Source organism: Nesoenas mayeri, assembly GCF_963082525.1.
Source record: "Nesoenas mayeri genome assembly, chromosome: 23".
In the NCBI taxonomy this organism is placed as follows: Eukaryota; Metazoa; Chordata; class Aves; order Columbiformes; family Columbidae; genus Nesoenas; species Nesoenas mayeri.
Window position 1 is genome coordinate 1,831,085 of NC_137574.1, and position 67,386 is coordinate 1,898,470.

The 67,386-nt window shown below is 57.7% G+C and overlaps 4 protein-coding genes across 5 annotated transcripts in view; 3 read left to right on the top strand and 1 right to left on the bottom strand.

The window, feature by feature from the left end:
• The first annotated feature begins 436 nt into the window (after nucleotides 1-436).
• On the top strand, nucleotides 437-23,838 carry AHCYL1 (adenosylhomocysteinase like 1). The gene is made up of 17 exons (XM_080358303.1): nucleotides 437-1,107; nucleotides 14,025-14,136; nucleotides 14,440-14,583; nucleotides 15,311-15,411; nucleotides 16,143-16,245; nucleotides 16,713-16,807; nucleotides 17,054-17,160; nucleotides 17,239-17,355; nucleotides 17,501-17,564; nucleotides 18,852-18,940; nucleotides 19,375-19,445; nucleotides 19,580-19,674; nucleotides 19,756-19,854; nucleotides 20,352-20,420; nucleotides 21,347-21,425; nucleotides 21,898-22,018; nucleotides 22,126-23,838. The coding sequence occupies exons 1-17, from the start codon at nucleotides 1,000-1,002 to the stop codon at nucleotides 22,130-22,132; spliced, it is 1,581 nt and encodes a 526-aa protein (XP_080214429.1). The 5' UTR covers nucleotides 437-999; the 3' UTR covers nucleotides 22,133-23,838.
• Nucleotides 23,839-24,537: 699 nt separating this feature from the next.
• STRIP1 (striatin interacting protein 1) lies at nucleotides 24,538-35,278 on the top strand. Of its 2 annotated transcripts, none has more exons than XM_080358350.1 (21): nucleotides 24,538-24,697; nucleotides 26,365-26,434; nucleotides 26,715-26,789; nucleotides 27,182-27,316; nucleotides 27,574-27,694; nucleotides 28,323-28,391; nucleotides 29,126-29,232; nucleotides 29,559-29,686; nucleotides 30,321-30,503; nucleotides 30,611-30,828; nucleotides 31,067-31,132; nucleotides 31,318-31,381; nucleotides 31,662-31,733; nucleotides 31,944-32,018; nucleotides 32,247-32,344; nucleotides 32,604-32,730; nucleotides 32,822-32,922; nucleotides 33,051-33,117; nucleotides 33,248-33,352; nucleotides 33,566-33,770; nucleotides 34,526-35,278. In XM_080358350.1, the coding sequence occupies exons 1-21, from the start codon at nucleotides 24,647-24,649 to the stop codon at nucleotides 34,771-34,773; spliced, it is 2,385 nt and encodes a 794-aa protein (XP_080214476.1). In that variant the 5' UTR covers nucleotides 24,538-24,646; the 3' UTR covers nucleotides 34,774-35,278. The 2 variants fall into 2 exon arrangements, with proteins under 2 accessions (XP_080214476.1, XP_080214475.1); XM_080358349.1 differs by lacking the exon at nucleotides 24,538-24,697 and adding an exon at nucleotides 24,721-24,867.
• Nucleotides 35,279-36,449: 1,171 nt separating this feature from the next.
• On the bottom strand, nucleotides 36,450-41,534 carry ALX3 (ALX homeobox 3; the record flags this gene model as incomplete). Its single annotated transcript, XM_080358426.1, has 4 exons — nucleotides 36,450-36,770; nucleotides 37,264-37,326; nucleotides 38,063-38,361; nucleotides 41,294-41,534. The coding sequence occupies 4 exons, from the start codon at nucleotides 41,532-41,534 to the stop codon at nucleotides 36,450-36,452; spliced, it is 924 nt and encodes a 307-aa protein (XP_080214552.1).
• Nucleotides 41,535-65,910: 24,376 nt separating this feature from the next.
• Nucleotides 65,911-67,386, top strand: part of SLC6A17 (solute carrier family 6 member 17) — a gene marked incomplete at both ends in the record, with an annotated part of 8,687 nt that continues 7,211 nt past the window's right edge. Inside the window, one exon of the mRNA XM_080358546.1 lies at nucleotides 65,911-66,196. Coding sequence (XP_080214672.1) covers nucleotides 65,911-66,196 — 286 coding nt within the window. The remainder of the gene's footprint in view (nucleotides 66,197-67,386) is intronic.

Genomic DNA, 67,386 nt, shown 5'->3' on the forward strand with positions numbered 1-67,386 from the left:
AACTGTTATCTGTCCTCTCCCCCGGGGGTTTTAACCCAAATGCTGATGTTTTTCCTGCTTTTATTTTTAAGGGAATGCCTCTGGGAAAGCAAAAAGGCCGAGAGAGGTTGGACCCCCTGACCCCGGTTGTGTGGGGGCTGGGGACAGGGACAGGGTCAGGGTGTCCCCAGGGGCAGTGCTGCTGCTGTCCTGCCTGTCCCCAGAGCCCCTTTGGGGACCGTACGAACCTGGGGGGGATGCTCGGGCAGGGTGGGGGAGCACCCACGGGAGGGGCCGGGAGGGAGGTGACACCTGGCAGGACAGACAGACACCACATGCATGGGGAGGACAGATGGACACCCCGCATCCCTCTCCCACGGGCTGCCTGGCTGTGTCCCGCTCCTCCCCCTTCCCTGTCATCTCACTTTCTCCTATGATTTCTTCATTTTCTTGAATTTTTACATTTTCCCCCCAATTTATTCCCCCCCAGTTTATTTATTTCCCTCCTGATTTAATACTTTTCCCTGATTTATTTTATATGTCCCCATTTTAACTTTTCCCCTGAACAAACATTTTTTTTTTTTTTCCCAAAAAAACCTTGGGGGTTTTCTTTGGTTTATCTTTCGCAATTTACCTTAATTCGTTCCGTCATTGCTTGCCCCGCCCCCAGACCACGCCCACCGACCACGCCCACCCGCGCCATCCCCGCCTCTTGCCGCCAGGGGGCGCCGCGGCGCCGCGTCCTTTCCGCCCGCCGCCGCCATCCTGCCTCACTTGCCCGGCGGGTGCGCGCTGACGTCAGTACGCGCCGACGTCACGGCAGGGCCGCCCCTGGCGCCGTGCGCGGCGGCCGCAGTCCCGCCGCAGAGCCGGCGGCACCGGAGCGTCCGCCGCGGCACCGGCCGGGCCCAGCCGAGCCGAGCCGGCTTAAACCGAGCCCGACCGGTAGCGCTCCCGCCGTGCGCCGCCCCGCCCAGTACCGCGGGCGGCCACGGCCCGCCCCGTCGCCTCCTCGTCAGGATGTCGGTGCCGGAGCCCGCCGGCGGCGAGGGGGTGAAGCAGGCCAAGGAGGTGGAGGACGCCGAGAAATATTCCTTCATGGCCACCGTCACCAAGGCCCCCAAGAAGGTACCGGTACCGGCGGGGGCCGGCCCGGTTCGGAGGGAGCAGCCCCCGGTTCGGGGGGAGGTGCCTGGAAAGCAGGGACTGGTCCAGTTTGGGGGTGACTGGGAAAGGGGGGGCTGTCCCCATTGTGGGGAGAAGAGGGAAATCGGCACCGGGCTTGGAGGGGGCTGGTTCCAAGCTTTGGGGGCACAGGTGGTTGAAAGGGGATGTCGGCCCATTTTGGGGTGGAATGGGGAGGGATTGGGTACTGGGGAGAGAGGGGTCTGTACTGGGACACGGCCCTGGGCCGGTGCTGATGGGCTGGTACCGGGTGTATGAGAGAGATGTGGCCCAATGTGGGGGACTGGGGTCAGGCCTGGTCCATTTTTTTGGGGGGGGGAAGGCAGGGAGCAGCGCAGGGACTTGGCTGTGGTATGGGGGTGTCTGGGGACAGGGTGACCCCAGGCAAGGGGACAGGCAGGTAAGGTGGGGGGAGCGGGTCAGGGGACCCCATGTTTGGAGGTGTGTGTGGAGGTGACAGTGCTCTGCGGTGGGGACAGAGGAGGGGGACCTGTTAAATGGGACGAGCCGGCAGCAGTGACCTGGAGATGCTACTGTAGGTCACTCTGAAGGGCAGCAGGAGGAAATTTGGTGCGCCGAACTCTTTTTGGGGTTGGGGTTCTGCTGGAGATGTGGGTGGGAGTGCGTTTGGGCTTGGGGAAGAGGCTGCTGGAGCAGCCCCAGCGCTGAGCTCCCGTCACCTCTTTCATCCTTGAAGACCTTCTCTCAGGACCTCCTGAGATGTCCCTGTTCCACTCCTTGCTGTTCTCATGTCACCCACTAACTCGGGTAACCAGCCTTTTGATGGGGGAGCACGTGGAGACCTGTGCTTCTGGCTTGCTGCGGACCTGCCGGGTTAGGTAACGTGCCGCTGAAGTCCCGGTCATGACAGTGAGGCCGATTTAGTGCTCCTGGCGCCGCACGGATCCGCGCAGCCGCGGCCGGAGGTCCCCGCTGTGCTGAACATTGTGTTCCCCCGGGGGCTGCAGCCGCAAAGGCAGAGCAGTCGCAGCGAATGCGAATGTTCTGCTGCGCGGGGGGAGCGTCTCTCTTGCCTCCCGTGGCTGGTGGTGGGATTAGGGATGTGTCCGACCCCCGTGGAGGGGCTGCCAGCGGGTCACTGTGTTCCAGACGTCTCTCCTTGGCCAGGCTTGTGGCTGCTGCTGGGGAGCAGGGTCTGGAGGTTCTCCCTGCACCCCGACCCTGTTTATCCGGGTTGTGGACGTAGCCTGGAGGAAGGAGCAGAGGAATGCGGAGCTGGGATCTGCGTCCTCTGGCTCAGTGCAGCTCAAACTCAGGGATTGTTTTTTACCTTTTCGTTACCGTTGTGTTTCTCAGGGGAGCTGACAGCGCGAGGCTGCGGCTGGCTGGTCTGAGAGCGGGGAGCAAACCACTAATCCTGAACTATCCTATGGGGCCAAAATATGTGTCATGAAAAGAAATGCAGCGTACGTGGAGAGAGGAATTGATCCAGCATCCTCAGAGACAAAGTTTGCTCGTGTCTCAGGGGTTGTGGGGTGTGTTATTACCTTGATTTTGCTGCTGTATGCACATGGCATGAGGAGCCACAGGCAGACTTGTGGCTACTGCAGCCTGTCCTGGCTGGGAGACGGTATTAAAGATGCCCAGAACAACATGCACATGACATTTGAGGCTGATAACGCCAGCGAGATCATGGGGAGTGTACGATGTGGCTGAGGTCAAGGAACAAAATGCTTCGGGCCACAGTTTTCCTTGCCTGGCTAGTTACTGCGAATAGCGCTCAGTAATAGCGGAGGCATTGGCAGAAGGATAAAAGGACGGGGAAGGGAGAATTGCTCTCCTGAGATAAGACGTTGAGTGCCTCCAGCTCAGCCTTCGAAGCAGGATCGCAATTAAACCATTAAAACGCTTTTCTGTTCCGACACAAGTCGAAGCGACTTTTGCGCTCGCTGCCCCGGGAGCTCTCAGCGTGGTCAGAGGCCAGCGATGATGATTGCGAGAGATGATTTCCCAGCACCGAGGTAGGGAAAAAATCGCAGCGTGCTGCCGGAGCGGCTCTCTCCTTGTGTTTTTAGGCTCCTTGAACTTTGCCGATGCAGTTTGCGGGAGGCGTTTGGCGATGGGGAGGGTGGGAACGCGGCCAAGCTTAGCGCAGGCTCCGTCTCCTCCGTGTGACCTGCTGCTGAACGGCTTTTCAGAGAGGAGCCTTAACTTGTGCTGCTGCTCGCGGAAGGTGCCAGAGTGCAGGGGAAGGGCCCTGAGCCCAGCTGGGACCCAAGGGAGCATCTCCGGTGTAGCTGGGGGCACGTCGGCCCCGTGGGTGCTGTGAAGACATCGGTGTCCTCGCCGCGGCATCGGGGGCAGCCGAGCGAGCCCCGGCTGCGCAGCCACCCCGGGGGATCGCTGACGTTTGTGTCTCCTTCTCTTGTCAGTCACTTGTTTAAGGTGAAAAAGTGAAACAGCAGGAGGTAAGAGATTAAGAGATTAAATATGATCAACTCCGGATTTAAGTAGGAGCCGGTGCAGTCAAGGTGAATGGAGTTGTAGCCTTTCTGCAGAAACGTGGTGGTTTGCCCCCAAGAGCTGGGGTTACCTGGCTCTGCTGAAGCTCCTTTTTCACTGCAGTTTCTAGGAAATCGGGCTGACAGCAAAATAACAGCAGCTTTGGTCAGAGCGAGGCGGTTCGTTGGCTATGGGAGCTTTCCATGCAGAGGTGAGCGGCGCTGAGCCTCGGGCTGTCTCCAGCGCGTGCCTTCGTGTTGCTGGGGGGGGCTGGAAGCACTGAGGTTTGTGTTTTGCCCAAATTAAGTGAATTACAGGTGTGGGGATGAAGGGGGAGCTCAAGGGCAGGTTGTGCCCTTCCAGATCTCCGTTGTGTCTGGGCATCTGCTGTGCTGCCTCCCTGGATCCCGTCGGTGCCCTTGGCCGCGGCTGCTTTTCCGAATCCATGTCGGCTGGTCGGTGAAGCTTTAAACTCCCGGCTGAGCCGCGGGTGGTACCAAGCAGGCAGGACGCGCCACTGTCCTTGGAGATGGGTGACAATGCAGGGGGGGCTTGGCAAGCGCTGTACCCGTCTGTCACTTCACCCGGTCTCCGTTGCGTCCTTGTCGCGCGGGGATCGCCCTCCGCAAGCTCCTTCACACCTGGGTGCCGGCAGACAGACAGACAGATGCTGCAGACTGATCTGCTTACTCATGCAGCAGCATGGGAGCATGAAATGGGCTTAAAACATTCAGTTTTCTCCTGGTGGGGTGAGCTACGTGGCACCTCCGTGCCCCAGGGAGCCGGTGCAGCCGTGGCCGGTGTGTTTGGTGGGCGCTGTGCCCCCGCAGGTGCCGGTGGAATCCCAGCGGGGGATGCTGATGCAGAGCAGTGCGGCTCTGCGGTGGCAGCGAGCGGAGCTCTGTGCTGCCTGGCATGGGGGTGGCTGGGGAGGTGGGGGGACAGAGCCCATAGGGAGCTGCTGTCCCCGGGGACCGGGGGGACAGAGCCCATAGGGAGCTGCTGTCCATGGGGAGGGGGCATGAAGCCCATAGGGAGCTGCTGTCCCCGGGGAGGGGGTCAGAGCCCACAGGGAGCTGCTGTCCCCGGGGAGGGGGGACAGAGCCCACAGGGAGCTGCTGTCCCCGGGGAGGGGGGACGGAGCCCACAGGGAGCTGCTGTCCCCGGGGAGGGGGGACGGAGCCCACAGGGAGCTACTGTCCCCGGGGAGGGGGGACGGAGCCCACAGGGAGCTGCTGTCCCTGGGGAGCGGGGACGGAGCCCATAGGGAGCTGCTGTCCCTGGGGAGGGGGGACGGAGCCCATAGGGAGCTGCTGTCCCTGGGGAGGGGGGACGGAGCCCATAGGGAGCTGCTGTCCCCGGGGAGGGGGGGACGGAGCCCATAGGGAGCCGCTGTCCCCGGGGAGGGCTGTGCGCCTCCGGAGCACCGTCTCCACGGCTGGTTCTCGCAGGTGCCTGCGCAGCCGCCGTCCTGCCGCGGTGCCTGACCTTGCTGCAGGCTGCTGCTCCCCGGCCTCGCATGCGGCCCCTTCCCCGATCCGTGTTTTCTGCCCCGTTTTCCTCAGTCCCGAGCCTGCCCAGCCGGGTGCTGATAAACCCCCTTCCCCTTCAGACTGCCCTTGTTTGTACTGCCTGAGCTCCGGGAGTCGCTCGTTTTTCCTATTTAATTCCATTCCTTAGACTGGCTGCTCATAAATCCTCTCTGCCTTTGTGGGCTTGTCCGGGGCACCGGCCACCATCTCCTCTGCCGGTTGTTCAGCCACACACCGGGCACTCCCCCCTCTTCGCTTGCTGGCCCAACTCCTCTCTTCTTTTGCTCTCTCTATCTTCTTCCTGCAGTTTTTCCTTCTCATAATGAGATGTCCAGGCTGGGGTGAGTTGAACAACTCGTCCTTTGCTGTTTGGAGCACCTGGGATGGGTTTGGCCTTGTTGAGGTGCGGGGAAACCTGAATAAGTGAACGTGTTGCTATGGTGAGATGGTGAAAAGCTGAGCTGATTGTACCCTGACCCATGGAGAGAGCAAATCATGAGGGTGTTTGCAACAGAGATGATTTACTGGGGGCAGGAGCAGACAGGTGCTGCTGTATTAGATGACAGAAAGGTAATTATTTCTGTAATAAATAGTTCTTGGGTCCTTCTCATCACTTGGGCTTTTGGGAGGGTCTCGTTGCTGTCCAGAAGGGAGGCCCGTCCTTGTCACTCAGCACCTCTACAAGGCCAGAAGATGCTTAATTAAGTTATTGAAGTGGAGAGCAGGAAGAACGGAGATTTTTGAGGTGAGGCTGACACAACCATCTGCAAATTGGCTTCCCAGGGTGAGTGGGTTTTGCTTCTCTCTTCTCCCCACGAGGTAGGCTGGATTTCCACCCCAACGGAGATGGAAAAGGAGTTGGATATTCATTCTCCGCAGCCTTCACAAGCACCTCTTGTGTTTTGATGGTGTGGGTGTCAGACCACCTATCCGAGCAGCGCCGGTTCTCCTCGGTGGAGCATCCTTCCCATGACAGCAGCTCTGCAGTGCGGGCAGACGGCTGGCGGCACAGCCACCATGCTTATTTAGGCCTTTCCCAAAAACATGGGCTTGTTTTCTGCTGAGGACCAGCCTACCACAATACTTTCTTTGGGACATGGACAGTTTTCACCGCACTTTCCAGCCCGTGCAAATGTTGGAGCCTGTTCTTGTGCTCCCTGCTTGAGGTTAAGGCTGTTTTGTTGTGTTTTTCTTTATTTTTCAGGAAAGCAGCTTTTCAAGGCCAGGCTGGAGTTGATCCTTTTGGATCAAGCCGCTGGTTGCACGCAGAGTGTTGCCGGTGAGGATCCCGTCCTCGCGGTTCCTCCGCGGAGCACCCGGTCCCGTGTTTGTGCAGGGGAGGTGTGGGGCTCGGCGCTGCCTCAAGATACGCTCGTGTCTTTTATCATCAGGAGTTTCCTGCGGGCGACGTTCTCCGTTTGCTGAGGGCTCGTTGCGTTTCCCGCTGAGCCCTTTGATCAGAGCTGTTATCTGGGGGACTCTGACTCACCTTCACTCGGAGGATGGTGGTGGTGGCACTTGAGGTGATCATCCCAGCGCCAAGGACCTTGTGCCAGCACTTGTGCAGTGCCTGACTCCTCTCCTTCTCCATGGGGCCTTGGGTTGGATGTGTGTGGGGCTGGGGGCTGCTGTGGAGGGTCGGGGAGCCCCTCCGAGGAGGAGCATCTTGTCACCATCTCAGTGGCGTATGCTGGAGCCTCTTGGCAAAGCCCTGGGGACTCGGCCACTCTCAGCAGCGCCTGAACCTGGTCTGCACCACAGCCTTGGGCTGAGCAGCAGCTCAGCCTGGCTGGTGAACCCTCGGCAGAGCGCGGGGCCAGGTCTGATGTCTTTATCAATGATCTCGAGGAGGGCGACAGGATGAGAGGAAATGGCCTCAAGTTGCACCAGGGGTGGTTGAGGTTGGATTTAGGAACAATTCCTTCCCCAAAGGGCTGTGGGGCATTGGAACAGGCTGCCCAGGGCAGTGCTGGAGTCACCATCCCTGGAGGACTGGACAGACGGACATGAGGTTCTCAGGACATGGGGCAGTGCTGCGGGAACAGTTGGACTTGATGATCTTGAGGGTGTTTTCCAACCAAAGCAATTCTGCGATTTTACAGGGAGTGTGTGCTCTGGGGCATCTTGGTTGCTGCTCCAAAGAGAAACTGCTGCTTGGGGTGTTATTTGAGCCTCACCCTGTGGGCTCCCTGCCCTGAGAACACGGGATCTGGGGCTATTCACGCCTTTCGGAAGCCGCCCCTGTCACATTGGGCTGCTTGAACTGTGAATTTTAATTACACTTGGAGATCAATACGGTGGCCTTGGTAACGAGCTTATTGCTGCTGCAGAATCTGTTTACTTCAGGTTGGTGACAGCCAAAGAACTTAGGTGGCCGAGGACATGATGTTCCAGCTCGTCAAACAGGCTGCATTGTAATTCGGGTGAGGCGGCCGCCGGCCTCGGAGGTGGGTTCAGCCTCCCCTTGGCTGCCGAGCTGGCGGTTGCTGGCAGGACCTGGCGAAGGAGCCGCGATTTTGGGTGGGATCGGGTTTATCTGCGAGGTGCGGGCGCAGGAACGGCTCCTGCCGGGTCAGAGGAGGTGGGCAGCCTGCAGAGGAGCGGCCTCGGGGCTTTGCCTCGCTGGAATTCATGTTTTGCTTTCCTTTCCTCCTTCCAGATAACCCGGGGTGAGGTTCAACCTGCGTCCGCTGTTTTCGGTCTCTCCTCCTTTCGCCTCCCCGCAGGGAGCCCCAAATTTCACACGTTCTTGCACCGCGGGGAGAAGTTTTACATCCAACCTGGGCATGTTTTGGAGTGTGAACATCTGGCTGATCCCTATTGACCTTGGAGCAGCCTGCTACTCCCTCCTTTAACCAGCCCCTTCTCCCAATGTTCTCTGAGCTCGCCATCACCGTGAGGACGTCACTTCTTGTCTCTCCTGCCCCAATTAAAAGAACGGGGGTTAATTGAGTTAACCCTGTTTCAGGAAGGGTTGGTTTTACTCCGGCACGAGGAGTCGGTGTCCGAGAGGGTGATGTTTGTCCATCTGGATAAGCCTGGGCTTCCTCTCCTGCCTTGTCTTTGAATGCATCAAAACCAAAGCATTTTCCAGGGCTGAAAATAGAGGATATTGGTAAATGAGAAATAGGCAGCTCTTGGTGATGCGTTTGTGGAAATACCACTGCGAGGGGCTTGGGGGGTCAGCCAGGGCTGGAAACATGCAGAGGATGTAATTCCAGGTTTCCAGTTGCACAGCTGTATTCCCTGACATAATGATGTATTATTACACAAAGTGGCAGCTCCTGCTCGACGCCGATCCCGCTGGGTATTTCCCTTAGAGCTGCGGCGCAGGGATGGAGTCGTTAAGTGTAGGTGGGTGTAACTGGATGGCGTTTGCTGTATCGGTCTCTTGAAAGACCAAAAGAGGTCTTGAAATGCTGCGATTCTTCTGCAGGTTGGTTCTGGGGGAGAAAAGGGGGCAGTTGGGGCACCCGGGGTGCTGGGCAGATCCATTCCTCCCCAAAACACCCAGGGGCTGCTTTACTGTCCCTCCGACAGCGCTTCCGAGCGCTCCCTTGGTCTCGCACAGCTGCAGTTGTAGAGGAGTTTTCTAATTAATGTAAAAATCGATGCTAATTAAAGCTGATTCCCTATCAGCTATGACACACACGCACACATTTCCATGTGTCTTTTTGAGGCCGTTAGTCCTCGGTTCATCCCACAAGCTGATGCAAGTAACTTAACCCGCAGTCCTGTCCGTGCTATGGCAGCAGGTGACACCAATTCATCCCAGTTTTCCACTTGGTGCGGGCACCGTGAATGATAAAATAGATGATAAAATAGCCTTTGCCTGTGTCCCTGGGGTCCAAGGACTTGCCGCTGCGTCCGCTCCCGCGGAGCTTTCCTGATGCTGTTGCTGGAGGCACCTTTGGCCTCAAGGTGTTTATAAGGCAGGAGTTATTCCCGGTTACTATTTAACAGCTGGGCACTCAAAATCACATTTATTTCATTTAATCCCGCCTTCTGTTTATTTTCCCTTTAACAGTGATTCCCACGATGGCTGAAATCTTGCGATGGTTTCTTAACCCTTGCAATGGGCCTGTTTCTTTTCTGCTGTTTCTTCTCTGCTGAGCTTTGGGATTTTTGTGGAAAATCCTCAGTTCTTCTCTTGTACTCACAGGAATTTTCTCATTTTCCTTGTTTTGCCCAGCCCAGCGGTGCAGGAGGGTGGTTGGTATCAGGGCTTGGCCACTTTACTTTGCCAGGACCTCCGTGCCCTTTTATTTCCTTGTCAGGAACGGTGTAAAGGTTTCCAGGCAGAGATTTGGCTGCGGCTCCTGCTCGGGGCGAGCGCCAGGCGGGTCTCTGCCTCTCCGTGGGGAAAAACCTGCCCTGTGGACCCTCTGCGAGCTGGGGGTACTGAATTCAGCGCTGATTTTTCCATCAATCCTTATGGAGACACAGACGGTTTGGGGTGGAGGGGCCTCCCCAGCTCCCCCAGTGCCCCCCCTGCCATGACAGGGACATCTGCACCAGCTCAGGGTGCTCAGAGCCCCGTCCAGCCTGGCCTGGGATGTCTCCAGGGATGGTTCATCCACCACCTCTCTGCCCAACCTGGGCCAGGCTCTCACCACCCTCAGGGCAACAATTTAATCCTCACGTCCAGCCTGAATCTCCCCCGTTTAGTTTAAAACCATCACCCCTTGTCCTGTCGCAACGAGCCTGGTTATTTTATGTTATTATTTTTAAACGCTGGTGCGTGGCTGAAGGGCCCTGAGCCCCTGCGGTGCCCCCTCCCTCCCTCACTGCCTGAGCACCATGACTCGCTTCTGCAAATAAGTGAATTAAAGCAACTTGTCCTTTTGAAATGTGTCAACTCATCTGGACCCGGATCCTCCTGAGAAACCAGTCGCAGCTCCCTGGAGGAAATGGTGTTTCTGCAGATGCCAAATCCTTGGGGTTTGGAGCCAGGGAACGTGAAGATTTCCATCGCCGGGTCTGCAAAACTCGGTGCTGGTGGTGCCTCGTGCGAGCGGGGCTGGCGGAGAGGACGAGCGCTGCTTTGGGCTGTAAAGCGTTTCTAGTCTGGCTGAATATCCAGGAATGACAAAGAAATCATGAACTTAGAAGACAGGTCACGTCAGGGCTGCATTAGCAGCGTGGGCAACCGGCAGCGCCCTCCCAGCCTCTGCCAGGGAGTTTTTGTTGGGGAGAGGAGGTGAAATAAGGGGAACTGGCTGCCCTGAATAAGCTTGGTCTCTGCCGCTGGCTTTCTGCAGTGAGAGGAAAGGGCCCTGGCTCCTTCCAGGCTTTCTCCTGGGAGGGCAGAAGTGGGTTACAGAGATATTTCTTGCTTTCAGGCGGCTGCATTGCTGGGAGAACGTGCTCGCTCCCATTCTGCTGGTCCTCCCTGGGCCATCGTGTCGTCACGGCCGCGGACGTGGGGGGAATCTCTGGAGGGTTGGGGGCTTTGCTGCTCCTGTCCCATTGTGTCACCCCGAGTGGCTGTGAGGACGCTTCCTTTGCACTGCCCTGGATGTGCCACCGCTCGCATTGTCCCTGGTGAAAAATAATAATTAAAAAGGGTTGCTAAAGCAAACCTGGGGGTTTAAGGTGCCTGGAGCTGCTCCCAGCACGTGTCCTTTCCCCTTGGTGAAGGGGGCCGGTGTGTGTCCCCTGGGGTGGCTGTGAGCTGGTGTATGCTTTCCAAACCCCCCTCCTCCTCCTGCACCCCGCTCCGTTGCTGTCCCCTGAGGCGGCATGGGATGCGATCGGGGCTGTGTAGCACAGCGAAGGAGCTCGAGCATCCTCTCTGGAGCCGTTCTGCGGATAGAAGGAGTTTTAAAATGGAAAGTGAGGTTGTGTAGCGTGAGAGGGATGTGCCTGGCTCGTCTGTGCCCGAGGTAAATCCAGCTGGATTTACAAAGTCCTCTGCAGGCCAGAGACGGGAGGGAGGAACTTCATAAGCTGGAAAAGCTGCTCTCAGCCTGACTGCTGGGGAAGAACACAGGATAAATCACCGGCTCACCCGCCCGCCGTCACGAGCCGCCGGTTCCTTCAGCTGGTGGCAGCCCAGCTCCGGGCTCTGCTTGCCCTTCCCGTGTTGTAGTAATGAAACAATGAGGCTGGATGCGCTGGAGGCACGTGGGGGTTCGGGGCTGCCCAGCCAGTGTGCCCATGTATGGGCAGGTGCCTTATAACGTAGGGAAACGCTTGGTGAAGCTGAGTTCTTAGCTTCATGGTGGTTCTGGGATGCACCGGGCAAGTGGCTGGTGTTCGCTTTGGAGGGGGCCAGGCACCATATTTGACCCTTTGTGGGGTGGTTGTGGCTGCAAAGGAGCGGCCGTTGTTGGGAAGAGTTGGATCCACGTGGGATCGGGCACGGCCGTGCTGGGTTTCGCAAGGGGAGAGAATGTACTTCTGGCTTGGCAGGTGCGACCGTGCAAGAACTTGGCAGGAGATGTCGCATCCTGGTGTTTTCCTGTAGGACATCTCCCAAAAACCCCTCTGTACCCTGCAGGTAGCTGCTCATTGCACAGCAATGAGACCCCGGCCCCATCTCCTGTAAGGAGGCAGCGATGCTGGAAAACGCCCTGGCTCTGTTTCTGCGCAGTTCTGGATTGTTTTGCCTCTTTGGTCGCGAATTGCTGGGTTGAAAAAATATTGTTCCTCGCTCTTAAACCCTTGCGCTCCACCCGCTCAGAACAGCCGCTTCAGCAGGGTTGGAATTGGGCTGGGATTGATTGCGCTCTCCACAGCCGGACGGTCCCGTCGCGGTCCCTCCTCGCCGGGGATGCTGTTCATTCAGATTCTCGTGACAAGCTGAGGGATTACGAGATCTTCCCCATTACTTTAGCGCAGCTGGAGCGCCCGGCACGTGGCAGGTAACGCGTCCCTGTCGCCGTGCCGGCCTCCTTCATCTTCCTCCCGGCTGGTTGCCGGACGCCGCGTTAATTTGCCGCGCTCGGAGCGGGGGTTCCGTGTGCGAACGTTTCATTCGATTCGGAAGCTGCCTGTAATGTTCGATGATAATTTTAGCCGGGCGCAGATTTTGCTAAGCTGCGGAGTTCAGCTGAGCTCTGGTAAAGCCACAGCAGGGATTACTGTGGGTAATTCAGCACTTGGGTTTCTTTAGTGGTGATTTTTAAATTTATTTATTTATTTTTACCCCTCGAATTCAAACCCAGCGTTTCTAGAGCTGCCGTTGCTCCTAAAATGTGGGACTGTGCTTGGAGCTGGCGCAGCCCCCACGGACGGTCACCCCAAGGGATGGTGATGGTCTCGGTCGTGGGGACAGCGTGGGGCTGGCGGGGGGCACAGCAGCCCCACCACCTCCTTCCCATCGCATCCCAAACCAGCGTTGCTCCCCAAGACCGTCCAGGCAGGGAAGTGCCCTGGCGCAGGGTCCCCGTGTCCCACCCGCGCCCTGGGCTGGAGCAGCAAAGCCTGGCTTATATGTTTGTTTTCTTTTCCTCCTGGATTTGCCTCTTCCCTGGAAACCTTTCCCTGAGATGGAGAAAATTCCTCCGCTAACACGTCGAGCTGTTTTAATGCCAGGAGCGTGTTCACACCCTCTGCTTTGATGAGTTGGGTGGCCCAAAAGTGACCCCAGGATTTGAGCAGCTGCCCTGGTCCTGCTGGCCACACCGGTGCTGGTACCAGCCAGGATGCTGGTGGCCCCAGACTATGCACATTCCTCTTTCCTGGGATGGCTCATCTCAACTAAATAGTTGCATTCTTCTCCCCTTGAAGACTATTTCCCTCATCAAAGCTTTTGGGAGCTTTGGGGCTCGTGGTGGTGTGGAAAACCCTCCCCGAGGCCGCCACAGCCCGTCCCCTTCCATCAACTCCATTTCTTCAGGGTGCTTCTGGGGATCTCCTGGGTCTGTGGGGATGCTTTGGTAATCCCACTCCCTGCCTTGAGTCTCATCCTCATTAAGTGGCAAAATTAAATCCCGCAGCGACGCAATCAGAGAGAAGAGGCTCCTGATCAGAGGGAAGAGGCTCCTCGTCGGGGTCATCGTGCCGGGGAGGGGGTGTCCACCTGCATTTGTGGCCGCTTTTCCTAATTCCCTTTCATCTCCGTTGTCTTTCTCTTGCAGAAGCAGCAATAAAAGCTTTTTGCTGGGGCTGAGTGCAGAGCTGAGCAGTTTGGGGCTGTTTTTCCCCTCGTTTCGGCCCAATGCTCGAATGTGATGAGCTGGCGGTGGGTGCCAGAGCCTTGAGTTGCCTCTCGCTGAGAGAAGAAGGAGGGGCGGCTGTTTTAGGGCTTCTCTTACAATGGAAACATCTGTAACGCCGAGGAGACTGAAAGCCAATGCAATGTCAACTACTTTTGTTGAAACGTTCTCTCTCGCTGGGTTTTTTCCCCTTGCTTTTGGTGTCGGTTTTGGAAGGCTGTGCTGTGTTTTTAACCTGCGGGATGCTCCGCTCCTGGGGAAGAGCCTGGAAGCACCAGAATTTCTGCCGGGACCACCCCGGCTCTCTCGCTGCTGCGTTTCTTGGGCAGAAATCGGTTGGGACAGGGTCTGTTGGAGCTTGTCGAGAGGGCTGCACAGTATTTATGTTGTACAAGCCGTCTGACTTTCCTGGAGGCGCCTCAGGGAGCCAGAGGTGCGTTAAGGAGGATGTTTTGAGCCTTGCTGGGTGCTTTTTGTATCTTCAGGTGTTAAGTGTCCAATCTGCTTTAAGCTGGTGACCGAGATGGTCGGGAAGAGGAGGGGGTTTAATTTTTGTCGCCACAAATCTGTTCCTTGGTGCGTTTGCCGGTTCCCATTTCTGTGACTGCAGCAGCCGCGGTTGACCGAAGGGACCCACGGGCCCGAATAACCTGGAAAGATGGCGTTGACCCGCTCATTTAGCATTTCTCTTTGTGTTTCTCAGCAAATCCAGTTTGCAGATGACATGCAGGAGTTCACCAAGTTCCCGACCAAGACGGGGCGCCGGTCCCTGTCCCGCTCCATCTCGCAGTCTTCCACCGACAGCTACAGCTCCGGTAGGTGCCGGGATCCCTCTCCGTGCGCGGTTCTATCCCAAACCCAGCGTTGGTGCCACGGCATGTCGGGATGCTCCGCACTGCTGTGTTGCACAAGGCCACGGAGGGGATAATTCTAGGAGTTCCTGAAGCTCAGGTGTTGATTATCAGTTGATAACCCTGGGGTGTTTTAGAGAATAAGAGTGCAAAATTCGTTCTGGCTTTTCCTGTGGTTTGAAGCATGAGTGTGTGTGGAAGCTGAAGGGCGGGAGGTCCCCACTCTGGGGGTGACGTTTGTGATGTTTGTTGCTCTCCCGGCTGTAGCTGCGTCCTACACAGACAGCTCGGACGACGAGGTGTCCCCTCGTGAGAAGCAGCAAACCAACTCCAAAGGCAGCAGCAATTTCTGTGTGAAGAACATCAAGCAGGCGGAATTCGGGCGCCGGGAGATCGAGATCGCTGAGCAAGGTAAAAGCAGAGCGAGGGGCTTGCGCCATGTTCTCCGGAGACCCGGAGCTGGGGCTGGCGATTCCCATGGCCTGGGACACCCCATCTCTGCCCCCCGAATCGGCAGATGACACGGGGAGTCACTGGATGTGACAGCAAATGGTAATGACACGTGGCATCTATCTACCAGCAGCAGAGCTCTTGCAGGGTTCATGTTCTGGTGGCTTCGGATGAGAAACCTCAATGGGCAAAATTATCTCGCGATGCCTTTGGGGACATGAAAGCTGTCGGTCCCAACCTCTTCCCTGGGGGCTCGTGGGCAGCGAGTTGCTGTTTCCAGCGGGGCGATTGGGTAACTTTGCTTTCGGGCTCCTTTTACACACACGCTGCCAAAGCCTCGGAAGGGGAAGATAATCCAGGGACGTTCCAAGCAACTCTGGAGATGCGGCAGCGCCGTTCGCATCTTCTTTAGGTGCTGCTTCTCAGCGCTGTTCTGCGGGGCTGCTGACTGTCCCCGTCGTGTCCCGGACCTCTCTGGTCTTGTGATGTGTCTTTGTCAAGTGACAAATGACACTGATGTTCTGATCACACTTTGGGCAGCCCTACCAGGCCAGAGATGAGTTTTCTCCCCAACTCTTGCAGCAAAAGCTGTGGGCTGGATATAGGCTGTGAGAGCCCAGGTCTGGCACACAGGGGCCTTTGGACTGAGCCATTGGTAAAACCTTTCTCTCTGTCCCTTTTTTTGCAGACATGTCTGCTCTGATTTCCCTCAGGAAACGAGCTCAAGGGGAGAAACCTTTGGCTGGAGCTAAAATCGTGGGTTGTACCCACATCACAGCACAGACCGCGGTGAGTAGCTGCGTTTTTGGGGTGTCTGGGCTGGACAGACCCGTTTTACCCCAGGGAAAGGAAATTGCTTAAGTTTCCCAGCCTTGGGCAATTGGAGGAGTCACCTTCACTGTTGTGAAAGCATCTTGGAAAGGTTCTGCTGCCCCAGGGAAAACGAGAAGGTGTAGATGTTAAACTGGATTTTAGTGCGGGCAGTGTAAGTGACCACACCGCTACCTTTATACAGAAAATATAGTTTTGAGAGAAATATTGTAGAAACAGGTTCTTTGTATACTTCTGTATACTTGAATTGTAATGAAAAGCCATACAGAATCATGTTAGAATTATTAGTGTAAAGTTTTAAATTATAAACCCTCTGTAAAATTCAGTTTTGGTCCAGCAAGTTCCCGTAGGAACCACAATGCCATTCAGACATCCTGTTATTGAATGACACAGCCAGTCAGGTAGGTGGCTTCCTAAAAGCTGCCGATTTACGCGGCATGATGGCCGTGGACTAAGATGACATTTCTCTTAAGTATCAAAACTTGCACATGTAACAGGCAATCCTGTGGTTGAACGGCTGCCTATGCGTTTAATCCCAGCGTAATGTTTTTACAGATGCAAAGAGCCACCTCATGTTCCCCTTCCTAGTTTTCCTACAGTTTTGGGTACAGATGTTCTGGTTTGCTGGTGGGTTCCGCGGCGCTGGGGGCTCCGCGCTGTGCCCGTCACCGCTGCCCCGGGTCTCGCAGGTGCTGATCGAGACGCTGTGTGCGCTGGGGGCGCAGTGCCGCTGGTCCGCCTGCAACATCTACTCCACCCAGAACGAAGTGGCGGCCGCCCTGGCCGAAGCCGGTGAGTGTAGAATTGTAGAATCACAGAATCGTTTGGGTTGAAAAGCCCCTCAAGATCATGGAGTCCAGCCATAACCCGACCCTGGCACTGCCCCATGTCCTGAGAACATCATGTCTGTCTGTCCAACCCTCCGGGGATGAACCCAGCACTGCTCTGGGCAGCCTGTTCCAATGCCTCACAGCCTTTTGGGGAAGAAATTGTTCCTAAATCCAACCTCACTCTCCCCTGGTCTGGCTGAGCCTGGGGCCGCAGGGCCTTCCAGCCCCTCCTCCCAGACGGTTGGTTTGAGGGTTGGTTTGGACCAAATACCTTTTGGGGAGGGATAAAGAGGTCTGATGCTGTTGTGGGCTGCGGTTTGATCTCCGCACGGCCCCTCGTTCCTCCTGTCTGTGGTTTTCCGGAGTTGGCCAAGCAGGAGGGAGCTCTGCCAACCTCAGCACATGCCAAGGATGCTTCTCTTCCTGTAGGTGTTGCCGTGTTTGCCTGGAAGGGGGAGTCGGAGGATGACTTCTGGTGGTGCATTGACCGCTGTGTTAACATCGACGGCTGGCAGGCCAACATGGTAACGAGCCTTCCTCCAGCCCTTCCTCCTCCTCGGTGCAGTGCTCAGGCTGCTCCTGGCCCTTCCCTTCCGGGGGCCGCTGGTGTTGCCAAGGGCTCCAGGAGCCTTTACCCCCATTCCTCTGCCTGACTATTCCCCGCTCGGTGCCTGCAGACGCTTTTCATCTCTTTTTTCCCATTCCTGTCCCCAGCGAGTGCTTTTCGCAGCGGCAGCCTGACTGCCCCATGCTCTTCTTTGCCTCTCTAGATCCTGGATGACGGTGGGGACCTGACCCACTGGGTTTATAAGAAATACCCCAACATATTCAAGAAGATCCGAGGGATTGTGGAGGAGAGCGTGACCGGCGTGCACAGGCAGGTTTGGGAAAACGATCTGGAGATCTCTGATGGGGTTGCTGTTCTCTGTTCTAACCCAGCCCTGTCCCCTTCCAGGCTGTACCAGCTCTCCAAGGCTGGGAAGCTGTGTGTCCCAGCCATGAATGTGAACGACTCTGTCACCAAACAGAAATTCGATAACCTGTATTGCTGCCGGGAATCCATCCTGGACGGGTGAGTCCCCTCCTGCCTGTCCCCGCTGTCACTCTCACGCCGGTGGCTTTGGCCCCGGCTGTTTGCGGCGTTGTGCTCGCAGGACCTGTGCCGTCAGCGGTGTGCGCTGGACTAATCCCAACACAGGTCTCTCTCTGTCCCCCAGCCTGAAGAGGACCACAGATGTGATGTTTGGAGGGAAGCAAGTGGTGGTTTGTGGTTATGGGGAGGTGAGTCTCACTTCTTCCCCGCGCAAAGACCTTGATGTAGGAGTAGATGAAACCCGGTGAGCGATCACCAGGGAATTTTTGCTGCTGAGAGGCTGGAGAACAAGCACCAGATTCCCCAGTTTGCCTGCAGATTAGCTGGGCTGCAAACAGTTGCTGGGAACGCTGGCCTGAATTCTAACTACCCATGGGTGCTCCCATCTGCTGTCCCTGGAGCGAGTTCAGCAGCCAGCCCGGCTGTCACCGAGCCTGTGACAGAGGAGGCGGAGGGACAGGCTGCATCTCGCTGGTGGATCATGTTCTGGCAGAGGGGAATCGCATCGCGAACTTGTAACTGATTCTGCCCTGGGAGAGCGCGGCGCTGGGAAGTGACACCTTCCCTCCATCTGTGCGCTGGCCGCGTGGGTGTTGATCTTCCCGCGCGGCGAAGGGCCTGGCAGGAGCTGCAAACGCTCTTCCCGGCAGGAACACGCTTGCGAATGTGTTGAAGGCAGCGGCAGAGCCCAGCTCCGCACTCACCCCAGCGCTCCGGGCTGGCGTCTGCGTCTCCAGTTGGAGGTTCCTGGGTCTGTCCCAAGTTTTCCTGCGCTTGTTCAAAACCTGGGAGTCCTTCCACTCGCGCTGGTTTCCCCTTTGGATTGGGTGGCAGTCCCGCTTTGCCCTGCTTGGCTGTTGTTGGTAGACCTGAGCCCAGAGCTGGGTGATAAGTGAGGGTGTCTCTGGAAATGTTTCTTGCCCGGCAGCATCTTGCTGGTCAGAAAACGGGGCTGAGCGTGGGAGGGTGCAGATGGGGCAGGTGTTAGTGTGGGGGAGTGGCGTGGAGAGCCAGACTTGAGTTTAATTGTGTGGTGAGGAGGGGGATGTGGTCAGAGATGCTGCTACAGGAGCTCGGGGGGAGTAGGATGGAGGATTCATCCCTGATCCGTGCAGGACAGCTCTGAATGCCAAAGAAACCCTTTGGTTTAAAAAGCAAGTGGGGGAAGCTCGTGCTCATCCAGATTGGCTTTAATCTCGGGGAGGAGAGCTCAGAAGGGCTCCTGCGATGCTGTGATGGTTTTGGGAAGCTCCTGCCAGCTGGTGGCCGTGCTGGGGGGGTGCTAGTTTTGGGGGGACCTGGGCTTGTGGCAGAAGTGCCACTCGCCTGGTACGTTGCTGAGCTGCTCCTGGCATTGGGTAGATGGCCAGGACCAGCGTCTCCCAGCCTGGGACATGCTCGTGCTGTTTTGGGGAGGGATCATAGCGCTCGGCTTGTCCTGTGCTCAGCGTCACGCTGGCGCTTTGCCTCGGCAGGTCGGCAAGGGCTGCTGCGCCGCTCTGAAAGCCCTGGGAGCCATCGTCTACGTCACCGAGATCGACCCCATCTGCGCTCTGCAAGCTTGGTAAGACGTTATGTGCTGCTTGTGGGTGTCTCTTAACCCGCTCTCCAGCCTCCTTAAAACCCTGCCAGAGGCTGAAATAGAGCCAGGGGATCTGGGGCTCATCTTGGGGATCATATATCGTGCTGGGCTGTGGTGGGGAAGAACTGGGGCAGCTCGTGGGGTACGAGGCGCTGGGTACCTGCACCAGCTGGCTGGGGGAGGATGCTCGAGGGTTTATTCAGGGCTATCTGGATGTTCCACACATTTCCTGGCTCCTCCAACATTTGTGAGAGCAGGTTTGACACCGCATGCTTTGCACAGCTCTTCCTCTTGCATCTGGCATCCCTGGGGGTGTGGGGGGGTTGTCTGACTGTGTGTGGGTGATTCTGGCCTGTGGCAGAGAAGGAAACAGGTTTCTCCTCCTCATCGTGGTCCCTCTCCCCTTTTTTCGCCAGCATGGACGGATTTCGGGTGGTGAAGCTGAGTGAAGTCATCCGTCAGGTGGACGTCGTCATCACCTGCACAGGTAGGGATGGAGAAGGTCGTGGAGGAGCCTTGTGGCGGGATGAGAAGGAGCAGCTGTGCCCAAGCGGGTGTCTCGAGGGCTCTGGGGAGCTGGGGATGGTCACTGCGCTGCCTTCATCTCTGCCCTCTCTGCAGGGAACAAGAATGTGGTGACCAGAGAACACCTGGATCGGATGAAGAACAGCTGCATCGTCTGCAACATGGGCCACTCCAACACCGAGATCGATGTGGTGAGTCCTGCGGCCTCGACTGCTGCGCCTACCCCACCGTCCTCCCGCCGTCACTCCATCCTCTTCCTCCTGCTCTTGCAGACCAGCCTCCGGACCCCGGAGCTGACCTGGGAGCGGGTCCGTTCCCAAGTGGACCACGTCATCTGGCCGGATGGGAAGCGGGTGGTGCTGCTGGCCGAGGTGCGCAGGGAGCGGTGCCGCCGCGGCGCTTCGGGAAGCCACTGCAGGCCAGAGTTTGTAACAGAGATTTACCCAGGTGGAAAGGCACTGGGAGGAGGTTCAGAGCTTAGGAAAAGGGTTCCTTGGTTTATTTTTTTTTAATTTTCCTTCTCTTGAGGCGGGGGAGGCGTCACGTACCTCACGCAGCCACAGAGGTGCCATCTGGCTGTGTGTTATCAAGCCAGGAGATGGCATTTGTCTGACAGGGAGAGCTGGGTGTCCCCTCATCCCACGCCAGCTCTCCTGGCTCTTTCTGGGGACCACAGAATCTCCCGGCCTTAAATAGTGGGGAAACTGAGGCATAATTTGAACCCTCTGGTCACACAGGTGGCCCTTGAGTCACGGCGCTGGGGTTGTCCCTGTCCCAGGGAGGGGGTAGAGGTGTCTCTCGTCTCCAGATGTGATTCGCTTTGGTGTCGGGGGCAAACTCTCAGCAAACTCCTCCTGCTGTCTCCTAGGGCCGCCTGCTCAACCTGAGCTGCTCCACGGTTCCCACCTTCGTTCTGTCCATCACAGCCACCACGCAGGTCCGTATGCTGTGGGGTGCGCACGGGTTGGAAGAAGCTGGGGACACTCGGTCAGTTGGGTGCTCGGAGTGGCACCAGTGACACCGTAGCCATCAGCTCTTGGCTGGGGTGGACTTGATGGCGGTGTGAACTTAGCTGGGAGAGAGTTTAAAATGAGCCGGGCTTTGTGGCAGAGCTCCTGTAAGCCACTGGGGAGCTCCCGTAGTGCAGGTTTAGGCTTTGCTTTGTCTTTGGACTCTTGATTTCTACATCATTAAAAAGAACAAACCCTGGGGTGAGTTTTGGGTACCTGGAGGTTAAAATGCTCCCCAGTGCCGGCTCAGCCGGGGGGACACGGCTCAGGTCCTGCACTGTGTGTTGTGACTCTGCCTTTTCCAAAGCAAATGATGATTAAATGTGGCTCAGCTCCTCGCTCTGCAGTCAGTGCTGGCTGTGCTGATTTGGGTCTGCAAGCAATGGGAGAAACGCGCTGGGCTGGAAACACAGGGGGATGGATGGCTGGGGAATTCCTTATCCCCACACCGTGTTTTGGACCTGGGTCTGTGCTGCGTGAACAGGCACTCGGGGGGACGCAGCTTCATTTCTGCTGTGGTTTTAGGAGCGATTCTGCCAGCTTAAAACGAGCAATCTCTTCATTTCTGTGTGAGACGGCAGCTGGGTGGTTTAAGGGAATTAGAGCTGCTCCCCTCTCCTCCATCCTCACGCTCTGGTTTTCACTGTGTGGTTAAGCCCACATGCTGCAGATGGGCTGGGTCGCAGCTCATCCCCATCGCTCTGGTCCAGAGAGCGACATACCCGGGGGTGGAAGCCTTTCCTCCCAGGCATTTTGGAAGAGGTTGCCCCCTCCCTCAGGCTCCTAAACTGTTTGCTGCCGGAGCTCTGTGGCCGTCCCTGACTGTCCCCAGTGTCCCCTGTGCTCTCTGCAGGCGCTGGCTCTGATCGAGCTCTACAACGCTCCCGAGGGCCGGTACAAGCAGGACGTGTACCTGCTGCCCAAGAAGATGGGTGAGTGACGGGAACCCAGAGCCACTTGGCCCCCACGCTGCTGGCGGGGGGCACAGCGGTTTGGGACGCAAGGAGAACCCCAAATCTGGGCTGGACAAAACTGGCAGGGAGAGGAGGAGTTCAGGGAAGCCGGCAGAGGCGACAGCTTTTAAAATAGGTGCAGATTTATTTTCTTGCAGCGTGGCTGGTGTCTCTTATCCTGCATTTTACCTGCTCCGGGGGGGTTTAGTGCAGCCCTTTGCACACCCAGCTCCGCTCAGCACCCGGGTTGGGCTCAGCTCTGCTTTAGGCTTGACCTGGGAGTGAATCCGTGGGGCTGGGGGATAAGGACAGCCTGTTCAGACCCAGCGCGGTGCCCTGGCACTTTTTGTGCCATCCAGTCCTAGGATAGAATCATTCTGGTTGGAAAAGACCCTCAAGATCATCGAGTGCAACCGTTATAGCCCCCAGATCCCCTCTTTGCCCCCCCCAGACGAGTACGTCGCCAGCCTGCACCTGCCCTCGTTCGACGCCCACCTGACGGAGCTGACGGACGATCAGGCCAAGTACCTGGGACTCAACAAAAACGGGCCTTTCAAACCCAATTACTACAGGTGGGTGCCGGGGGGGCCGGGAGTGCCATGTCCCACCCATTGGGTACCCTGGGGACACCGCGTGCTGTGTCCCCAAGCGCCTCACTGTCCCCTCCCTTCTCTCCTAGATACTGACGGACCGTACCCATGAAGGACCAGACCACACAAGGCAACATTAGAGAGATTATTTTTAAAGATCATGTTTATTTTCGTTTACCTTTTTATTTTCAAACCAGCAAAGGAACCTGTTTTTAGATTTATCCATGTGATTTTAAGGTCACTTTTTCCTTTCTCCCCTCTCAATTTTACCCTTTTACATGATCATGTCTCTATCTTGGCAGACAACCTGGGGTTCGCTTCTCGCTTTCATGTGGCTGAAGCCCCTGGCTCCTCTCATGCCAAGGGCACTTCATTCCTGCAGCGATTTTGTATCATGTCCCACCTTCCCAGCCCACGTTGGTCTCGGCCGGGATCCCCGCAGACCCGGAGATGCTCTTTTACCTTTTTTTAATATTCTTTTCTTTGTGTGGATTATCTGCAACTTCTAAATTGCCTTAAAGAGCCCAGTTTTAGCTGCTAGATCACCGCTCCCAGCATTGGGAGCAGAGTGGCACCTGCTGGCCACCTCGCGAATCGGTGACTGTCCCCAAGCCCAGCCGGTGGCCCCTGCGCTGAGGTGGCCCAGGTTTGGTGGCCGCTGGGCCAGGTTTGGTGGCCCAGCCAGGTCCGGCGGGGAAGTTCACCGTTTCAGGTGCTAATCTGAATTCGGACGGGGGTCGCTTACCCAGCATTATCCTCATCTCTCCTAGTTTGTTTTTGGTTTTTTATTTTTAGCCAAACTGCACCTTAATTGAGTTAAAACCAATTTGTTTGATTGTTTTTCCTCTTTTCCGAGACGTTTGTTTCCTTCAGGAGATGTTTTGAAGGAGGGAAAGCGTTGGGGATGCGGCTGCCGAGCCTGGGTGCTCGCTGCGTCCCAGCCGCCCCGTTTCCCATTGGGGTGGATTTAAGGGTGTCTGGGGTTTATTTTTGGGGGGTGTTTCATTGTTTTCCTTTATGAGATGGATGCAGAGATGAGCCTTCCCCGTACCCCTCTGCGCCACAGCCCCTGCGCAAAGCCCTCGGCTCCCCATCGCTCCCCCTTCCCCGCGTTTCCGCCTCTCTCATCGCCTCCTTCATCCCCTTCCTCATCCTCACCCGTGACGTGTTTCTCTTTCCCATCTCTCACAGCTTGTCCCCGGGGTGGGGGAAGCTCTGTGCAACCCAACGAGGTTTCTCTTGGCTTATTTTATCTTCCCCAAATTACCTTTTTCTTCCCCCAGCGCGGAGCGGCTCCCCGTTGGCGGATAACGGCGCTGCTGCAGTACCTGTGACCGGGGGCTGCTCCTTCGCCCCCCGTCCCGTGGGTCCTGTTCTTGTGCCGCCCGCTGGGTCCCTCCCGGGCAGGTTTGGGGGTGCCGCTGCCCCCGGGGGGTGCAAAGCTCCTTCGCAGGGACAGGATGATGTGACGAGGGACGCTCGTGGTTTTGATCACCCTGTTCTCTGCTCCTTCTCCTTTGACTTCTCGCTCTTTCTTGCCCTGCCCGGTCCCCTCCTGGACCGGTGCTGGGTTGCTCTCCCTCCCCACAGATTTTGGGGGTCACCTGCCTCCCCAGGACCCCCAAAAACACACGTGCCGGGTTCCGCGAGCCAGGATGGGCATCCGTGGGGAGGGAGCGAGACCGTGTCCCCCGTTCTCCAGGGGGGACCCCTGTGCTTTGCGGGGGTCACGGTCCCCCCGTTTCCCCACTGGGGGCCACAGTTCCCCCTTTCCCGTCCCCCTTAAGGGCTCCATCTCTGTACAAGCCATGTCGGGGCGGGGGGAGCCCGGGGGGGTGGTGGTGGCAGCGTGGGGCCGGGAGGGAGAGGTTTATTTTGTATATGAATGATTTTTAATGAATGCAATATTAATCCTTGCAGATTGAGCAATAAATCATTAAAAGTCTAATTAACCTGTTAGGAAAAATGAAGAGCTTTTGCTTGTGGGTCGTTTATTTGGGCGAGCGAGTGAGTGCAATCCCTTGGGGAGCCTGAGTTGTGGCTGAGCCCAGGGCTGGGATCTGCCTGTGGCCACCCCGAATTGGGCTTTGGGGGCCCCCAGCACCCCCAAGCATCTCCAGGGCCCCCTCCATGCTGCTCTGTGCCCTTTAACTTGGGGTTTAAACCCCACCTGGTCCCTCTGTCAGGGTCTGGCTGTCCTCTGAGCCCCATCAGGGCCCTTCTCTTTGGGGTCTGAGCCTCCCGAGCCCCTTGATTTGAGGGTTCGCTTGTTTTGGCCCCTCAGTTTGGGGTCTGTCCCCCTCCGAGCAGCGCTGGCCCTTCCTGCCACTCCCAACATGGCGGCCTCGAGCGGCCGGGCCCCGCCTCCGTGGGCCACGGGAGGGCGGAAGTGCCGCTCCCAATATGGCGGGGCTACCACCGTGCCACACCTAAGATGGCCGCGCGGGGCGGAGCTTCCCCGCCCGACCGGGCACCGCGCCGGCTGATGCCACCGGGGACGCGCGGCGCTGGGCGGTGACGCGGCCGCCGCGGCGGGACCGGCGGGCGCAGCCACATCGCAGCCGCCCGAGCAACCGGAGCAGCACACGCTCCCCCCGTGCCACTCCCAACATGGCGGCGGCGCTGCCCCGGCTCTCCCTGCCGCTCCCGCGAGAGGGAGGGGTGAGTCCTCGCGAGAGCTCGGCGCGGTGGAGGCGGCCGACATGGAGCCGGGCGGCGGCGGCGGCCTCGGGGCCCCGGGGCCGCTCCCGGGCAACAACAAGGCCCGTGGCGGAGCGGGGCCGCCCGGCAAGGCCCGCGACCTGGGCCGCCCGCCGCGCAAGGACTCCGAGGTCAGCGCCGCTGCCGCCGGGCTCGGCTCCGGGGCGGGGGGGGGCGGCTTTCCCGGGGCTGGGGGCCGGGACCTGCCCGGGACGTGCCGGTGTCCACGGGCTCCGCCGTCCGGTTCAGCCCTGACCCGTGCGGTGCTTCTTGCCCTGCATGGGCTCTGCCTTCCCCCGGGTGCTTCGGTGCCGGTTCCCCGGGCACAAGCCTTGGGCCGGTCCCGGGGCTGTGGAGCCGAGAGGCCGCGCTGGTACCGGCCCTGCTGGCTCGGTACCGGGCTCGGCTCGGTGCCAGGTTCCCGTTCATGCGGCTCCTCCCCCGGGCCGGGCCGGTTTGGTCTGTCTGGGGTGTGGAGGCGGCTCGGTCCTGGGTCCCCAAATGGGCCTCGAACCCGCCACTCGCCATCCCGGGCTGTAGGACCAGAGGAACCGGCCTCAAGTTGCGCCAGGGGAGGTTGAGGTTGGATTTAGGAACAATTTCTTCCCCAAAGGGCTGTGGGGCATTGGAACAGGCTGCCCAGGGCAGTGCTGGAGTCGCCATCCCTGGAGGGCTGGACAGACGGACATGAGGTTCTCAGGACGTGGGGCAGGGACAGGGCTGGGCGAACAGTTGGACTTGATGGTCTTGAGGGGCTTTTACAACCCAAATGATTCTGCCCAGCCGGTGTGGCGGCTGTTGGCTCCATGTGTCAGGTCCCTGTGTGGTGGTGGCTCTGGCGAGAGGTGACCGATCTCTCCAAGGGGACACGGAGGTCCCGGTGGGGACCCCTGAGCCGTGGGGTTCTGCTTTATTCCATGGCTTTTCCATTGCGTCCCCAAGTCTGGTTTCATTCCTGGGTGATTCCAGAGCCATCTGTTTCCACGGGTGTCCCGCCGGGCTGGGGACACTCCAGAAATGACAGGAGAGAGCCCTGAGGAGCTCTGTGTCAACCTTGAGTGCTGGGAATGGCTCCCAGCCCCCCAAACCCACCCCGGACCCAGGAGCTCAGGTTTGATCCACCCAAACTCCAGGAGGGTTTTGCTGTGGGTCCACGTTGGCGACTTAGCGGGAGCAGGTGTTTTGTGCTCCGAGGCTTCTCCTGGATGTTTTTCCAGCCTTGCCAAAGCTGCTGGGGGTTGTTTCATTCTCACTGTTCGCAGCTGCTGTTGTCCCTCCGCTCGGCATGGGGGGGACAGCCCAGATTGTCACACATTTACCCAAAATGGGTGAGCTCCGAGAGCTCCCTGGCCCCACATAACCCACCCTGAGGTTAAACACGCTCCGTCTCCTGCTTTATTTTTTGGCTTTTTGGGGCTTCCGGAGTGTTTCAGCAGCTTTGCGGTGCCTGGAGATGTAGGAGTTGCCATGGTAACGGTGATGTTGCTGCAGGTACATTTTAGGTCTCTTAAGCAGCAGATACAATCCTGGATTTGCAGGGGGGGTGAGGTGCATTGAGAATGTTTTGGGAATTTTGGTTTTCCTGAAAAATGTCGTCATTGAACTGATTATTTTCCTTCTGCTTTCAGGGTTATTCGGAGTCCCCAGACCTGGAGTTTGAATACGCAGATACCGACAAATGGGCAGCAGAGCTTTCTGGTGAGGGACTTGTCCCTGTGGGTCAATTAATCAGCCACAATTTCCTGGGAGTGATTAGAGGAGCTCTTTCAACTCCAGTGTTACTCTGTTGTTGTGTTTAAACGCCTTGTTCATATTAAGAGAGACGTTATATTGTGCAATTAATTTTTTTAGCCTTACGTGGGGTGTATATTTTGCATTTCCTTCACCTTGGCTAAATCTGCAATTAACGGTGCTGGGCTGCAGTTTTTGTGATGGCTCAGTGCAGGTTTTTGGAGATTTTCCTCTGTTTTTTTGGCAGAACTGTACAGCTACACGGAAGGGCCAGAGTTCCTGCTCAACCGCAAGTGCTTCGAGGAGGATTTCAGGATCCACGGTGAGACCCTTATTATACAATCACAGGATGGTTTGGGTTGGAGGGGCCTCCCCAGCTCCCCCAGTGCCCCCCTGCCATGACAGGGACATCTTCACCAGCTCAGGTTGCCCAGAGCCCCGTCCAGCCTGGCCTGGGATGTCTCCAGGGATGGTTCATCCACCACCTCTCTGGCCAACCTGGGCCAGGCTCTCACCACCCTCAGCACCAACAGTTTCTCTTGGACACCTGGCACCTCTAGGGAGGGACGGGGATGTAACAAAGGAGACATTAATGCTCCGTCATCCAGTTGTCTGACACAAGGCACTCCCATTTTCTACCACGCTGAACCCTTTAGAGCTTTTCCTGTGCTGTTTGTACCCCCTGCCCTCACCCTGCCCGCTTTGGCTTTTCAGTGCGGGACAAAAAATGGACGGAACTGGACAAGAACCAGCACCGCACCCACGCCATGCGGCTGCTCGACGGGCTGGAGGTCACCGCGCGGGAGAAGAGGCTGCGGGTGGCCCGAGCCATCCTTTACATTGCCCAAGGTGCCACCTCTTTTCACTTGGGATATCTGGAATGAAGTTAATTCTCATGGGAGCCAGACAGTTTATAGGAGTTTGATTCAAAACTTGGCCAACTTCCCCATGCTTTCCCAGCTCTGCGTTCCCCCAGCAGGGCAGTTCTGTCCTCTACATCCGGATTTTTGCTTTAAAATCCAGACTGTGCTTTTCTTTCCCCTGCGAAGTGCTGGGGGGGCCTGGGGATCCCTGCGCGGTGGGATCCAGCGAGGGCTTCGTTGCAGGCACGTTCGGGGAGTGCGGCTCTGAGGCCGAGGTGCAGGCGTGGATGAGGTACAACATCTTCCTCTTGCTGGAAGTGGGGACGTTCAACGCTCTGGTGGAGCTGCTGAACATGGAGATTGAGTGAGTTCTGGGCGAAAAAGCTTCAGAAATGGCTCTGGAGCTCCTCGGTGGGAGTTTTTCCAGTCTGTGGTAGTCACATTGCTGGTCTGTTTCTCTTTAATCTGATTCTGGCAGCCACCAGAGTGACTCCTGTGGTTCTGGGTGGATATATAATGTGGAATTATACCTGATTTATACAGAAATTCGCTGCAGGCAGCAAATAGAGATGATAGTTCTCTATTGTTAGAAGCTACTTTCTCTGGGATTAACTCGTGACTCCTCGCCCGCATCTCCCAGGGTCATTTTTACCTTTGAGGGATCTGAGATCCTGGGTGGCAGCCCCAGGCTCCTCCAAAGGGAGGGACTTGCCTTGATTTTCCTCTTTTGGATGAAACTCTCTTCTCCACGATCCACCTGAGATTCCTCCCAGGAATCTCCCAGCGTCTTTTGACCCTTTTCAACTCAAAATAACCTTTTCAACAAAAAAATAACCTGTTCTTCAGATTCCCTCGGTTGCACTTTCAACAGTGGACTCCCCACTGCAATATCTGTCCTGGGGTTTGGCTCTGGCCTTTGGGTTGCTTGTGGGAAGGTTCAAACGTTCCAGATGCTCGAGGCGGGTCCCTGTGAGGCGGTTTTGTCTCGGCAGTAACAGCGCGGCGTGCAGCAGTGCGGTGAGGAAGCCGGCCATCTCCCTGGCTGACAGCACGGACCTCAGGTGGGAACGGGGGTGCTGGGGGGTGCGAGGGGAACCTGCGTTTGCCGGATTCATTGCTGGGCTCATACAGAGCAGGGGACACTGGGAGGTGGCTCAGGGCTGTCCTGGTTCTGGGAGCATTGTCAAGTGCACTCCGGTCTGACCTGTAAATGTCACCGAGTCCCAGCCTGGTTGGGGGTGCAGGACCCCTGTAGATCCCCCAGCCCACCTGCTCATGCAGGGTCACAGAACAGATCACACAGGGTCCCAGGCGGGTTTGAATGTGTCAGAGCAGGAGACTCCACACCCACTCTGGGCAGCCTGGGCCAGGCTCTGGCACCTCCCAGCAAAGCAGTTTCTCCTTGTGTTCAGATGGAACCTCCTGTGTTTCAGTCTGTGCCTGTTGCCCCTCACCCTGGCGTTGGGCACCACTGAGCAGAGTCTGGTCCATCCTCTGACACCCACCCTGAGATATTGATCCCATTGATCAGGTCCCTCTCAGCTTCTCTTCTCCAGCTCAACAGCCCCAGCTCTTCCAGTGTCTCCTCATCACAAAGATGCTCCAGACCCCTCAGCATCTTTGTGTCCCTCCCTGGACTCTCCAGTAATTCCTTGTCCTTCTGAAACCGGGGAGCACAGAACTGGACCCAGATGGGGCCTCCCCAGGGCAGAAAAACCTCCCTGACCCACACTGCCCCTCCAAAACTCATCCCAACCTCTGGTGTTTCACCCAAACTTGTGGGTTTTTTTTCCAGGGTGCTGCTGAACATCATGTACCTGATCGTGGAGACGGTTCGGCAGGAGGCTGAGGGGGACAAGCCCGAGTGGAAGAGCATGAGACAAACCTTCCGAGCGGAGCTGGGTGAGCACCGGCCGCTTGGGGGTTCACAGGACAGTGGTTTCCAGGGCTGAAGAGTGAGAGAGTGAGATGGGTTTTGGCTCTGGGCCTCAGTTGATGGGGGCTGGCAGCACTGGGCTGGGTTTTGCTAGGCTCAGCCTTGCTGGTGGGGTGAAGAGGCGCTTTCTGCTGCCTGGGTGCTCTCCCTGGGGAAAGAAATCTCAATATTGGGGCAGAGTTAAGAAATGATGGAGGGTGCAAGGTCTTGGAAAGGAAAAGGAGCTGTCTGGGGAGAGAGGAGGATCTTGGAGATGATGAGGTGAGGAATTCCTGGCTATCACTGCTTCCAGGAGCCCCCCTGTACAACAACGAGCCCTTCTCCGTCATGCTCTTCGGGATGGTGACCAAATTCTGCAGCGGCCACGCTCCCCACTTCCCCATGAAGAAAGTGCTGCTCTTGCTCTGGAAAACTGTGCTGGTAAGGAAAGGCCAGGGGCTGCTTCTGGGTGTCTGTGTATCTATGATTCTATGAGTCTGTGATTGTGTTTAATACGGTCTTGTTAAATAGGTAGTTCTGGATCATCAGGGGAATAAAATCAGGGCATCGCTGTCTACAGATTTCTGGGTTTTGGCTGGAGAAATCTAAAATTAAAGTCCCTAAAGGTTGACCAATCAAGCTGCTGGGAAATGAAGTTGGTTTTGCAGAAAACCCTGTTATTTTACAGTTTGTTTAAATCTGGAATATTTAAATGCTTCCTTTTAAGCTTTCCAGTTAATTGAAATGTGTGGTTTATTTTAATGCATGTGTTACTATTAGTGTTCTTAATTTGTATAATTGATAATATAAAATGAATTTTAGAGCACTGGGGCTGTTCAGCTGGAGAAGAGAAGCCGAGAGGGATCTGATCAATGGGATCAGTATGTCGGGGGGGTGTCAGAGGATGGACCAGACTCTGCTCAGTGGTGCCCAACGCCAGGGTGAGGGGCAGCGGGCACAGACTGAAACACAGGAGGCTCCCTTTGAACACGAGGAGAAAATGGTTTACTGGAGGGTGCCCAGAGCCCTGGGAGACGCGTCCCCCGTGCTCAGGGTGCCCCGCTCTCCCTTGCAGGGCACCCTGGGCGGCTTCGAGGAGCTCCAGAGCATGAAGGCGGAGAAGCGGGAGGTGCTGGGGCTGCCGCCGCTGCCCGAGGACAGCATCAAGGTGATCCGCAACATGCGGGCGGCCTCCCCGCCCGCCTCCGCCTCCGACCTCATCGAGCAGCAGCAGAAGCGAGGCCGGCGGGAGCACAAGGTGAGGCCGGGGACGGTGACGTTACGGCAGGGACAGCTGGGCTGTGGGGAGTGACCTCGGAGCGGCTTGTCCCCGGGATAGTCACCTCGTTGTGCTTCTGTTTCCAGGCCTTAATTAAGCAGGATAACCTCGATGCCTTTAACGAGCGGGACCCTTACAAAGCTGACGATTCCCGTGAGGAAGAGGAGGAAAATGATGATGACAACAGCCTGGAGGGAGAGACCTTCCCCCTCGAACGGGATGAAGTGATGCCACCCCCCACCCAGCACCCCCCCAGCGACCGCATCACCTGCCCCAAGGGGCTGCCCTGGGCCCCCAAGGTCCGGTGAGTCCGTGGGGCTGCCCCACGGCGAGAGCTGGAAAACTGGGGCTGTTACATGTCAGGAACTTCAGCAGGGGGTGTGGGGGTGATGTTGGGGATGCGGTGGTCACCTTGATGGCTGTTCTCTCAGTGCGGGGTGGCTCAGCACCATCTTTATCTGACCGCGAGGCTTTTCCTGTCACCCTGTGCCCATGGTGTCCCCAGGTGGGTGGGAAGATGTGACTTTGTCCCTTTGCTGCAGGGAGAAGGACATTGAGATGTTCCTGGAGTCCAGCCGCAGCAAGTTCATCGGCTACACGCTGGGCAGGTGGGTTCCACAGAGCCAGCCGGGGGGGCTGTTGATTTTGGGCGGCGGGCAGAGGCTGCTGGTGCGGGGGCTGCGGTTGCCCTGTGCTTGGCAGCGAAGTCCTGAGCTCGCTGGCTCCTCCTCGGGGTGCAGGTGACTCCGCTTTGCTCCTGCCTGCGCCCAGCCCGGCTCTTTCCCTCCTCTAGTGACACCAACACCGTGGTGGGGTTGCCCAGGCCCATCCACGAGAGCATCCGCACCCTGAAGCAGGTGAGTATGTTATCATCAAATCGTTTAGGTTGGAAAAGACCTTTAAGATGGTCAGGTCAAGAGAGTTGAGAGAAGGGAACAGAGCTGGTGAGGGGCTGGAGCACAAGTGTGATGGAGCGGCTGAGGGACCTGGGGGTTCAGCTGGAGAACAGGAGCTGAGGGGAGACCTTCTGATCTCTGAACTGCCTGAAAGGAGCTTGGAGCCAGGGGGGTCGGGCTCTGCTCCCCAGGAACAAGCGCCAGGATGGATCATGGTGTGACCCCCCCGCTCTCTCTGCAGCACAAGTACACGTCGATCGCGGAGGTGCAAGTGCACATGGAGGACGAGTACCTGCGCTCGCCGCTCTCTGGAGTGAGTGTGGGACGAGGATGGGACAAAAATCCTGAGCTGGGGGCATTCAATCCTGCCAGGCCTCTTGCCAGGGCTGGGGGTTTGCTGAGCTGGGGAGGGAGGGTTGGGGTGCGGGGTGGATCCTGCCCTTTGGATTGAGGCCCTGGGGCTGAGCCCCCAGTGCTGGTGGCAGCTCCTGGTCTGAGGTTTTCTGGTCTCTCCTGGCACCAGGGGGAAGAAGAAGTGGAGCAAGTCCCTGCCGAGATCCTGTACCAGGGCCTCCTGCCCAGCCTGCCCCAGTATATGGTGAGCTGGGGGCACTGGGGGGGACACGGGCTCCACTCTGTCCTCCTGGAGCTGATCTGGGGGTGCCTCACCCTGGGGCCTCCCTCCATTGCTCTGTCCCTTTCCACTGATGCCACCCAGGTTTTCCTCCCTCCACATACACATCCCGTTACTCCCTCCTGTGGTGGGGACGGGGTCCTGTGGCTGCTCCCCCCATTCTCATCCCCTTTGCCATCTCTTTCTCCCCAGATCGCTCTGCTGAAGATCCTCCTGGCCGCAGCCCCCACCTCCAAAGCCAAGACCGACTCCATCAACATCCTGGCCGATGTCTTGCCGGAGGAGATGCCGTGAGTGACCGTGAGGAGCGAGTGGAGTGCTGGGGGGTGGTGAGACGGGAAGGGGGCACAGGAGGGAGCTGGGGGGATCCGGGGATTGGGCTGAGGCTTCCTGGTTGATCTGCCCATCTCCTGTGTGCTGGTGTGCCAGGAATTGTGCAAGGAGCTGGTTGTGGGTGGCTCCTGAGAGCCCAAGGGAGGGCAGGGCTGTCCCCTGACACCCACGGGTGGTGACAGTGCCCCAGGCCAAGGGTCCCTCTGTGTCCCTCAGGACCACGGTGCTGCAGAGCATGAAGCTGGGGGTGGACGTCAATCGGCACAAGGAGATCATCGTCAAAGCCATTTCTGCCGTGCTGCTCCTTCTGCTCAAGCACTTCAAGCTCAATCACATCTACCAGGTGAGGTGGGCTGGGGTCCAACCCCGCCACGGGGCTTTGGGGACGTGCAGGACCCCAGGGTCTGTCCCAATTCATCTGCTTTTCTCCCTAGTTTGAGTACATGGCCCAGCATCTGGTCTTTGCCAACTGCATCCCACTCATCCTGAAGTTCTTCAACCAGAACATCATGTCCTACATCACTGCCAAGAACAGGTAATGGGAGGGGCTGCCCACCCGTGTCCCTGACGGGTGTTTGGGGAGGTCTCTGCTTGCTTTGCCCCTCCCTGTGCCCTCTGCTGTGGGGGCTGCAAACAGTGTGACTCCCCCTCTCCTTCCCGCAGCATTTCTGTGCTGGACTACCCGTACTGCGTGGTGCACGAGCTGCCGGAGCTGACGGCGGAGAGCCTGGTGAGCCCCCCCTTTCCGGCCAGCTCCTGGCACCCTGGGGTGCTCCCCGGGTGGAGTCACGGGCTGCGGGGGGGCCCCTGACCACACTCTTCCTCACGCACCCCCCTCACCCGGCTCTGCTCTCCCGCAGGAAGCCGGAGACAACAACCAGTTCTGCTGGAGGAACCTCTTCTCCTGCATCAACCTCCTGCGCATCCTGAACAAGCTGACCAAGTGGAAGCACTCCCGCACCATGGTGAGGCTGGGCACCCGCTGGGCTGTCACCAGGCGGGGTTGGGGACCATTATGGGGGTCCATTGTGCTGCACCCCACACCTTGCTGGGGAGCGGGAGGCGCAGGAGGGTGGGTGACGGGGAGCGGGAGCTGCAGAGATGGGTTTATGTGCTGGAGGAGGAGGTTGGCGCGTGTGTGATGGGAGGGACACAAGGGTCACCCGCTGTCCCCGCAGATGCTGGTGGTGTTCAAGTCGGCGCCCATCCTGAAGCGGGCGCTGAAGGTGAAACAGGCCATGATGCAGCTCTACGTGCTGAAGCTGCTCAAGGTCCAGACCAAGTACCTGGGCCGGCAGTGGAGAAAGAGCAACATGAAGACCATGTCAGCTATTTACCAGAAAGTGCGGCACCGCCTCAATGACGACTGGGCCTACGGCAACGGTACGTCCCTCGCGCAGCTCCAGAGCATCCCGTCACCCGTCGTGTCCTTCCTGCTCCCCACAGTGACACGTCCGTGCCCAAAGTGAGGGGGTTCAGCTGGAGAACAGGAGCTGAGAGGAGACCTTCTGATCTCTGAACTGCCTGAAAGGAGCTTGGAGCCAGGGGGGTCGGGCTCTGCTCCCCAGGAACAAGCGCCAGGAGCAGAGGAAACGGCCTCAAGTTGCGCCAGGGGAGGCTGAGGTTGGATCTGGGAACAATTTCTTCCCCAAAGGGCTGTGGGGCATTGGAACAGGCTGCCCAGGGCAGTGCTGGAGTCACCATCCCTGGAGGGTTGGACAGATGGAGATGAGGTTCTCAGGACATGGGGCAATGCCAGGGGTGGGTTATGGTTGGACTCAGTGGTCTTGAAGGGCTTTTCCACTAAAATGATTCTGTGATTCTAAACCTGTCCCTGTGCTGCTTTGGGCTGGCACAGCCCTCAGGGCTGGGGTGCGGGGACGGGTTTGGGGTGGTGGCATCGCGGGGAGGAGCTGTTGGTGGCTTCTTACTCCGCATCCTGCGTGTTGCTCTTTGTAAAATACAGAATCATAGAATGTCCTGAGTTGGATTGGACCCACAAGGATCATCGAGTCCAACTCCTGTCCCTGCATATGACACCCACACAGTTCACACCGTGTCTGACCTTTCCGAGGGATTTGGGTTGGCTGGAGGGCCCCCAGCTTCCCCTCTGACACCCCCTTTTCGCTCTTCCCCAGACCTGGATGCCCGTCCCTGGGACTTCCAAGCGGAGGAGTGTGCCCTGCGCGCCAGCATCGAGCGTTTCAACTCGCGGCGCTACGACCGGGCTCACAGCAACCCCGACTTCCTGCCGGTGGACAACTGCCTGCAGAGCGTGCTGGGCCAGCGCGTGGACCTGCCCGAGGATTTCCAGGTCAACTACGACCTGTGGCTGGAGCGGGAGGTTTTCTCTCGCCCCATCTCCTGGGAGGAGCTGCTGCAGTGACGGATGACATGGAGGCAGGACGGGGGGGATTTTGGGGACGTCTCGAGGCCAAGCTGCTGCCGAGGGGCAGGGAGATGAGGTTTTTTGGGGGATGTTTGGACCCCCTGGATGGGCTTGGGGAGAGGCTGGAGCTCATCGAGACACCGTCCTGCTCCTCCGATCCTTCCTGGCTGAACCCCAAGCCAAGGGTGACAGCTGGGGGGGTCCCATTGGGTGGGGGGAGCTTGTGCGCACCCCTGGTCGAAGCTTTGGGAGGCAGCACCCTGGTCACCCCCTCCTGCCCCCCCACCAGAGCGGGAGCAGCTGGGGGTGCGGGGCAAAGCGGGACAAGGGGCCCTTTGGTGCTGCTGGGGCAGGAAAAGCGTCTCTGTCCCCCCCAGACCGTGCCTGGGGACATGGTGACAGGGTTGGGGTGATGGGGGCTGGGGGGTGGAGGCTGCAGTGTCCCCTCGCCCCGCTTGGGGGGGCAGATGAGCTGTACATATATATATAGATATATATATATTTCGTGGTATCTCTGACCCGAGTATGTCTGGGCTCTCTGTCCCTGTCCCCCCCGGTCTGTCCCCCCCCGGGAAGCAGCAGCAGGCACACGACGTTTGTCACCTCATGTCCTCGTCCCCACTCTCTCCTCACGTCCCATTTGGGCTGGATTATTGTCACCGAACTGTTTCATATTTATTTTACATTGGCCTGGGGGAGCTGGTGGCCTTGGGGTGGGGGGGTGACCAGGAGCTTGTCCCCTTCCCCAAACCCTCCTGGGGTTTGTGACACCGCTTGGGGGTGTCACTGGGATTTTCCTCAGCCCCTGCTCCCAGCTGAGCCCCCCGGGTGCTTCCCCAGCACCCCCCGGCCCCCAAAACCCAGGGCTGGTGCAGATGGGGTGTGAGCGGAGCCCGGCCCCCCCGCCCTGCTGTTCCGCAGCTGCCGTCGCAGGCGCTGCTTTGATAGCGCTGCCCGAGCCATAAATAACTTATTAAACATGGCTTTTATTGTTTATAAATGAATAACAAAAATTCCCTGGTGGGGGGGGTGCTGCGAGATGTCCCCGGTGGGGGGGGCACCCACACACAGCTGGGAAAACTTGGTTTTCTGACCCAAATGGGGCTGGAGCAGCAGGTTGGGTCCCTCCCTGGGGGGGCCCAACTGAGGTTCCCCCCCAGCAGCAGGAGAGCGGGAGCTGCGGGCAGAGCGGCATCACAATTTGGGGTTTTTTTTTGTATGAGGGGCCCTGACAGCATCTCCTGTCGGTGGGGGGGCCTGGGGGGCCCTTTGCCCGTGGTGGGGGGGTCATAGTGGCTGGAGGACGGGATGGGACGTGTCATCGTGACCTAGCGCTTGGAGGGACCCCCGAAGAGGCTGCGGCCCCACCCTGCAAACTCCCTGGTATCTCCATCAGATCCCTTTCTCTGAAGGTGCTTGGGGGGGCTCAGGAGTTTTTGGGAGCTATATTTTGGGGGGGGGGCACAACTGGGTTTGGGGGTGACCCTTTTCCCCCCCGGCAGCTCTGGTATGATCCCCCTTCACCCGAGGATGGAGTGGGCTGGGATGCACAGGGTGCTCAGGGTGAGGGGTCAGGGTGCCCCCACCCCGCTGCTCCCACCCCCTGGTGCTGGGGGGGTGACCCGCCCTCCGGGGCGGGGGGTGACCGGTCCGTGTCCCCCCCGGGGGGGGAATCACGTTGCCCAGTTCAGCAGGGTGCCGGTCGCCTCCTTGCTCTTCATCCTCAGCGGCACCAGCGTGGGCAACTTGTACTCGTGTTCGGGGGCCGGTTCGAAGTGCGGGGGGGTCCCCAGGCCCGGGGGGGGCAGCCCGTGCAGGGAGTAGAGGCTGTTGATGGCGGGGTGGGGGCCGGGGGAAGCGGGGATGCCCATGAAGCCGCCGATGTTGCTGTGAGGTGGGGGGTATGGGGACATGCAGGGGGACGGGATGTTCTCGGGGGGCAGGAGCCCCGGGGGGGTCCCGGGGCCGGAGTTTGGCCACAGGTTGTTCTGCAGCTGGAAAAACAAACGAAAATAAAGCGCAAAGTGAAGCATGGGGGGGGGCAGATGGGGGTGGCAACCACATCCCTCCCTCGTATCTCCCCCCCACCAGGGTGCATTAATTTAATTGATTGGGGGGGGTGAATCCCGATTGAAATGGTCCCACAGGAGAAAGAGAAAGCAGCATTGGGGCGCCAAGCTCAGTCCCGAATTGTTTTTACACTTTTCAACAGGGAAAGGTGCTTTTGCAGAAAAGGGGGGGACAGGAAGCACTGAGGGATGTGGGGGTCTTTGTGGGGGGGGACACTCCAAAACCTGCCCCCAAGGGTGTGTTCCTGCGGGAGGTGTTGGGGGTGGGACATAAAGTAGCATCTTTGACGAAACGCAATGCTGCATCTTTTCCAAGGAAGGGCAGGGGGTGAAGATGGGTGACGTTGGGGGTGCGAGGGGCCGGGACCCCTTTCCGTGGGGCAGCGCTGGGGGGGGCAGCCCCCGCTGCATCTCTCACCTCCTGCATTTTCCCGTAACGTTCCCGTTTCCGCCACTTGGCCCGGCGGTTCTGGAACCAGACCTGGGGGAGGAGGGGGCTGAGGCACAGGGACCCCCGCCCGACCCGGGAGGGATCCCCGCCCGACCCGGGAAGGACCCAAACACCACCCTGGTAAACGGGGCAATCCCGGCCCGGCTGGAGCTCGCCCGCGTTCGTCTCTGCCGGGAGCAGAAACCTCTTTTCCCCCCGGAAAACATGCAGTTCTGCCCCGCGCACCGTCCGCTTCTCTCCCTTGGGCATTTTCACCCCAGGTTTGGGTGCAGAACGGGGCTCTTTGGGTCTCATGTGGTCACGATGACCCGTATGTCCCCTCCGGTGCCGCCGGTGGCTCCAGCAGCGTCTCCCGGGGAGGAGCAGCCGGTACCGGGGTGTTCGCCGTGGGGCAGACGCGGTTACAGGTAATTCAGGTCTGGGGTGCTGGTTGCAGGCTCGGGTGCGTATCCCCTGCCTGTGCCGTGTCCCCATTGTGGGGGCGGCAGCCGGCACCCTGTGTGTGCTCACTTCTCGCTTTGTTACCCCCCACCTTCTCTTTTCTCCCTACCAGCTGCCCCCTCTTCCCACCGGGAGCCCCAAACCACATGGAGACACCTCTGCAAGGTGGGCCTGATGCCACCTTGTCCCATGTCCTGGGATGTGTCACCCCCAGCCCCATTGCTGAGGTTCAGCAAAACCCGGGAGAAACGGCTCCTAACTCAGCATCCCCCAGCCCCGGTGCCACTACCGGGGTGGCCGTCCCCATGGGTCCCCGTGGCCGTACCTGCACCCTGGCTTCCGTCAGGTCAGTCCGCAGCGCCAGCTGCTCGCGGGCGTAGACGTCGGGATAATGCGTCTTCTGGAAAACCTTCTCCAGCTCCTCCAGCTGGAACGTGCTGAACGTCGTCCTGTTCCTCCGCTTCTTGCTCTTGCCCAGGGGCTCGGGGGGGTGGGGGACCCCGTGTTCCCGGAGGCCACCCAGGGGTGCTGCCAGGGGACACCCCAACTGCCCCGGGGTTTTCGGGGGGGCCCGGCAGGCCGTGGGCATCGCCTGGTACCCGCCTTTGCATCCCTTCTCCCTGCCTTGCAGGGGGAGACACAAGACGGGGGTGTTAATGATGTTAATGCTGTTAATGAAGCCAAGAGCTCCCTGTGCCCACAGCCTCCCCATCCCTGCGCGGTCCCCGTCATCCTGGGTGATGTTGGGGTGCAGTCCCAGGAGAAAGGGGCTCAGCACAGCGGCTCAAATCCAGCACCGGGGAGGGCGCTGCGGGCAGGGGGTGTTGGGAAGCCCAGCCAGAGCAGCGGGTGCTCGGGATCGTCTGAGACGCTGCGATCGGGGGGCGCGAGGGGACAGAGGAGACGAGCGGGGGCTCGTCTTGCAGCTCAGCTCTCCCGCCCCTCCTCGTCCTTCTCGCCGTCCCGCTCCTCATCCTCCTCCTCCCGCCCCCTCCCAGCACGGGCCGACACTGTCACCCCGCTCAGATCCCCCAGTAACCCCAGTCTGCCCCATGAACTGGGCCACATCCAGACCCCAGCACCCGAGCTCGGTTCAAGGGGAGCCCCTGCGGCCCCCGGGCCAGCGTTTCCCTGGAGCTGGAACTCTCAGGAAACCATTTGGAAAGGAGAGAAAAAACCCCCCAAAACCACCTTTTTGCTCAAGAAAAGCTCCACTTCCCCACCCTCCCGGGGGGCACAAGAAGAAATGTGGGGATTCCCCCCATTCCCCTCGCTGCTACATCTCTGGGGTGTCTGATGAAATGGGTTTGAGGCGATAAGTCACTGGTACGCGTTTCGGAGGTCACCCTTGTCCCCATGCAGAGACACACGGAGCTCAGCAGCTCCGGGTGCTGTTGGGACCCCGAGGAGCTGAACCAGTGAAGGGAGAACCAAGGGGGGACTTAGTGGATGGGGGGGGACAGCTTGGGGACCTCAAGCCTGGGCTTCACCCAGGAAGCAGACAACCCGAAAACGATGGGGTTTTTGCCTTAATTTCACCTCCGCCATCTCCAGAGACCCAGATTTGCTGCAGACGGAGACCCTCGCCCGGCCCCCTCGCAGGGGCAGGATCGGGCCCATGGCCACGCTCGGGGCCGCGAGGGGGGAAATCGCTTCCTCTGGGACGGACCCTCCTTCCCGGCCCCTTCCCGTCACATCCTGGGGAGCGGGGTCCCCGTCCCGTGGAGCCCCCCGCGCCCCCCGAAACCAGCCCCGGCCACGGCCTTTTCCGGACTTTCGCTTTTGATTTTTGGTTGTTTCCTAATTAAGGTAATTTGGGGGTTACGGCGCGCAGCCCAGAGCACAGATCCAGCTGCTTTGAATTAAGGGGAAAATGTTGTCTGGGGGGGTTTGGGGGGGCGATTGGTCCCCGTCACTCCCCGTACCGTTCTGTCTATGGTGGGTAACGGCGGCGGGATGAAGCCGAATTGCCATTTTCTCCGCGCTTTGTCCTCCGAAGGGCTCGGCCTCCGGGCCGTTGGATTTTAATGATAAAAACAAGCCCCACCAAGGAGCGGAGCGAAGGCAAAAAACCCCGTGTGACTGAAAATATGGAAAAATGACCAAAATTTAAAAATTTGGTTTGGGGTTTTTGCCCTTTTCCGAAGGCAACGCGCCGCGTTTCCGAGCGACCCGCGGGTTTTGGCGTTGGAGAGGAATAAATGGGCAGAAAGAAGGAGAAGGCAGGAAGGGAGCAGGATATGGGTGCGTAGCTAAATAAACACGGCATCGCAGGGGACAAAGAGGATGGGAAAAAGAGAACATATAGATATTTCCAACCCCTCCCGCCTTTCTTTCCTAAACTGACACCCCCTGAAAGATTTGGCGGGGCTGGGGAAGCCAGCAGCTGGGGAACAGCTGTACAACTCTTGAGATAACCGGGAGGGGAAAGGAGAACTCGAAAGGGATCATTAGCGAAGGGATGGGGGCACAGAAAGGCCTCCCGGACCTGGGGGAGACATCGCAGCCACCGAACGGCCCCCCTGGCGCCATCAGCATCCCCCACCTCACCAGAGCAGGTAAGCCGGTGGAAGGGACCAGCCCAGTGTCCCCAGTGTCCCTGGGGGTTTTTCTACCTGTTTCCCCCAGGCTGGGAGCGGGGCGGCTTTGATGGGCCCCACCTGGTTCCCATTACACCCGCGGCACTGCCTTTTTCTTCTGAGATTAAAGCAAACCCGGGATGGGGGAATAAAAGGCCCATGGGACGGGGGAGCCCTGGAGGGATGAGTTCGGTCAGCCCCGACGGCCTCGGCTGGGAGGGAACGTGTGAAGGAGAGGTGGGTGCTCGACCGGTGGGAACGATGGGAACGGGGCCGGGGATGCGCCGGGTCCTGCCCGGACAGGGGTGCGGGGTCCCGGGGCTGTGCGCCCGGGAAGCGGGAGTCCCGGAGCCGGGAACCGGGAGCCCCGCGGAGAGGCCTCCCGGGCCGGGAGCTGTCGGTGCTGCCCGGTCCCGGAGTCCCCGGCCCGTCCGTGCGGCCGGAGCGCCGGTTGCTGCTGCCGGTGCTGCCCGGTGAGGCCCGGGCGAGACTTTGCAGCCGCCTCCGAGGGATGGCGAACGGGCTCCGACCCCGGGAACGGGCTCCGACCCCGGGAACGGGCTCCGACCCCGGGAACGGGCTCCGACCCCGGGAACGGGCTCCGACCCCGGGAACGCTCTTCTCTCCAGGCCAGTCCCCTCGTCCCGACAGCGGCGCCGCGTCTCTCCCATCGTCTCTTTCCCCTCTTCCCCCCCCCGTCCCGTTTCTGGATGTGGGGAACGATCCAGGACACCTCGGTCTATGTCGCGACACAGTCGCGGTTGCCCGACACCCGGGAGCACCGGCTCCCGTCGGGGATACCCCGGCGATCTCCGCTCCGACGGGGCCGTATCGCGACATATCGGTGCGGTCGGGAAGGGAGCGTGTCGGCGATAGGGCGCTGTGAGCGGGCTCAGGACTGGGGGTCCCAGCAGCCCCGGGGAGGGTAAAGAGGTGGCCCCGGTTCCCCCCGTCCCCCCCGCCGCTCTCCCCGGTACCTGCAGCCCCGGGCGGGTCGAAGGGCTTCGCATTGACGGATACGGCGGGGGGGCCCGGGCTGGCGACCCCCAGGTAGCGGGGCTTGTCCGGGGGGCAGCGGGCCGGGCGGGGGCTGAGCGGCGGCGGGTGCCGGGGGGGTCCCGGTGGCCCGATGGCGAAGGCGGTGGGAGCCCGGGGGAGCCCCGGGGCGGGTCCAGCCCGGCGAGGTGGGGGCAGAGCCGGGCAGCCCGGTGGCTCCATAGCGCAGGTTGGAGGGAACGGGGGGAGGCCAGTGGGGAGCGGATTTTGTGCGGGGGGCCGGGGAGAAGGGGGATGGGAAGGGAGGGATCGCCAAGGACCCCCCCCCATACACACCCCCACCCACTGCACACCCCAGCCCACTTCCCCCACTCCACAGCCAGTCACGTGCGTCCTCCCATCCCCTTCGTTAACCCTCTAATCCCAATTTCCACCCCCCCAGCCCCACGGTCCCTCTCCTCGGTGGGTCTGACCAGTGTCCTCCCCCATCCTCTCGGCAGGGGCCATGGGGGGCCCTGCTCCTCCCCTCCCAGTGCTCCCAGTGTCTCCCAGCTACAGGAAATGCCCAGGGCCCTTCCTTGGTTTAAAACTTCATCCCCATCTGCAACGAGCGGCTCAAAACCCCAGGCAAGGGAAAAACTTGCATTTTTCAGACACTCATGTTTTTTCCCCTTCCCGAGTGGTTCTGAACCCGTTTGTAGCGTTTCTACCCCCAGGGCTGGGGCTGAGGCCTGGGCAGTCGGTTCAGGGGTGATCAGGATCCGGGATCCCCCGGTGCCGTGTCCGTCCTTGAAGCTGGCGCTGGCTCTGCTGGGTCCCATCCTGCTCCCCATGCGTCGCTGTCACCCGTCCCACACCCCACGATTTGGGTCCCCCCCATCCCACCAGCCTGGCTTTGGCTTTTGCAGCAGGCACTGGTGTTGGATCGGAGCTTGCCTGGATTTATTCCTATTTTACCCTCTCTCCTCCCTTTTTGCTCCTTTGCACCCATCCACTTTGGAGCCTCTTTGGCTTTTCCCCAGGGCCGCCATTGGGCTTCGCAGGGCGGGGGGTTCTACAGCTTTGGGGATGTTTGAGCGCAAAATGATGCGGGCAGGTTTGGTATCAGTATCGAAGAAAGGGGCTTAAATAACAGGCAAGGAGAAAAGAGCAAATCTCTGGGCTGCGAGGTGCTGTTTTATGCCTCCATTTGCTGTTTTCCTGTATGCGCAACACAGACAGCGGCTTTTAATTAATCCTACGGTATCACTCATTGCTCTCGGTCTAGGAACAAATAACCTACAGGTATCAGGGCTGCGGGGCAGGGGATGACTTGCACAGTGAAAACAGGCGGAGAGGGACACCCAGATGTGTGGTGTTAAATAGTGGAATAACAGGATAACACTGACCATTAAATAACATCATGCGATTGCTTCTATTGGCAGTGCTGGGGCAGTGTTTTGTTATCCTGGGTATGGTGCAAACCTGGAATTACAAGACGATCTTGTTCCAAAGAGCTTATGATTGAAATATAACGTGAACCCTATGTCTTGGCAGCACTTGCAGGACGTTGTTGGTGTTATCGCAGGAGCGCCGGCGTCGTGGCGTGTGCTATAAATCACCGCTGGCTTTTCCCGCTCCCTGAGCAGGGAAACAGTGTTTGCAAGGGAAATAGTGGCTGGGTTGTGATCCTGGGCTCAAACTTATTCTGCCTTAATAATGGAGTCTGAGTGTGAATTGCGCTCCCTGTGAATGCCCACGCCGGCTCCCTCTGCATCATCCCCCAATGCTTTCCCATCGCAGCAGCTGGAGCTGCTGAGATTTTCCCTGTCTGACTGTCCACAGCAAGCCGTGTGTTGTAAATTATGGCTAAATAGGGACTAGAAGTCCTCTGGCACGCAGCAAGCCATTAAATATTATTAAACATAGCATAACTCCTGTAAAGGCTTATTAGTTTCAATGTGCTTCTCCCAGTTTTACTGCTGGCGTTTGAAGGATTTTGGCAGTGCAAGGATGAGTCCGTCCCCAGTGTTGGTGGGAGGGAGGGGGACGGGGCGGCTGGTTTGGGATGAGCTGCTTTTGACCCCCCAGGCAGATGGGAGAGGTCTGGGCAAGGTGGGATTTGGGGTGTTTGGAGCCGATGGCAGCGGCAGGAGCGGTTTGGGAGACATGTCGGGTGTTTGTGGGTTGGGTTGTGGAGCAGCCGAGGGGTTTGGTCCCTCCAGCGAGCGGGGCCGAGGACCAGGACCCCTGGGGGTCTCCTGAACCTGCCACCAACCCTCTGCCCTGGGGTTTCTTGTATGCGGAGCCAGACCAGGATGTCTCATCCTCCCTGCTTGGTGGGTGCGTGTGTTGGGTGCTGGGGGACCCAGGAAAGTGCCCCTTCTTAGGGCCCCGTGCATGGTGCTTGCTGGTGGTTCATTTGCCACAAACACTATTATTTGTGGGCAAAGGGTGATCCCAACAAACCCTTTGGTTGAAAAGATTCAAGAGCTTTTCACCACAGGGTCCGACTCCAACTTCTCTGCCGGGGAAGCACCATTGGGTCGGCTCTTGGACTGAAATGACCTTTTGTGGCCTCATTTTAATTGCATCTGCCACCAAACGAGCCGCGGCAAGAGAACCACGAAGTGCAGCGGGGTTTTTTGGTTTCGGTTTCTCTCTCGCTTGCTGGGAGGAGGGATGTTTTCCCCCCTCTCTTCGCATCCCATTGGCTTTTCCAGCCATCCCAGAGCTGCCTCCCCCCCCGGGATCACGGGATGTCACTGAACAGCTCGGCAGGAGGCCGAGGGGGATTTGCGGAGCTCTGTGGTTTGTACCAACCTCCCTACACACCCGTTTGCAACCTGGGAATGCTGGAGGGACAGGGAGTGATGCCGAATGGGGGCAATGAACGGGCTCCTCCTTCTGCAGGGACCCGTTGTCTGAAGGCTGAGCACCCATCACGGTCCAGCCCTTGGGCTTTTGCTCACGGGGGTGGATTTTCCTTGTTTTTCAACTCTGCGATCTGCAGTTTGGGAAGAAACTCCCGTTCCTGCTGAGAAAAAGCTCCGTTTTTTGGAGGGGGAAAGCGGGGAGGCAGCTCAGCTCAGTGGGGCTTCAGTGTTGAGGCAGAAGGGACAGAGTCTGGGGGCAAATGTCCTCCCAATGACACCATGAGACCCCAAGTCCCCCTCCAGCATGTGGTTGTGTTGGGCAGCCAAGCTGGGAGCAGGGATTGCAGGGATTGCTCCTCAGCCTGGAGAAACCCCCATGGGGACAAAAGGAGCTGTGGACAATAAACCCAAGGCCATTCCCTCTGTCCTTTGCAGGACGTGCATTTTGGGGAGGTTCTTCCCTCGCCCTGAGCTGCAAAGGGAACCTGTGTCCTTCCTTGTGTTAATTCTTCTTGCTGAAGCCGCAGGGTTCAATCTCCAGCCCTTGCTGCCCTCTCCACCTCCTAAATATCCCAGGAAATCCCGCCAATCCCGATGTCCAGTTAATTGCAGAGCTCTGTCCCAACCTCCAGCTCCATCTCGCTCAGGAATGCGCACACTGATGGCAGGAAAAATGGCTTTATTAATTCACCTGGGGAAATCTTTGCTGCTCACAACCCTGGTTTGCGTTAGCGAGTGGGAGACGGAGCCCCCGGCTCTGACCCCGCCGGAAACCCATCGTTCTGCGTTCGTTAATTAATGAGGCTGAGGATGGAGAAAACGGACCCGTTTCCAGGTCTCGCCAAAGCAAAGCACAACCAGAAATATCCACCGCGCGTAGCAATGATGCACAAAGGCGGGCGACAGCCTCCATGGCGCACACGTGCTTTACGTGCAATATATATTTATATATATTGTTATATATGCATGCATATTTATTTATACGTGCATATTTATGTACACGCGACATTTATATATGCATGCATATTTATAGCCATCCAGCTATATGCACAGATAATTTAATCCCATGCAAATTCTAACTTTGCACACAAGCACAGTGTATTTCTGTACCGGTTCGTGTTACTAACACACGGACATTCAAACAACATAAATCTGTGTCTGAATTGCAGAGAGATACAGATAAACGTGCAGAAATCGCACTTCCATAATTGTAGAAACACCTAAATTTTTACCAATATATTGCAATCGTATTGTCTATATGTACAACCCTGTGTAGGTGGGTGTAGGAAGGAGGACCCGCGTGTGCTGCAGTAACTCGCAGTGCTGGCGATGGGGAGGGGGCGGCTTCTGGAAGACAATTTATTGACATTTTTTTTGCAATATTTAAATGTTTTATTCGTTATTTTTTGGCGATTGGTACCTCTAAGTGTCCGTTTCCACCCCGGCTCTGTTCTGCAGCGCCGGGTGCCGGAGCGTGCCGTAAATTAACCACGGCAATAACGAGCGAGGCGACAGCAACCCGTGAAAACAAACGGCGCGGGAAAGCCGAGCCCCGGCGCTTTTGTTTCCCTTTGCGCTTCACGGGGATAAATTCGATGGGAAAGAAGAAAGAACCACCATTATTTTGGCTTGATTCAAACGAACGTATAAACCAGCAGCTTTTCGCAGTGAAAAGCAAAGTGTTTATAAAGTGGGAGACGCGGTGGCCTTTGAGCTGCAGGAATAAATCAGTTTAATTCCCTCGGGCTGCTTTAAATGAGGATCCGACCCCGTCCTTGCAGTCAGGGCCACGGGCTGCATTTCCACCCCTGCTTAATTTGGTCTCTATAAACCCGGTTTTAGTTGGGAGGCGGAGGTCGGATCCCTCTCCCGATGCCGTTACCCCTGCGTGGCTTTTTTGCTTTAATAAGGAGATATTTTGTCCATCGTTCGTGTGTGGGATTTTCAGGCTGTTTCGGTGAAAGGCTTCAGGATGCCAAGCTCAGGCTTATTTCTCCTTCCAGCTGCTCTAAATATATATATATATATATATATATAATTAAAACAAAACCAGGGGGCTGGAAGCGGCAACGCGGCGGGTGGAATTTGGGGGAGATGCTGGGCTGGACGCGCGTTTATGGCGTTAATCCCAATAAAAAGCCGCCGAACTGGGAGCCAAACGGGACTTTTTGATTCCTAAAAGAATCTGATAGCGATTGCAAACACATCTAGGGATTAAAGGGAATTCATTCCAGATTTGCTTTGCCGGGAAGGGGTCGGAGTGGAGTCGATTGGAGGTTTTCGTTTTACGGTAACGCCGTTACGTGGTGTAAACCTGAAATAAGGGCAGTAAATAAATGGAGTGACTTTGGATTTAATGCGTGTGTAACCGGGAGCAGGATCAGGCTCCTGGATGAACGCAGCGGCTGGTTAAATGGGTGTAAATCAGAACGAATCGGTGCTGGGTGTTATTGCAGGTTTGTGTTCCCCGTGGGACGTACAACAGCCCGGTTGGGGGGGGATTAATTCCCCGGGGGGGTTTATTTCCCGTTGTTGCAGGGCTGAGCCTTTCGCTTGAATTATTTTAGATGTGCACGGGGTGGGAGAGTTTGGTCTTTATCTGGCTGAAAAACGGTGGAAATGGGGCAAAAAACAAGGCAAAAAGGAGGGGATGTGCACTTTTTTGGGGTGCTAGGGGGGGTGGTTAACAGTGAGAAAGGGCTGAATGGCCTCTCTGATCCTGGGAATAAATCCAAATTCTTCCAGAAATTAGGATTTTAAGAGTAAATGTGTTTGGCTCCAGCTTCCCTGGTTTATTTGGATCCCAATTCCCGCAGTGGGGACCCCGTTCCCCGTCCAGCTCCCACCGAGAAAAACCCCCAAAACCCCAAATTGTTGGGATTTTCGAGCCCGACGCAGAACTGGCTGAAGCTCCCCCGCCCCGCGGGATTGATGGATTTATTCATCTCATCCCCTAATGAGCCATTTCCAGATCCCAGTAAATTATACGCACCGGGACGGGTGAAATCTTGCTCCATCAATCAGATCTGAGGCTGACAAGTGTTGCCGGCGTCATTATCCCGGCGAGTTTCGGAGATCGCAGGTACCGCCGCCCTCCTTCGCAAAGTCCCAATAAATCTGGGAGTAATCATTCCCGACAGAGAGCCAGAAAAAGCACCGGAAAACATTTTCTTCCCTTAAAATGTAAGCGGAAAATTTATTGCAGGGAAAGGAGACGTTTTCTCCGGAGAGCCCGTAACAAAGGGCGACGCGAGGAGCTCGCCGGGCGGACGCTTTGGGATTACGGGGATCAATTCATAGCAACCCCTAAAAATTAGGGAAGAATTTTAGGGTGAAACAGGAGGAAAAAGAAAATAACCCCAAGTATCTCCAACTGTGTCCTGAACGGATCGTGGAGCCAACGTGCCGGCGTCCGTCGCCTTCTGGTTTGTGTTTAGCCTTTGGAGAAGAAAGAGGAGAAGAAATCGCTCCTTGCAAAGCTCCTCTTTCCTTAAGGGGAAGATTTATTTGATTAACTGGCCGACACCTGAAAGTAATTGGCTTTTTTTTGGGGGCTGGGGGAAGGAGCCGTCCCCAGCAGCTCCGCGGGGAGGAGAGCTGGGATTTCTCATTGCTGTTGCTCCTGCGTTGCATCCGTCCATCTGTCTGTCTCTGACCCCCTTGGGCAGACGGACACCGTGCGGGAGTGTTGTACGCTCTGGCTCATTGGTGTGTAAGGTGCTGCTTGTGTCCTCACCCTCATGGTCCCACCAAGGAGACAGCACAAGAGGGGCAAAGCGCTCTTCTTTGAGCTGGGGAAACTGAGGCACGGGGCACTGATATAGGTATTAAGGGTTGCAAGTACCCCACCGGCTCTTCCTGGGGGGTTTTGCTGCTGGGTTGGTGTTGCTCAGCTAACTTTACAACTGGAGGGAGCCAGGGAAGGTGAGGTTGACCCCAAGGAACCACCTTCTGACACCTCAGGGGGGTTTTTTCCCTCCTCACCATGTGTTTTCCACTTCTCCAAGGGCTTTGTGGGGAGTTTTGCTTTCCCCACAGGCACATCAACGGGAGCTCTTGTATTTCCATCACGGGGATTGTATGTGTCAAGACTTCAAGAGAGCGGGCTGGTGGCCACGGCTGTACCTGTCAGGATGAATGAAAGGTGACAACGCCGACAGCGCCGGGGGGTCGGGCGAGAACCAGATGGGCTCTCAAGGTTTCTGGCTTCCCAGCGATTGGATTCACCTGCCCCAGCTCCCAGCCCGGCTGCGGCGGCTGATCCGAGGTTTGGGAGGATCAGATTGCGTGGGGAATGCGAGAGAATGGGGAAAATCAGCGTCCAATGGCTTGGGGTGTTGGTTGGATGGTCACCGTGGTCCAGGATGGATGGGTGGATGGATGGGTGGATGGGTGGATGGAGGAACCAAAGGGCAATGGAGCTGGGGAAAGGGCTAGAGCACAAGTGTGATGGGAGCGGCTGAGAAACCTGGGGGTTCAGTCTGGAGAACAGGAGGTAGAGGGGAGACCTTCTCGCTCTCCAGCAGGTGGGACCATGGAGCGGTGGGAAGGGTCACCTTCCCCTCTGTGGCCTGGGGATAGGGTGGAATTCCTGTCTCCTGGGTTTCTTCCCACCTTCTGCCATCGGCACCTCATCTCCGGCTCCCCGGTGCTCTGTCCCCGCTGTGACCTCCCCAACCCAACCCAGATGCTGAAAGGTTTCCTTCTTGCTCGGTCAACGCTGATAAGGAGAACCAGAAACAGCTTTGACCTTTCAACTGCAAATCTCACAGCGAGCTGTTCTGTATCTCAAAGGCTCCGTGATGGGAAACAAAAACTGTGCCGTTGAACTTTAGAGCAATTACGTCCCCCAGAAAACCTCTTAGACACCCAGGAAAAAGCTCAGCTGAAGAGCACCAGGTGGTTTTTAACCCTGCGGAGGAACCGGGCTGGCATGTGCAACTTGTGTAAGAGGCTCTTAGGTGATGCATTGGGGCTGTGGGTCCTGGGGGGCAGGGAAGGTGCGATGGAAAACCAGATATCTCCCAAATTCCGCTCCGCTGTAGATGGAGCGCCCTGCGTGAAGGACTGCAAAACCAGAGCTGATGCAAGCCCAGAAATTACCCTGATTTAGTGGAGCTGGTTTCTAGATTGGTTTGCAGCCACGTGCCAAGCGCCGCAGCGATTGAACTAACCTGATTTTCTGCAGGGATTCCTCGTTTGGGAGCGCTGGCAGCGGCTGCTCTGCTGCCAGCTTAATTCCTTGGTCCCACAGGGTGGTGTCTGGGTTAAAAAGTCGGGTTTTACCCCAGAGAGGTGGTAGCCTGGGATGGGGGTGGCAGCTCCGGGGTTTGTCTTGCTTCCCCTGTTTATAGCTTGTAGAACATGGGGACCTTGCACATGGCCCTGTCCCCGCAGCAAGGGGACAGCTGGGGGCTGCACAGGGGCTGGGGGTTTATTTGCAGCACCAGGACCGAGCAGGGAATTTGGGCAGAAACGTGGGCGGTGCACGTGGATCCAGAACCGAGCCCTTTGCAGAAGAAATTCCAGCTAAGCAGCCAAGATCTTCATTTTTTCCACCCAAATAACGTCTCGGCCAGCAAAGCGGGCTGTAGCCACGGCAACGGCGGTGCCTCGCAGCTCCGCTTCCCCGGGAGCCCGGCTGGGATCCCTTCGGAGCCGCGCAGCGGGAGGGCGACTCCGGGCACCGCTCCAGGCTCTGCCCGCAGCGGCCGAACCAGCTTCGGGGGGTCACCCGAGGGTCCCCCAGCCTCACGGAGATGCTCCACTGCCATCTAGTGACAAGGGGACCCCGGAGAGGGACAGCTGGTGCCTGTTCTTTGGCTGTCGGTACATTGGACGTGCCACCTGGAGCATCTCTCCATCATCTCCTTCCCTCATCAAGGCAGCGAAATTATTGAATGCCTTTAACATAATTAACACGTTGCAACACTAAACTGCCAGCAGCTGCCCGGTCCTTGCAATTTATCCTTCTACGCAGCCATTAATGTCTCCCTCGGGCAATTATAAAGCAGAAAAACACTGCAAACCCCAGCCGTGCGCTGGAGGAAAAGGAAGAAACGGGGCAGAGGACCTGTGTGCGTTAATATAATTAATGCACCGTGATCCTAAATTGCTTGGCAGCTGCCTGGCTCCATAATTCATCCTCCCCCCAGCTGTTAATGTGCCCACGGGGGCTGTTAACGCACACGCGTGTGCAAAAGCGTGCGAGGCTGCCGTGTTGTCCCCATGCCCCCGCTTTTTGGAGCTGATTTCCCTCCCAGACTCGTCTCCCAAAACGCGTCTCGCTCCTCAGTTTGCCACCCGGCGGTCGCTGGGTGATTATAGACGCCTCCGTTCTGTAATTACCTTTGCTTACGCTAATTGTGTAATTGGGGAGAAGCGATTACCTGGGGAGATGAGGTGGGAAGAGGGGCTGGTTTGCTCTCGCAGCTCCTGGGGAACATCAGGACCAGGACCATGACCATGTCACCCGTGGGGAGGGGACCCCCATGTTTTAGTGCCTTGGCTGCATCCTGCTCATGCAAACGCCCCCTTTAATGCTCAATCTCCTGACTTTCGGGGTTTATACCAGTGGGGGTGTCCCCCCCGAATATCAGCCTCTCTCCCAGACCCCACATGTGCCAGCTGTCACCTTACCCATGTCAGGGTCACCAAGCGTCCCCCATGGGCTCCCTTTCCCCCTTCTCCTCCTGTGTGTTTGCAGGTCGATGTGTCCAGCCCCAGCCTGATCCTGCTCCCCATGGTCCACATGGAGAAACCCTCCTGGGATGCTGGACAAAAGGAAGGTGAAGTCCTAGGGGATGGATGGGAGGGCCGGGGAGGGGAGGAGGGGGAGGGCGGGAATTCGTTCCCAATATTAAAGATCTGATTTCTTTCAGCTGTGGCTTTTTCTAAGCTGGTTGCATTAAGCCACTTGGTGAGTGATCGCTTTGGATGTCTCTTCCCAATTTTGCCGGTTGGCACGAGTGATTTGGGGGTGTGTGGGGATGGGGATGCCTGGGTGAGGGTTTTTTTGGGGGGACAGTGATGGGATGAGTGAGGGAAGCATCAGAGGGTGCAGAAGGAGCTGCTGGGGGCTAAGGGGGATATTTCTGGTCTGACAGCCCCAGGTGCACGTCCCCTTCGCAAGCTCGAGTGCTCAAATTGCAGCATCTTTAAAAAGCCACGAGGGATCGGGGCATCTGCCTGGTTGTGTGAAGCATCTGCGGCTGCTCGGAGCAGCTTTTCCTTCCCCTTGCGGCTCTACCGGAGCCGGTTGCCGAAGGTCCCCGTCCCCGGCGGGTGGTTTGGTGACAGAGCCCTGGCTGGTCCCAGCCTTGGCACAGCTGCTGCTTTCCCCAGCTCGGCCCTGCAAAACCCAGCTCATTTCTTTCCCCTCACTGCACCTGGGTTGCTCCGGGGCCGGGTCTCATCCTGCCCCATCCCTGCGTGTCCCAGGCTGGTGCTGGGGAGCAGCTCCCATGGCTGGCAGCTCCCGCAGCAAAGCCGAGGCAGCGGAGCTGAAACGAGCCCAAGCAATTAAAAGCACCCGCAGCAGATGGTCGGCGCAGTCTGTCTCCCCGCCACCGCCGCCCCCTCGCTCTTCCCTTTCCTCATCCTTTCTCCCGACTCCTCTTAATCTTGTTTTTGCTGATTTGTCCCCCGCAAGGACTCCCCAACCCTTCCCAAAGCAGGACCCTCACCTCCCCCTGCATCCCCAGCCCCTAATTCCACCCCAAACAGAGGTGCACAGCGCAAGCACAAAGCTTCACCTGCTGAACTGAGGTGTTTAGGTGAGGACATATCTTCATATGTGGGGAAACTGAGGCACAATGGGGGCTGGGGCTTGCTGGTTCCATCCCATCTTCCCCATCCCCAGGTGCAGAGAGATGATGCTGAGTGTTTTGTGCCCTGGGCTCCAGCTTTGAGCATATTCTTGAAGGGACTGGAAATTCCAGGTGACAAAGGGAAGTGAAGGTTAAAATGGCTGTAAAATCAGCCTGTTTGAATGGTTCCTATTTTATTCAGGCTCCTTCTGCACCCTCCAACCCTGCCCTTGATTCGCAGCCCCTTCCCCAGCTCCTGCCTTGTCTCAAACCCTCCCAGGGGTTGTGTTTCCAGGTGGTGCAGCCGAAATGGGGCCACCAGCACCCGTTTCTGATGGGGTGGTGGCTCGAAAGGCTTTGCAGTCCCCTCTCCCAAACACGAACATCCCCCCTTCCCGGGGAACCCCTGCGCGGCCGCATTCCTCCGCAGCGGTGGCCGTGTCACTGAGCCGAGCCTGAGCCCTGCAGCGGGGGCGATGGGCTTTATCCTGGCTGCAAAACACATGACAAAAAAGCTCATTGTGTTATTTTGGGGGGGGTTGGTTTCTCCCGTTGTTTGTCTCTTCACCTCCTCCGGGGTCTCTTTGGCTTTGCCACTTTTGTTGGGTGTCCAAAGCTCCTCTGGGGTGGCAGCAGCTGAAGCCTGACCCGGACAATGGAGCTGTGCTGCTGTCTTGGCAGCGGCTCCATGTGCTGACAACCGGGGGGATGCTGGGGGGGACAGGATGGGGACCCACAGGCCGGTGGTGCCTGGATGGTTTCCCATGTGAAGAGTGAGCTGGGGGGGCTGTTCCCACTGGAAAATGGCCCAGGAGGTCCCTGAAATGCTGGGTTTTGAGGTGCTCTTGTGGGCAGGATGCCCTGGGGGGTCCCAGCTGGGCCCCTGCTGTGCTTTTGCTGACTTTCTGCACACTGTTAACAGGGAGGAAAGTCCTGTTTGAGTAAATCCTTCCCTAATCCCATCAAACGTTGCTTGATCTCTTTGGCTTCGCTTGGCTCCAGGCAGCGCTGGAAACTCGGGGGTCGGGATGGCTCGGGGACCCCCCAGTTCACAGCCGGCATCGAAACCTCTGGGCGCTGGAGAAGAGGAGCAGAAACCAGGAACACAGGATGGTTGAACAGGTACGAAGCCAAACCCCAAACCACAGCCAGCCCATCGCGCTACGTGCCCGCCACATCTCCCCAGGCAGTCCCTCCCAGCCAGGTAAAGGGACTTGGGGAGCAAAAACTCCCTCTCCCCTTGCAAAGCTGCAGCGAAACTCCCCTTGGCTGAAAAATCCTCCGCTCCCAACCTTTTCCAAAGCTGCAGCCTCAGTGCAGGATGCCAAAGGCAGGAGCCCGTATTCCCAACGTGTGCGGGATGTGGCAGCGCTGGCCACACTGGACCCCCAGAAACGCCCCTCAAAGCTCCCCCGAGCCCAATTCCTCCTCCCGGCCCCGTTGCAGCTGGGCTGGGTCAGCGCTCTGGGATGGGAGAGAAGAAGAATCAGCCCCAGGGGATTCATTGAGGGGAGATGCCTTTATTTGTGGCAGCTACAGTGGGGCAGCCCGACGGGAACAGAGCATCGGCGGCCGCTGCGTGCCCAGGGGGGGCCGTGCCGGGGGCGGCGGGTGGTGGGAGCTCGGCGGGGAGCCCTGGGCCGGCAGCCAAGCTCCTCTCTCCAGCAGCGTTTCACATACCTTGGGGCTCGCTCTGTCCTCACAGCGCAGGGAAAGCCGGCACATGGGGAGCCGGGAGGGCTGGGGGGCATTGGGGGGGCGGCTCATCCCAACCCGCTTGTCTTCGCTAAAATGATGGTTTCCAGCTGAACCGCTGCGATGGGGTTTTTATTTTTTATCAGCTGCTTTAGTCATCCCAGTGACCTCTCCCAGCCTGGAGATCTCCTGCGCTTTTCCACTGCAATGGGGGCTGAACCGCAGCTGGAGACACCCCAGCGGCAAGGGAGGTGCGGGACACCCCGTGGAAATGCCCAGATATAATAGGGAAATGCTTTGCTCCTGGATGCGGTAACTCATTTGGGGCTGGGATTAATCCAGGAGAGCAGCTGGGATGGGGTCTGGTTCCCAGTTGGACGCTCACCCAGCCGGGCCCCAGGGGGTTTGTTGGGGTGGTTGGATGGGGCACGGGGAGGGTTTTCTCACTCCGAAAGGCAGGAGGGAGCAGGGGGAGCCCCCTACTCAGGCAGCTCCATCTCATGATGCTTTTGCTTCCCACATCCGCGCTTTGGGGCTGATGGAGCAGTCCTGTCCGAGTCCGATTGCCGGCTGAGCTGGGCACCTCACTGCCTGTGGGTTTTTCCACCTTTTCCTTGTTTAGGGGATTATTAAACATCACATCCCTCATCCCCAGCTCTGCTCAGCTGCTGAGGGGTGACCTGGCTGTGCAGAGATGGGGAAATGTGGGCCAGGGGAGCTCAGTGCCAAGAGGGGGGAAGCTGAAAGAGGGGAGATCTGGAGACCATTTTTGCCTGGAAACCTACAGAAAGCAGCATCCTGGGGAAGAAGGTGTGACGTCAAATGCTTAAAATATACCCAGGGCAAAAATCACATGGCAGCTGGTGAAACAGGAGCCGACGGGCTCTGCACACTGAGTCCCACGGGAGCTTCAGGGACCTGGTGGGAAACGTCCCCCAGCTGAGCTGGTGGCTTCGCTTTCTCCGTCCCCTCACTGCAGCAGCTCCTCGGCCATCATTGTGACCCAGGAGCTGCATTGCCAGGCTGGGGACAGCGGGGACAGCTGGTTGGTGGCCGAGGGGACCGCAGGTGGCAAGGGCTGGTTCCCATCTGCTCCCCGCCAGCCTGGGCTGCGGCTGCACAACCCCGGGGACGTTCTTGGGTGACTTTTCTGTTGAAAGCAGCTACTGGTGGGGACCAGCTGAATGACGCTCGGCTGCTCCTTGTTAGCTGGGGAAAGAACGATGCTGGGTGCCAAGTTGCTGGGCGTTATGGCCCTGGGGAGGGCAGGATGAGCATCTCAGTGGGGTTGGCTCAAGGGCTGTGCTCAGGACACACTTTTTTCCCACCAAGGGATGCAGGTTGGGGTAAAAACCCTCTGGTTTTGGCACTGTCGTGTTTTCCAGGCAGGTTGCACGGTCGGGATGGGTGTTGGAGAAAGGAGCCGTGTGCTGGTTTGGGCAGGGTGAGACGTGGCCATAGCAAACCCCCTGCCCGCTGGGCTGTGTCCTCCCCGTGGGACACGGAAAGGGGACACGTCTCCTCTTGAAGGAGCTGGTCTGAAGGCAGCCTGACATCTCTCTTTATTCCTCCAGGAAGAAGCGGCACAGCCGGCAGCAGCCCTGCGAGGAGATCTGAGCCCGAGCAGCTCTTTGAAGGGTTTTTGTTTTCATTTCCAAGGACAAAATGTCCCAAGACCTGGCGGATCCCCAGAGCGGGTCCAGAGTGTCCCAGATCCCTGATTTGGGTCTCTGTGCTGGGCAGAGGGGGCTGGATTTGGCTGAGAGGGGGGACTTGGGGGTCTGTCCCACCGCAGACCCCATGGGGAGATGGAGGTGGCTCAGGTGGGGAGCCCAGCAGCGAGGAGCAAGGAGGAGAACCAGTATCAGCCGAAATACAGGTGAAACCCTCAAAAAACTCTCCCTGAGATCCCCCAAAGCCCCTCCAAACCCCCCAAAAAACCAAAACCCCAAACAAACACAACCCCCCCATCCAGGCCACCAAAACCACCTGGAACAGAGGCTGACGGGCTGCAGCAGCCGCGCCAGCGTGGTGCCCCCGGCCCCGGCGCTGATGGGTCGGAATTCTCCCGTTGCACAACGCGGGCTCGGCCGCGTCTGATCCGCTGGCAGCTCGGCATGTGAAGAAAATTAAGACCAGACCTCAGGAGCAGCAGCTCTTTAAAAGCGTGTTGTCCCGCTGCTAGGAGCCCTTGCCCAGGGCGACGGGACATGGTTCTCATTCCTCCGCCTGCGCTGGGGTTTATTATTTTTCCTTCTATTGTGCAAAGTCCCCTTTCTTCCCTGCATGCTTGTCCCCCGGGGCTGGATGGAGCAGCGTGGGTTCTGCTCACGCTCAGACATGGCTTATTGCCTCCTCCCAATCACCCTTTTGTTTTTCAGATGTGATCCCCAGGCCAAAAATAGATGGTCCCTGTGCTTGCAGACCTGGAGAAAAACAGCCAACAGGTGAGTGCACCGAGGGGCGCTGGGGGTGGTTTCATTGAGATCATGAATAAATGGTAAATGTTTCATTTAAAGGTCATTTTCTCGGTGTTTTCTGATGTTTCCAGCTGGGGCTGTCTGGCATTCGTCCCTCTTTTGGGGACACTGTACGCTGTGGGTTTGTTATCCAGGTCTTGGGTGACCCAGGAGGTTTGGAAGTGCCACCATGTCTGTGTGGGCTCGATGGTCACTGTCCCAAGGTGTCCCTGTGCCCCCTTGTGATGATGAGGATGGGGCATCTCGGGGACAAGCAGAGCAAATCCAAGGGGAGCGTCCTGGTTGGGATCGTGGCTCTGCCACTGCCTCACCTTTAGCCTTGGTCACATCCCTTTGCCCCACGGGATGGGGCACCAGCTTGACACAGCGAGTCGGCATCTTTGGCTGGAAAATGCTCCGTAAGAGCCAGGAATTCCTCTGCTCTGAGTCAGGCCGGGCTCTCTGTTCCCAGGCTCTGCTCCTTTCCCTCCGCGTTAGCCGCGTCCTGCCTCGAACGAGCCGCGACAGGCCCTGGCTTTGCAGACAAACACGTATTTAGAAACCGGAGGGCATTATCCCCTTCGATTATTATCACTTGGATGTAGGTCGGCTTGACAGCTTAGGTGGAAAATGATCTTCTGAGCGTACTGACGGCTCTGCGCCTGCTGTCTTGTTAATCCTGCCCTGTTCGCACCCCATTTATTGGGGAAAAGTCGGGTTATGAGCTGTTTCATCAGCAGAGGAGACAATAAGGTAGATTGTTAAGGCAGTCACCTCCTCCCAAAGACACTTGGTCCCTGTGGCCAGGTTTAGGGGGGAGATGGGCTGGTAAATGCTTCTCCCCATGCTGGCAGCACCCTTGTGATGCTCCAAACTGCCAGGGATGACCAGGGAGGGGTTAATTCACCCCTGTGTTCCCTGCAGGTGCCTGTCCATCCCTGCTGTCTGTCCACCCGACCTTGTCTGTCTGTCCCTCCCTTCCCACAGCTGCACGGGGCTGCGGTGTGTTTGGAGACGCAGATGCTGCCGCATCCCTCCTGGGATGCTCCGTCCTCACCCGCTCTCTTTAAACCTCCCCGCTGTATTCTTTTTCCTCCCCAAATTGCAACTTTCATCCTTTAAAAAGCCTCGGCAATGCCTCCCCCCGCCGCACCGCGCCCCCTCCCCTGGACCACAACTATGAATGAATGGTTGGTGGCCCCGTGATGCCATTTCCATGGTGACAGATGGCAGCCGAAAATGCGGGGATCAGGGTCACATGAGAGCAGCGGTAAATTCAGGCGGTTATTTATAGGCTGCTGCTCCAGCGTTTATGGAAATGCGTCTGTCTTGGAGCGCGGTATCAGCTCTTCGCTGGCTCTCCGGGGCACTGCTCTTCCAGGAGAGACATTACTCATGCTCTGCTTTAATCCAGACTGTTCCTGCTGCTCAGGTTGGTGTCGGAAAAGTACCAGGTTTGTTTTGTTTTGTTTTCAATATATATTTTTTAAAGCTCTAATACAGCTGGGGGATATTTCCCTGCCTCAGTTTACCAACCAGCAACACCCTTTGGTGATGTGTGGCCAGCCAAAGGGAGATCTTTAAATCCTCAGGGAAGGATTTATGGTACCTCAGGGTGTCATCGAGTCACCGATGACCCAGGAATTGCCCCTTCTCCAGCTTGAGCTGGCTCAGCCCTGCTGGGATGTGCAGGAGCCGGGGAGCTCAATGGCTGCTTCAGCCCCTCTTAATAAGGTTCCTTGATTTCCCTTTGCTTAAGACCCCCTTAATAAGGTCACTTGATCTTCTTTTGTGTAATCTCTGGGTGTCCAGAGCGCTTTGTGCCGCTGGCATTTGCAGCCGTGGGCTCTGCAGCTCCCGGGCCCTCCTGAGCTCATACCCGTGTCCCCATGAGCAGGGACATCTTCACCAGCTCAGGGTGCTCAGAGCCCCGTCCATCCTGGCCTGGGATGTCTCCAGGGATGGTTCATCCACCACCTCTCTGGCCAACCTGGGCCAGGCTCTCACCACCCTCAGCGCCAACAATTTAATCCTCATGTCCAGCCTGGATCTCCCCTTCTTTAGTTTAAAACCATCACCCCTTCTCCTATTGCAACAACCTCTGCTGAATAGTCTGTCCCCATCTTTCTTATCGGCCCCTTTTAACCACTGAAAGGCCACCATAAGGTCTCCCCAGAGCTTCTCCTCTCCTTTGAGATATGCGGAGACGTTGCAATAAGCCGAGCAGCCGCTGGGGATTTTGCACGGTGGTGCAATAAATCACGATGCGCCTCCTCCCCTCCCAACGCCGTGTCGAGCTGCGCTACCCCAGCCCGGGATGGGTAATTCTGTGACTCGGTAATGGTGCAGGTTTAATGGAGTGTGGCCTCATTTCTCACCCCGGGGGGGCAGGAGGGAGAGTTATGACTGTCACTGGATCTGGCCGAGCTCCCAAGTACCTGGGAGAATTGATCATTTTGTGCCTAATAGGCTGGAAAGGGAAACGAGTCCCAACGCCAGAAATGTGCACAAACGTTGGGATCCGGGAGCTGGAAGGAGCACGGTTTGGGGCTGGAGGGCTGAATCCTCTGGGCTTTGTTGCTTCTAAATGTGTTTTTTCCTCCTGTTAGGGTTCCTCTGAGGCCCAGGAGTGCACACTGGTACCAGTATTCCCAGCACAAATAACGCACTGGTTGGGGAAATGTGTCCAGGCTGGGGTTTGGATGGGCTGATTTTGGGCTTTTCAGGACCCAGTGACCTCAATCATTTCCATCAGGAACTGAACTCCTTTGAAAACTCCTTTTCCCCACCAGTAAACCAACCCGACAGCCCTCTGGCTTTCCCAGTTAACCCAGTTGGATGTTTTCTGAGGGCTTGGGGAATCAAAGGGAAGGGCTGATGTCTCCAGGTGTGTCCGGGCTCTCTGCGACCCCCCCTACCCTTAGCAGAGCAGCTGGAGTGGCTGTGATAAATTAAACCTAAGCAGCTGGGTTTGCTTGTCTTGAAGAGCTGTTTGTGCACGTGTATTTCTGCCTTTCTGCTGCTAAAATTCCCATCATGGCATGTTGGAATGGAGTGTGGGACCTTTTTGCCTGCAGGATTTCGCTGTTGGCATTAAAGGTGGGTTAGTGAGTGCAAACACCTCTCTCTAATTCTGGTTTACACCCCCAGCTCAGCCCGTGCTGCTCCTGGGCTCGGTTTTGGCACAAAGGGGAACTGGTGTGGCTGGAGATGTGGTGTCCGAGCCCCGAGCTGGGTCTGGGGTCCCTGAGTGTCACCGGGTTTTGGGCCAGCCCTAGGCATCACTGATTTGCACCTGAGTTTGGGGGTGCAGAATTTAAGTCCCAACCACTCCTCCTGCCTCCCTTTGTCCTCGTTGGGCTGAGTCAAAGTGACTAATCGAACACATTTATCAAATCATCCTTGGAAGAAAGGGGTGACCCAATCTCCCCTTCCCCAGGGCAGAACCACAGCAGGGGCTGGGGGGCACCTCTGGGGCTGCTCTTTTTGGGGGGGGCTGTGGGGTGTTATAAAGTGGGTTTTGCTTTTCCCCACAGCACCCGGGTGGGCAGAGCTGAACCCGCCCCTTCCACCAGGACTCAGTGGTCTCCCTGGTGTTTTATTTTAATACAAGATCCCCTCGGAGAGGTGGAGAGGGGGGGTGGCCCGGCACCCCAGCTTTGACGTGCAGCCCTGGTGACTCAAGCCTGCGTCAGGGGCTGCGTGTCCCTTCTTAGTTATTGGTTTAATTCATTATTTTCCTTTATTTTCGGAGCCGAGCGGAGTTACCTCCCTCCGGCGAGTGGGAGCGGGGCCGGGCTGAACCCAGCGCGCATCCGCCGAACGGGCGGGGTGGGGGGGCGCGGAAAGTCACCGGTACCCGCGCAGCTTCCCCGCGGGTGCGGAGGCAGCGGCGGCCGCTGCTGCTGCTCTCCCGGTTCCGTGCGGCACCGACGGATCCGCCTTCCCGGTAAATCCGCGTTCCCGGCCCCGCCGCGCCCGTTCTCGCCGCCCCCCCCCGGCGCCGTTACCGGGGGCGGGGGGAACCTGGTCAGTTTTTCCCGGGATCTGGTCCATTCCTCCCGCCAACGGGTCAGTTTTTCCCGCGCACGGGTCGGTCTCAGCATCCCCGGGAGCCGCCGCAGAGCGAGGTAAGGCCGGTTCCCCCGCTCCTCCTCCGGGGTCCCCGGGGGAGGTCTCCCCGCCTCACCGGGTGCTGCCCGCTTTGTTTGCCCCCCTCCCCATCGCTGCTGTCGGGGCTTTTTGGGGGAAGATGCTCAGGGCTAAGCTGGGGGGGGAGACACTGAAGTCTGGAGGCATCAGGCGTGGCCCGAAGGGTGGTGGCATCGAGGACTGAAGGGGACATTTAGAGGCAATAAATGGCTTCAGACACGGCGGAGAGGCTGGGGGAGCCGCGGGGGGGGTGGCACTGGCCACCTGGCTCAGGTTTTTGGGGGGGCTCATCCCCTCCGAGCCCCTGCCTGAGGATGGGCAGAAATGCAGCTTCTAGACTGACCTTGACAATAACATTGGGAGAGGAGAAAGCATTTGGCTGCCTTGAATATCATCTTCCTGGCCCCTGAAGTGCTGGGGGGTTATTGTCCTTTTTTTTTTACGCTGCTCCCCCAATGTGGATGGCTGCGTTTGAGGAAGAAAAACGGGGCTTGGGGTCCTGGTATTGTGCAAGTCTCAGTAATGGGTGTGAGGAGTCCTTATTTCTGTTAGTGCATCTATTGCAAAGCTGGATGTGCCCAAAGGTGCATGTTTGGGGCTGGCATCCCGGCCAGGTGCAGCTTTGCATCGCTCTGGGAACGCGGGGCTCAGAGCGGCTGAGAAACCTGCCCCCAGCTCTTTGTAAAGGACCCAGAAGGTGAAATCCAGAATTCTGCTTCTCAGATCACGCTGTGCGTCTGAGGCACCTGAGGTTTGAATCCGGCAGGGGCTGATGCAACTATTTCTGGTCTTGGTAGGAAAAAACCCGAAATGCCGCGGCAGCTGAGCTATTCTCGGCAGGGCGCAGAGTTCCCTGTGAATATTCCTCTGGAGGTGTCGGGACTAGGTCAAGGAACCTGGATGCTGGTTTGACTGCAGCTCAGCTGCTCGGCAGGGAAATAAAACGTGGGTCTGAGCTGTCCTCTGGGATAAATTCGAGGCGGCTCCGCTAAAATCAATAGGAACAAAAGGGTTTGGTTTAAATCTGGAGTGACTCCACTGCTGCTTCAGGCTTGCACAGAATGTGGAGTCACGAGGATCAAATTCAGCCTAAATCAGATGCTGCCCTACGCACATCCAGACGGAACCATCGCCCTGGGAGGAGAGGTTCTGATTTTACCCCATCCTGGGTGGCATTTGGGCTGGTTTGTTTACAAACGTAGCAGCAGCTTCATGAATGACAACAAGGAAAAGCCGAGCTTGCCGATGCTGCCCATTCGCTGCCTTATAGGATAAACCTGACTTGGTTTGGGGTTCAGTCACTTCACCTTCAGCCAGAGCGGGTGGGTTAAGAGGGGTCATTGAGATCTAGCTGGAAAAAGGTCAGCTGGTGAATCAAACCGAGCCCTGAAGGAATCATATGACAATTGGCTTTGATACGGTGTCACGCTATTGCCGCTGATGTATATTTTCATGATGCTAAATGAGAGATGGAAGGAGACCAAATGCGATGAATCAATGGGCTCCTACACTTAGTGCCAAGGTGTCCCCTCCTCCGGGGCTGTTGTGTCTGTCTCATGACCCAGCAGCAAAACTGCCCTTTCTGAAGGTTTTTTGGCACCTACAGATGAAAAATAGTCACTGTAATGTCACAGCCTGCCGTGGGGCGTAAAATACCTGAGCTGGGGGTGGTGGGAAATGCACCCACCTTGGGGTGGAGCTGGGGGGGTGGCTGGGGCAGCCCCACCACTGTTTACCTTGAGAGGAGCTGGGGGTTATTTATAACATCTGGGCGCTTTTGCTGGCAAAAGCCACTTGGGTAGGTGTAAGACAGAAGCGGAGGCAGCTCTGATTCACCAGCGAACGTGAACGGCTCCTGTGTCACGATGTTGAAGCGAGAAGGACGCGGAGCATCTCAGCTGCTCCAGCACCGGCTCCGTGCCACCAAGCTGCTCCCGATCCCGCGCTGGGGCTGGGAAACTGGTTTCCAGTAAAGCTCCATAGGGGTGCCCCCTGGCACCCCCGGGCTCTCCCGTCTGCTCACGCTGACCCTGCCCGAGGCTCGTGGTTCTCCCCATGTGGGTGCAGCAGGGGAGCACCCTGGGGTGCAGCTCGGCTGTTGGGACTGAGTCACCGGGTGTCATCTCTGCAGGGCGGCGAGCGCCTGGTGCTAATTAACAGGGATCGTTTAAAGAAGGGGAGAGAGAGGGAGCAGCCCTAATGAGCCAAGATGGCAAAATCCTTCCCTGTGGAGCCAGAGAGGACGAGCAGGGAGGAGCAAACCCCAGCTCCACACAGACTTAAGATGGAGGCAGCTTGGGCTGGACTTGGCTGGTAGGATGAGGATTTGCATGGCAGGGGCTGTGGAGCAGAGCTGAGGGTCAGAGCTGCGATGCTTCTGCCTTGGGCAAAAACCTCAGGGCTTTGGAGTTTGGGTGCTGCTGGGAGGGTCCTGCCCATGTTTTCTGGTGACTTGTAAGGGTGGCACCCTCGCAGGTGTGGGACAGGGACACCTCCCAAGGATGCTCCCTCTCCCCTTGCAGGGGCACTCCTGACCGTGGGGAGCAGCACGTACTTGCCCAGAGCGTTTTTCTCGTGATTTAGTCTCAAAACCAAGCCGTGCATCCAGGGCTCCTTCCTTTTGCAGCAGACAGAGGGATGACGGGAGGGATGCTCGTTCCTTCCCTCCTCCCCGGGCTCTGTGGTTCCTGGGTGACCTTGGATCCATCTCTTCCCATCTCGCTTCATTCTCCTCATCTGCACCGAACAGCCTGGCCCTGGGTGCAAAGCTTCCCTGGCCCTGGGTGCACAGCTTCCCTGGCCCTGTGTGTTGAGGAGGACGGGCAGCTGCAGATTGATGCTCAGACCTCTCCGCTTGAAGCCAAGAGTGGCCTTTCCACCTCCTGGAATCCCTCTGTGCCTCTGGCCCCTTTGCTCTGCGACCTTGACGGGCTGAGCTGGATGCTTCGCTGGGCGCATCTTTCCCCTCTGTTTTAGATTCGTCTGGAAGCCGAGCACAGCGGGGGCGCAGCAGAAGCAGCGGTGGTGGGGCAGAGGGGGACAAACAGAGTCCCCACGCTTTAAATGTTCATTTTGAGTTCACCCAATCTCACCCTGTGTTTTTTTCCTGTCTCAGTTTCCTCTTCATGGACCCAAACGCTGTATGAGTGTAGAATTGCTGGGTCCTTCAGACCCGGAGTGTGTTTGCTGCTGTAAATCCCCATCTCCTCCCCGCCTGCCACTGCACTCCCAGGCCCTGCTAAAAGCTTTGCTGACACGTTTCCAGCCTCCTTTATTGCTCCTGAGACAGCAGGGCTGGGTCGAGGCAGGACGCGCTCAGAGCATCCCTCCAGCGGCTCCATCATCTCAAAGGTCTCTCCCAACCAAACTGATTCTGTGATTCTGCGGGAGGCACCAACCTGGGTTTTACCTGGGCAAAGCGGTTTGTGCAAAGGCATCACCGGTCCGGCAGCACCAGGGGGGTTGTTACAGACCATGGGCTCCGAAAGGCCCTAATCTGTCTCTAAAGAGAAAGAAAAAATGCACATTTAAGAAAATTAAGGTCATGAGGGCTGAGTAAACAAACCGAATCTCCATCTGTCAGTGACAAGGGTTTTCTATCTCTCCCCAGCCCAGAAAACTCCTGGTTGTCAGCTGATCTGCCTTGTCTTTCTCACAGGGTGGTTATTGTTTTGGGCAGATGAATTTTTGATTAAATTCCCTTTTCAATCAAAGAAATGAGTGGAAATATCCTTCTCAGATGGATTTGGACTGTGCTTTCCAATGCGAGGGGTGCAGACCTTGCGAAATGCTGGGGAAATGAGTAGGAACAGCACCCTCCCTGGGGCTGGGCATCTCCCAGGCTTTGCTCCAAGGGGCTGAGATGCCCCAGAAGAGCAGTTTGGGTGCCCTCCCCATGGGCCATTGAGCTCTGGGGGCTTGGCCAGCAGATCATGGCTCTTTAGGCTCCAGCTCTAATATAAAGAGTGACTTTAGCCCCCCAGGTCGAGTCCTACTCAAGGTCTGAGTCACCCTTGCTCAGAAGGAGCTGAAGTGGCTGCGGAGCAGCAAATGTGTCCCGGGTGGTTCAGCCAGGTCTGCACTGATCTATAAGGAGCCTGATGCTAAAATTGATGGTTTTCTGGCTGCGGGATGAGGCTCTTCCCTCCCTTCCATACCCATCCCGGCTGAGGATGCTCCAGCCACGTGTTGGTAATTGCCACGATGGAGCCGTGAGCGGTTTACGTGAATGAGCCTTCGTTAGGAAATTAAACATTACCAGGCCAGCCTTGAAAGAATAATTCAAACGGTTCCTCTGGAGGAGCCGGATCCAGGAAAGATGTGAAGCCGACACAGTTGCCTGGCAACGGATGCAGCCGACAGCCGAAAATAGCTTTCCTAATAGGAACGGGGCCTGGCAGAGGGGGAACTTTCTTCAGGGGTGAAGAAACACCAAGGTGAGGGTGAGGATTGATCCTGCCGGTGCTTTGCTTCCCTCCTGCGCCAGGTCGGGACCTCGCAGCGCTGCTTGGGATTGAGTTTTGGTGCCTGGGCTGAACCTGCTGCTGTGAAAGGTTTGGGATTGTGAGCTGAACGGGGTCAAAAAGATGTTTGTCCAGATAAGAAAGAAGAGCTGGGGGTGGCTCTGGAAATTCATGGGTGAGTTTTCCTTGGGGACAATGGGAGGTCCATCCCATGTCACCCATCCTGGCAGAGGGTTGGCTGCCCTAAGGATGTCACTGATGGGTTATTTGTGCAATGTCACCTGTCAGATGCCACCTGGGTCTTGTATGAGCTTTGAACTAAAGGAGAAAAGCCTCAGGGTGAGGATGAGATGATGCTGTGTCCAGGCTGGGGGGGACAGGTTGCCAGGAATTTCACCATCGCTCTTCCAGGGGCTGGTGCCCAACCTCATGTCCCCTGGGGAGCAGGGATGGAGGCGAGAGAAACCTTTGGAGAGTTATTTTTCCATGATGTGGGGTTTCTTCTGGGGTTTCTGTGCCTTGTCCCAGCTGCTGAAGCTCTGTGGCCACAGCTGGGGTGGGAGCTGCCAGTCAAGCCCCAGTTGTCCCAGTATGGAGAGGAGGGATGTGGTGCTTTCCTGCACTGGGGAGCCCCAGCCCAGGACAGTGGATTTCCCTGATGCTCCAAAGTGAACCAGTGTTTCAAAAAGGGGAATATTTGGACCCTTTTTTGGGTCCAGCTTCTCCCTGCTTGTGCTTATCCCAGCCCCGCACCCCTGGGAGCTGGTGCCATCAGTTTTGGGAATGAGACGGTGGGGGCAAACTGGTGTAACCGCATGGATGCTGTGGGACTGGTCCAGCTTTCCTGGGCCATGACGAAGGCTGGGAAGGTGGCAGAGCCGGGACGATTGATGGCTTTGCCTGTTTTGCAGCCGTTATCTGTTGTAAAGCTGCCTGGGAAGATTTAGCTGCGGGCTCCCAGGCTTTTAAGTCAGTCCTGATAATGTCCAGGAATGGAGAGATAGTCCAGGCGTTTGTCACTGTCCCCGAGCGCTTTTCGCCCAGGTCCTGCTGATGAAGAGGAGGTGAGGTCCGAGCTCTAGCTCACACGTGTCCCATTCCCTGCGGGACGTTCATCTTCACCCCTCGCCCCATCCCGCCCCCCGGGGCCGCGTGGAGCCGTCCCGATGCCGAAAAACAGCAAAGTGACCCAGCGGGAGCACAGCAGCGAGCATGTCACCGAGTCGGTGGCCGACTTACTGGCCCACGAAGAGCCCGTGGACTACAAACGCAGCGTCCTCAACGTGACGGGAGAAACCTGGGACAAGCAGAAGGATGGAGATGAGGAGCTGGATGCGGAGAACCGGCCAGCGTGGAACAGCAAGCTGCAGTACATCCTGGCGCAGATCGGCTACTCCGTGGGGCTGGGCAACGTCTGGCGCTTCCCCTATCTCTGCCAGAAGAACGGAGGAGGTGAGAGACGGGGCTCAGCCCTTGGGAAGAGGGTACGGCCTGATCCTGGGGCAGGATGGGGATTTTTTGGGCTCTGAAGGTGGGAAGGGGCAGCCAGGAGCTGCTCACCACAGTGTGAGCATCTGTGCAGAGATGCGGGAACCTCCAGGATGGGATCTTAGACATGAGAAAGGAATTGTTGGCCCTGAGGGTGGTGAGAGCCTGGCCCAGGTTGGCCAGAGAGGTGGTGGATGAACCATCCCTGGAGACATCCCAGGCCAGGCTGGACGGGGCTCTGAGCAACCTGAGCTGGTGCAGATGTCCCTGTCATGGCAGGGGGGGCACTGGGGGAGCTGGGAAGGTCCCTCCAACCCAAACCATCTATGATTCTCTTCTATGATTCTCTTCCTAAAGAGCATCCACCCGCCTGCTCCAAAGTCAAGGCGAATCCCAGGCGGGGAGCTGGGAATTCTGGCTGCAGCTCCCAACTCCTGTTGAAGCAATTTGGATGCCGGGAAGTTAAAAAAGCAGAGAGTGTCCTTCCATTTCCCTGCATCCTGAAGCCGCGTTGTGTCAGCTCCAGCCTCTTCCCAAATCCTTCTTCCAAACATCCCATCCCACCTTGTGTCCCCTTCCTGGGCACCCAGGAGCAGCCCGGAGGGTCTGGTCTCTCCCAGCTGTGCTGAGATGCAACACCCTTCATGACACTGATGAGAGGGTGAATTTCTCATCGTTAATCCAAAACAGGCTCCCCACAGCGATTTTCCCCTCTCCCCCTCGCCCTGTTCCCAGCACTGCGTCTCTCGCTGTGCCCCCAGCCCCGGAGCTGCTCTCAATAATTCAAACATCTCCGGTGTCATCTTCCAATGAGTCATTCTCCCAACCGAAGAACCTGTGCAGTCAGCGCTTCCACCCCATCGCCGGCCCTTCCCGGCTGGGATGGAGCTGCAGCAGCTCCTGCATCCCAGCATCTCCCAGTTGCTGGCACACATAGCCCCCAGTTGCCCCAGTTGGGCTCCAGGCTGGGTTTCGGTGCAGTATAGCACAGACTATGACTTCCAGGTGGGTTTTCTGATTCCATGAGCTCAGGAACCAGCTCTGAGCTGGAGGTTTGAGATCCAGACTCCTGCTTCTCTGTGGTCACTTAACCCAGCCATGCCTCAGTTTCCCCATTGGCACTGCAGTTAATTACTAACTGTAATTAGTGTAAT

Bases quoted from the DNA above. Each gene is read 5' to 3' on its own strand.
- AHCYL1 (XM_080358303.1), top strand. From the start codon at position 1,000: ATGTCGGTGCCGGAGCCCGCCGGCGGCGAGGGGGTGAAGCAGGCCAAG. The intron at 1,108-14,024 runs GTACCGGTACCG...TGTGTTTCTCAG, and splicing joins TCACCAAGGCCCCCAAGAAG to CAAATCCAGTTTGCAGATGA. The intron at 14,584-15,310 runs GTAAAAGCAGAG...CTTTTTTTGCAG, and splicing joins GATCGAGATCGCTGAGCAAG to ACATGTCTGCTCTGATTTCC.
- STRIP1 (XM_080358349.1), top strand. From the start codon at position 24,739: ATGGAGCCGGGCGGCGGCGGCGGCCTCGGGGCCCCGGGGCCGCTCCCG. The intron at 26,435-26,714 runs GTGAGGGACTTG...TTTTTTTGGCAG, and splicing joins ATGGGCAGCAGAGCTTTCTG to AACTGTACAGCTACACGGAA. The intron at 32,345-32,603 runs GTGAGTGACCGT...TGTGTCCCTCAG, and splicing joins GTCTTGCCGGAGGAGATGCC to GACCACGGTGCTGCAGAGCA.